Genomic DNA, 64183 nt, shown 5'->3' with positions numbered 1-64183 from the left:
ATACATTTCTATGAAATATGAACAAATCTTTATGGAGTGTGAGAGCGAAAAACCTGTCTGGCAGCTTTCTTTCCAAATATCCATCAATCAATCAAGACAGTAAAATTCTCTCACGGCCCCTCTGCCCCAGGCAACCACCTAAGTACTCCAGATCAATTCATAAATCTTTATCAATGCATTTTAAACTATGATGCAATTTGAATACACATGAAAGCCTCAGCAAACAAAATACAATAAAAAATGTCCACATTCAGGCTGGTCGACCCATCGGACCCTCCTGTGGATTCTCTCTATCCCTGCCTAGACCCAATATCCCTAAGCATCCACGAAATAAACAAAAACATCTGAGATCCCCAAATGTACCCAATAACAGCAAATATAATTCTCCAAAAATGTATACAGAAAGAATATGACACAAATTATGTATTACACATGCAAATATGTCTATATATCATTGCAGACACTGGAATGTAGTCCACTACACTTCATCTCCTCAGCAGTGTCGACTTCCAATGCAACGTCGATGATGGAATCTGAACATTTCCACACCTTCCTTGTTCCACTTCCTCCAGTCCATTCATATTGTCCCTTCATATTGTCCATGTTTGAGTATTTGAATCCCCTCTACACATTCCCCCATATGCTTCTGGAAGAAAAGAAAAGACCAAACAGTATCTTTTGCAAAACAACATATTCAAATTAAAACATCAATATCAACTAAAAATGATATATAAAATGATATATAAAATGAATCACATTCCATTTCCCCCCTTTGATTCATCACAAAATACTAAAATCACACTAATATTTAAAAACTTGTGAAAAATGATCGGATATTCAAAATGGATATCTATCCATCAATACTCCATCCAGTCCCACTTGTTCATCTTCATCTAGATCAGTAACAATTAACAACGGCATCTGAGTGTTTTCTCCAGGCATCACAACTCCAACCCATCTCAATATCATAGCCGTCGCAAAAGTCAATAACAAAGTACAAAAGCAAAACATCACACACAGCGCTATCAGAGCTGCTACTAAAATCTGAACTATCACTGCTCCCACTGGGCCTAACTGATCTTGCAACCAAGCCTTCGCTGACCATGTCACGATCGTCTAATGAGGGAGTGGACCAAAGCGCAGCGCGTTGAGCGAACATGACTTTATTTAATTAAAGTGCAACACGAAAACCACAAAACAAATGACGATACGAGAAGTCCACAGTGACAATGACTGTACAGGAACAAAAACCCACAACCACAAGGTGAAAACACACAGTTTAAATATGGCTCCCAATCAGAGATAACGAGCCGACAGCTGATACTCGTTACCTCCGATTGGGAGTCATTTGACCAAACAAGGAAACACAACCAAATAGACAACCCAACCAAACAGAACACAACGAAACGAACACACCCTGGCTCAACATACAAAGTCCCGGAGCCAGAGCGTGACAGTACCCCCCCCTAAAGGCGCAGACTGCGACCGCGCCTCAAAAACCCCAAACAGGGGAGGGCTGGGTGGGCATTACTCCTCGGAGGCGGCTCCGGCTCGGGCTTGACCACCACCCTTCTTCAATCCCCCGTAGCGCCCCCGGTCCGATCTGACCCAGCTGGTAGGATCTGGACTGACGACGCGCACCCCTGGCTTGGCGCGTGAGGCAGGAACGGACCGGACCTGGCCGACGATACGCACCCTAGGCTTGATGCGTGGATTCGGAACGGGCCTCACCAGGCTGACGACTCGCCTCCCTGGCTTGGTGCGAGTAGCAGGAACGAGCTGAACCAGGCTGACGACTCGCACCCTTGGCTTGGTGCGAGTAGCAGGAACGGGCTGAACCAGGCTGACGACTCGCACCCTTGGCTTGGTGCGAGTAGCAGGAACGGGCTGGACCAGGCCGACGACTCGCACCCCTGGCTTGGTGCGAGTAGCAGGAACGGGCTGAACCAGGCTGACGCACTCGCACCCTTGGCTTGGTGCGAGTAGCAGGAACAGGCTGGATCCGGCTGACGACTCGCACCCTTGGCTTGGTGCGAGTAGCAGGAACAGGCCGGGCTGGGCTGGCGACGCACACCGTAGGCTCTGTGCGTGGAGCAGGAACAGGCCGGGCTGGGCTGACGACGCACACCGTAGGTTCTGTGCGTGGAGCAGGAACAGGCCGGGCTGGGCTGGCGACGCACCCCGTGAGGCTTTGTGCGTAGAGCAGGAACAGGCCGGGCTGGGCTGGCGACGCACACCGTAGGCTCTGTGCGTGGAGCAGGAACAGGCCGGGCTGGGCTGACGACGCACACCGTAGGTTCTGTGCGTGGAGCAGGAACAGGCCGGGCTGGGCTGGCGACGCACCCCGTAGGCTTTGTGCGTAGAGCAGGAACAGGCCGGGCTGGGCTGGCGACGCACACCGTAGGTTTTGTGCGTGGGGCAGGAACAGGCCGGGCTGGGCTGGCGAAGCACACCGTAGGCTTTGTGCGTAGAGCAGGGACAGGCCGGGCTGGGCTGGCGACGCACCCCGTAGGCTTTGTGCGTAGAGCAGGAACAGGCCGGGCTGGGCTGGCGACGCACACCGTAGGTTTTGTGCGTGGAGCAGGAACAGGCCGGGCTGGGCTGGCGACGCACACCGTAGGCTTTGTGCGTAGAGCAGGGACAGGCCGGGCTGGGCTGGCAACGCGCACCATTAACTTAGTGCGTGGAGCAGGGACAGGCCTCACCGGACTGTGGAGACGGATAGGAGACCTGGAATGAAGAGCGGCCACAACCCGTCCCGGCTGAATGCCTACCTTCACACACTCTGTGTGAGCATGTGAGGGCTGTGTACCCGTACCGACATGACAGCACGTGATACTGGAGCAGGATATCCGGGACCGCGGAGAGGCATAGGAGACCACGAGCGTTGAGCCGGCACACTCCGTCCTGGCTGCATACCCCCCTTCGCACGACACGTGCGGGGTGCTCGCACAGGACGTACAGGACTGTGCCGGACCACTCGTGGCACCGTACGCTGCTCCGCATACCGCGGAACCTGCCCCGTCCCATGCTGCCATGCCTGAGTACGGGAAGTTGGTTCCGCTCTCCATCCCGGCCGAGCCAACCTGCCTTCTGGCCCCCAAAACCCGGTGGCCTCCTCTCCGAATTGCCCTGTGGCAGCCTCCTGCTGCCCAGCCGCCCAAGCCATGTGCCCCCCCCCAAATTTTTTTGGGGGTTGCCTCTCGTCCGTCCGACGATGGCCCTGCTGACGCCGTTGCTCCTCTCTCGCCAGGGCCTTGATCCTACCCCAAGGTCCCTTGCCCCCGAGCATGTCCTCCCAGGACCACGATTTGCCCACCTGGGCCATCGCCAGCCTCTCGATCTCCTTACCCGGCGCTTCCTCCCATGTCCAGCCTCCTTGCTCCTGGACACGCTGCTTGGTCCTTTTAAGGTGGGTTTTTCTGTCACGATCGTCTAATGAGGGAGTGGACCAAAGCGCAGCGCGTTGAGCGAACATGACTTTATTTAATTAAAGTGCAACACGAAAACCACAAAACAAATGACGATACGAGAAGTCCACAGTGACAATGACTGTACAGGAACAAAAACCCACAACCACAAGGTGAAAACACACAGTTTAAATATGGCTCCCAATCAGAGATAACGAGCCGACAGCTGATACTCGTTACCTCCGATTGGGAGTCATTTGACCAAACAAGGAAACACAACCAAATAGACAACCCAACCAAACAGAACACAACGAAACGAACACACCCTGGCTCAACATACAAAGTCCCGGAGCCAGAGCGTGACAGACCATCCAGCTCCTTCAGATCTACCAAACGCATCCCTTATATTCTTCAATGCATCTATAACACTAGTGATATTATCGGAACTATCTGGGATCAAAGTATAACAATCATCCCCCGTCAAGTTCATAGCCAAACATAAGCCACCTTGTTTTGCTAAAATATAGTCAAGAGCCATGTCATGTTTCAACAGCGTCAGTCTGTGACTTCTTTGAGTATTCGACAGAAAGTTAAACCCTCTTATTGTTTCATTTGCAAAACCCTGCAAAGTATAGGTAATATTATCAATGTGATCTGCCAAAATGTTACACCATACCATGGAAAAAGTCCCAGTCCCCACTTCTCTCCTAGACTTATCCTCCAATGGTAGGCTTCCAGACTATGACATTTCGCCATGTCCCTTTTCACCCTATTTCCAAACCTAGACTCAGATTTATCTGTGTCCGGTGCTTCCCCCTCTTTTAATGGTAAAAACCTCATATGGAAGCTTCAACGTCGACATGTAACAACATCCTGTCCATCCATAGGGTAAGAATATATACGCTTTATCACCACAAACCCACCAAATATCTCTAAAATTCCCAATAGTCACATTACCAGGCAAAAGCTGATCTTTCACCATCAAAGTCCTGCTCTTCTTACTAACTGGAACATAAAAAGTTACATTATATTTCTCATCACTAACCTTATGTTCATGCTTACCCAAAGTCATCATATAATCATCACAATCTGATATTCCCATAAACATACCCTTTCCATCATATGTTTTATTAGAACAAAAACAGCTTTTAGCCCTCACTGGTTTCACCTCCAATGCTTCAGGAGTCGCTGTTAACTGATTTTCCTTCCCATCTAACACATTCACATAGGGTAATTCATTTAACCAAGAACACTTAAACCTAGGCCTAAACAAATGCTTTGACAACGACATTATTGTATCTGTTAATGACTGTTGCTGATACAACAGCCATGATAAAGCATAAGATTGACACGTACTTGATAGAGGTTTAGCCACCGTCTCTAAGATAGAACCCCATGTGCCTGGTGCTGGAATTCTCAACAGACATGGACCCTCAAGATTCCTCACTGATCTTACAGAATGAGTTAACTGCTGGAACCAAAGATTCCTACCTGCCCATCCATCTTTAATTTGCAAAACAGAAGAATCAAATCCATATGCCTTCCATTTAGTTTCTCTCTTCCCTAACGAGCGGTATTGATCAGATATATCTTCTTGTCTTCCATTAAAATCAAAGAACTCATCCTGTACCTCCATGATAGTATTCTCCCTTATCTTCCCTCTAACATTACTCAAAATAAGTTAGCAATCACTCATAACCCTCTTCCACTTCATATCGTTGTACAAAATATACTTCCTTTTACTAGGTGAAACAGCTTCTACTTCTTGTCCTCATAACAACACTTCTTCTTCATAATTATCTCTCCACTTAACTCTAAATTTCCCTTCACCACTGTTCTCTCTCTCATACTAACATTGAAACTGAGCTGACTTTCCTAGAGTTACTTCAACCCTAGTTTTCATAACTTTTCAGTCTGACTTTTTCTCCTAATCTTTTCAAAAACCATTTCACTGATTTATCCACAAATTCCTTTCCCACTAATTTGAGGATATGTGATCGGGAAATCCCCACCTGCTTATGACTTCTTTACACAAGAACAGGGCAAACGATTGAGCATCTTTTCGCTTGGTTGGACAGGCCTCTGGCCATCGTGAAAATATATCTACAACCACCAACATGTATCTTTTCCCATCAACTGGTTTTATCATATCAACAAAGTCGATAACCAACTCACGCATAGGACCTCTCAGTGTAGGAATGTAACCAGGAAGAACAGTCACACCCCTGCAAACATTATTTTTCAGACAGATTGTGCACTTTCCTATGATATAGTCAATCTGTTCAAGCAAATATGGTGCCCAAAAACCATACTCATTTGTGATCTTTCTCCTAACCTCCCCCCTTGCAACATGAGCTAACCCATGTGCTTCCTGAATCATCAGACCTAATAGGTCCAGAGGCGCTACTATCAACCCCTCATGGTTTCTCCAAAGACCAGTAGCATCTTTGACCGCCCCTCGGTCTAGCCATAGCTGTTTGTCGATCATAGAGGCAGCTTCCTGCATCAACATCACATCCTTAAGCGTAATTTTTTCTTCCAGGTCCACTCCATGAGTGACCAGAAAAACTTTTCCCAATTTGTCCACTCCTGTGACGGCTTTTGCAGCTTCATCAGCAGCTTTGTTCCCTTGTGTGACTTTTGACACATCTGTTTTATGAGCTGCACACTTAGCTATCGCTATCTCTTTAGGCTTCATCATAGCATGCAACAGTTTCATTATTTGCGCATGATGTTGTATCGGAGAACCATCCGCTTTCTTAAACCCTCGACCTTTCCATACTGCCCCAAACAAATGACATACACTATGTGCATATGCTGAATCAGTGTATATCGTCACTCACTTTCCTTCTGCTAACAAACATGCTTCTGTTAGCCCCACAAGTTCAGCAAGTTGTGCAGACGCAGGCTGTGGTATTACTTCAGCCTTTTCAACAACAAATCCAGTTCCTTGGGCTTTAACTACTGCATAGCCAGCACACAATTTATCTCCCACACGATAACAAGACCCATCAGTCCAATACTCCAGGTCTGCCTCACGTAATGGAAAGGCTTGCAAATCTGATCTAAGCCTCAAGTATTTATCTGCTTCTTGGACACAATCATGTGACTCACCATCCTCTGAAGTTGGCAAATTCTCGGCTGGATTTACTGTATCACACCTCACTAGGGTGACATCTTCCTGCTCTAAGAGCCTATGATAGTCTCTGAGCCTAGGCATAGTCAATGTATATTTCCCATAGTTCAGAAGATTTCTGAGACTATGATGGGTAAGAATTGTTACTGGGTAACCCATCGTAACCGATGATGCTTTGTCATACATTGAATATACTCCCACCATTGCTCTGTAGCACAGTGGTAGCCCTAGTTCTACTTCTGAATAGGCAGTAGAGTAGTAGGAAATAGGCTGAGGATTCGTCCCTGTGCTTGTCGGCTGAAAAAGAACTGCACATGCATATCTACCTCCAGTAGAAGTAGACACATATAGCAGAAAGTTCTTAGAGTAGTCTGGTAGTGTAAGTGCAGGTGCCTCCTGCAACCTCTGTTTGATCGTTTCAAATGCCACATGGCCTTCCTGTGTCCAGGAAAGATTGCTATGGAGTTGTCCACTTCCAGTATCCTTAACCATAGCTCTCAAAGGTCCAATCAAACTAGTATAGCTCTCCACCCAAACTGAGGAATGACCAGCAATACCAAGAAATGTCATCATCTCTCTGACAGTTCTAGGCTTCGGAGCCTTACGAATAGCTTCCAATTGACTGTCCGAAATGCTTCTGTGTCCATGCGTTATTTTCTGACCCAAATAAACAACCCTCTCCTGGCAATATTGCAACTTTTTCTGTGAAACCTTATGCCCCTTTTCTGCCAATACCTGTAGCAATTTAATTGAGTCTCTATGACATGTTTCCTTATTCTGTGAGCAAATAATTATATAATCTACGTACTGAATGACAGTACTTTGCAATATCTGATCTATCCCTACCAAATCATCCTTCAGTACTTTATTGAAGATATGAGGACTATGCTTGTACCCCTGTGGCAAACGACTGTACTCATAGAATTGTCCCTTATATGTGAACCCAAATAAACACTAAAAACACTAAAAAATGCACCACATAAGTCTAACACCGTAAAATGTGTCGCATCAGGAGGAATTTGGGCTAACAAGGTATGCGGGTCTGGCACTTCTGCTGGAAAGTCAGTCACTACCTCATTCACTGCTCTCAAATCATGAACCACACGATAAGTTTCATCTGTTTTTTTCACAGGCAACAAAGGCGTGTTACTCTGAGGGTTTTTTGTTGTCCTTAAAACACCTGCTTTCGAAAGTCCTTCAGTTTGTGGTTCAATCCCTTGGATTGCTTAATCTTTCAATGGATACTGATTCTTCCAAGGAGGTCTGGCTCCTGGTCGAAGTTCAACTTTCACAGGTTGGGCTGATTTCCCAAGTCCAATATCGGTACTGTGTTGAGACCACAAACATTCGGGAACTTGTTCCAACATCTTCTCTTTCATAGGGTCTGAATTCATCTGCACACTGCAAATAGATTCATGTGTCATCCGTACAGCTTGTGGCTCTCCTTGTCCTTGAGCCGAAATCATTATTTTGAGAAATCGCTGATCTTCACTCCTCCAAATCGCCAAATTCTCTTTCATCGGTACGAAAACAGCTTTCTCTGCTTCTGTCATCATTTCTCCTATTTGCTTCTGCTCATAGCCTTCCGAAACCAACAAGGTCACATGTGGCACACTCTTCTCAATCTCAAATTCTTTATTCAGATAATTGTCTGTGTTTATCTTCATAGCTGCTCCTTGTAGTCCTAAAATAATGCAACATGAACTGAGTTGAACTTTCTTTGGTTGATGACTCAACCATTCCCCTGAGTTCGATTGGGCAGCATTCTTTAAATACTTGAGCGTACAATGAAATGGATATTCCGGAAGCCTCGCATCTGGCATATTTGCCACAATACATTTCTCCCATATCTTAGCCTGCTTCAAAAAATCTTCACTGAGATTTCCAATCCAGAATACTGAAGACGAATCCATCTCTGTCATCATCAACAATTGGTAAACCTTTTCCTTTGGCACTTCTACCAGACAGCCGTCTGGTGTACATCTTATTGTACAGTTCAACTTACACAATGCATCTCTTCCCAACAATGCAATAGGTGTATGTTCTGATACCAGTATGGGTATTGTAATTTTCTGATTTTTATAACAGAGCTCAATTGGTTCCGTAAGAGGAATCAGCTGTTTTACTCCCTCGAATCCGATTGTCCTAATTAGTTGATTGGACATAGGGAGATGTGTAGCCTCTTCAGGCCGAACGCAGGTAAAAGCAGCTCCGCTATCCGCCATCACTTCCAATGGTCGGTTGTTTATTTTCACCTCAATTGTTGGATCTTTTTCCGGTCCTGATGCTACCAGCTGACACCCCCCTTTCGGATCTTCTGGGCACCCCTAGAATCCTTGCTCCGGGCCCCTATAGGGGTTCACCGGTCCTCCAGATGATCTTGACTGACCCCTGTATCTTCCTCTGAAATTCCCTCTGATGTTTCCTCCTGGCCCATTGCACTCACGGGCAAAGTGACCATCCTGTTCTTTCTGGTTGTGTTCCTTTTTCCTGTACAGATCCACTTGATGGGCTATATGATCTGTATAGACGCCTTTTGTCATGCTTCCAAGTCCAACCACCTCTGCCAGTTTGCTCCTTACTGGTGAGGGCAGTCCCATCTGCAGTTTAGCTCTCAAAATTGACTGCTCAATTTGACTCACATCTGGATCATTTCCGGTAATATTTCTCCATACTTGATGCACTCTTGACACATAGGCTCTCTGATTTTCTTGTTGTCCTAGTGGGTCAATCTGAATGTTGTCAGGATGCACATTTGTTGGAAACGTATCTTTCAGTGCTCTCCACAGCCGATTTCTACTTGCAGCCAACAATTCAGGGTCATTCACTGCAGTCCCCACATATCTATTGAGTCCAGCTCTCTGAAATATTTCTTCCATATCTGGAATCCCAAGGAGATTAGTCAAAAGTCTCTTAATGTCTCATATGGCTGACTGTGTTCCCACCGTACTTTCTTCCAATTTTGAAATCCAAGGATATGCTCCATCTTGAAGAGTAGGCAGCTTCTCAAGTATATCTGACATATCGGTATTTTGCAAAGGCTTATATTATAGGTTTTGTCCTCGAATGATCACTGGCATCATCTTCTTACTGGTGCCCTCTTTCCTTGGCCTTAATGTATACTTTTTCTCCAATTCTTGGGATCCTTTTCTCAGCAGTTTTTTCCTCTGTATCTTCAGCTTCTTGAGTTGTTGTTCCAGTTCTCTTACTTCTTCTAAATTATTCGCTTTATCCAGGCATGATACGCATCGATCTATATCTCTTTCTATTTATTCTGTGCTAGTCATTGTAGGATAAAATCCTCTTGAATATGAAGCACCTTTAATCTCCAGATCTTTATCGCTGTCTTCATCTTCGTTTTCATCAGAACTAGAATATCTTGTATTCTTCTTCTTCAAACATCCATCACCCCTTCTTTCCGCTCTGGCCAACCTCCGTCTGATCACAGGGTCATATCCACCCATGATCTCTTCTGAATCACTCTGATCATCATCATCATCATCTTCAAGTTCCATCCTCCTGAACCTCACTCCACCCTTAGTTTCCAGACGTCTCGTTTTCTTCTTAATTTTGGAGTTTGGATTCATCTTTATGGCCGTTTCTGCTTGTCCTCTCTCTATTATTCGTTCATCGTCATCTCTGATGCAATAATCACCCTCCTGAATGATCACTGGAAGCTGAGGATAGACGTCCTTAAACTCTACTTCTTTCTCATAAGGTGGGGGTCTTTTTGCTGAATCCGTATGTGAGAAAGGTGTACTGACTTCTGTCATTAGTTTTTCTGTCACCTTCTCTTCTTTTACCATTTTCTCTATACCTTTGTTTCTTTTATCGTTGGTATCTTTCATCAGTTTTTGTCCTTCATTTTCAAACAGCTTAACACCCAGCTCTCTTTGTCTCTTTTCTTTACGTTGTTCCCTTTTTTTCCCCTTCTTTTGATCTGCCTTATAAATTGACAGAAGCACTTTCATTATGTTGATGACGTCAGGGTTAAGAGTCCCTTCCACTGGCCATGGTTGTTCAATGTCAGGCCAACGTTTATTCCATTTTCCAGATAACCTTGCAATACCATTAACTAGAGGATTACTATTTTGTACTACATCAACAGGAGTAATTACTTTAATAGTTTTGATGTCCTTTTTCCCCATTGTAACTACTCTTTTATATTCCTTTATTGTGAATTATTTTATTATTTTAGACTATATAGCTTATGTTTTTTTATTTTTTTATTAAACAATTAATTAATTAATTAATTAATCAATCAATATATGTATAATGTTTTTATCTTTTTATTTTTTTATTTAATTTTACCAATTTATTAATTAGTGGCAATCTTACCACATCCGATCAGGAAAAGTAAATGAAAGTAGTCAACTTCAGAGCAATCCAAAAAATAAAGACCTATAATCCAGCAACACTACAGCACTCACAAACCAATTGCTTAATAAGCACCCAATGACCTTAATTTTACAGAATAATGTCAGTACTCGATTTCCAACACAACTCTAATCAAACCAACTTATGCACAAAACTCCAATATGCAATTACATCAATTGATCAGTCTGTTGCCAAGTCCCTGTCAAATTGTCACAACATGAAATATGCTAGGCACACAAAATATCCTGTATGGGAAGGTAAGTTTTGTAAATAGAACAGTACTGGCTTTAATTTGACTGGATCCGTTGCAGCACACCCTGTCACGTGATGTACTTGTCAGCACCTCCTCTCTCTCTCTCTGTCTCCTCCTTCTCGTCTCTCATATGACAGAAGAACAAAGAACAGACAATAATTTAGTATTTTATGCACTCACTGAGTTATTCCAACCATTCAATATTCCTCTGTTCACATTCGCGCTAAGAAATAAGCAAACAACTTAACTCAGGAATATTTATAGATAGCTCAAGAACATTTTATTTTATTTATTTTTAATCCGTCAACATATCTCTAGTTTATCAATTCGATAGGTCTCAAGCAAATAGTTTCATCGTTAAACAACAGCCGATTTAACAAACAGAATACACTATTAGTGTCTAAATCTCTCCTTTCTTCTCTGTCTGCTCTGAGTCTGCGTCTCCCAGCAGCTCAGTGCAGGCAGGGGAGTGGCATATTTGCTCTACGTAACTCTAAACTCATAAAATCCCACGCATGCGTAGTTCATTCACCAATGCGATTTCAGAGTGGATGGAGCTCTCACCCAGCTAAACAACAGAAAGTAGACAGACCAACTTTACCTCCGTTCTTCATGAGGCAAACAGTAACACTTAACAGAGCTCACAAACCAACACAAAACATGGAACACAAATCCAACTTTGAAGTTTCTTAACTTCACTTATCCTAATCTGCAGATTTATAGTTATTTTCTTATCCATTACAAAACATCTCTATACACTGTTAAAACTCCTCCCTGTAGGCTCATGATATTCTAATAGTTAGTAAACGTTCTCTTTTTATAGAGACTCATAAGATTTTTAACCTTAACGTCCTTCCAGGGGGCTCATATATAGTTAACAATTATTAACGTTCTCACCAATGCAGACTCATAAGATTTTTTAACTTTAACTTACATATTTCCTTATAAAAACAAAAAACCCTATCCTCAACCAAAACATATATATGTATATATCTCTAACATAAATCTTATCCTAACATGAGTCGACACACAGTTTAAACACAACAGAGACGTCTATATTTTATTATTTTTCTCTCCCACACACACACACACACACACACACAGTTTAAGAGGCTTTTTTCCGTTCCTACGGACCTCTAAGGCAGTATTCTACCTCCATTGCGCCGTATTTTTCCTTGTTCCTAAATTTATGCTACCACGAGTTCGCGGACATCCAATGAGCGGTTACATCAAACATATAGTTCGTCAACTATAAGTTGAGCGGTAACTTGCAACCGAATATATATATACCACAACCCCAAGTCCCCGGGATTTTTCGGCCCATCCTAATGATCGCCTCGTTAGAGGGCTTAACATAGATTCGCAATGTCCTACTTTGTATACATTTTTCCTTGGCCTTATTCCTTCATTCTATACTTCAATAGTTATAGACACTCCCCCCTGTTTGCGTTGTTACCAGCGCAAACAAATTTAGAAATTTAGAACGGACTCCTATCCCACAGCAAATAACAGCAAAATTGCACACATAAGTCTTTTAAACGGTACATGTCTCCAGCGCACACACCTACATAAGCAAGCGAACCAACCAGCGCACAAAATTGTGAGAAATCTCACCTTATGAGCCGGCGTCTTGAGCGGGAGTCACTTCGCAGCTCATGAATGGAACACTGGAGAGACGCATCACGCCCCAAATGTTCCTCGTCGCCATTCTGTGGTATCTAAATAATGATGCCAATTATGCTGTGAGACCAAGGAGTCCGCTTATACTGTACTTTGATTATAAAGGTTTATTTATATCACAAGATTTCAGCGTAAATTTACAGACATCTGCAGGCATCTGGAGAACAACGGACTCAAAATAATATGTTGTTCTCTCCTCCTTTGTTTTAACCGTGGTATTTATATCCTATGCTCTATGTAACATAATATGGGTGTTTTCCCATAAACCAATCCCAGGAGGCCACCTAACAGACTTCCTCTAACACACCATTTGCAAACATCAACAAAGTCATAAACTGTTTAAACACTAGTCTCAACTTACTATTGAGAGTAAGAATAGTAGAATACACCAGGTGCAATTTCAACATCCCTGTATAAACTATTAAACCTGTCAACGTAAACTACATTTCCCAGAAAACCTCACGAGCTCCATGCAGGTGGTGACCCCTCAGTACCTGTTCAATGCGTTGCTAATACATTTGTAGGCTAAATACTGTAACTACCTTGATAGTTATGCTGGAATGAGCTGCTTGCATGATGAACCTGAATAGTTCATTGGAGCCTCTTCAGTATGAGCTATAGGAGAGGATTAACTCTAGTTTACTATCTCCCTAATGGTGAATTTACTGTGTGATGACAAAAAGTTACAGTATTAGAAAAAATAGCTCTAAATGTGACTCTCAGTGGTAATGGGAGTCACATCTTGGGGCCAGAGAAGAAATTGGAGATATATAAATGTGAAGCATTTATGCAGAAACCTTTACAGAGAGCCCAGTATTTGGAACAAATTACATACAATAAAGACCCTTACAATTATTTTATGTGCTAGTTTTGCTGTATTAAAAGTAATTGAATGATTGATAGCATATCATTCTTTCTGAGTGCATGTTTTCAAGGAGTAGGCTATTAAAACAATGTTTATGAAGGAGTAAAGCAGAATCATAACATTATCCCAAGATGACAAAATTGCTTGACCATTTACACAACACATGTTCCCTGTTGTCCCTTGATAGTGACATACAGTGGGGAGAACAAGTATTTGATACACTGCCGATTTTGCAGGTTTTCCTACTTACAAAGCATGTAGAGGTCTGTCATTTTTATCATAGGTACACTTCAACTGTGAGAGACGGAATCTAAAACAAAAATCCAGAAAATCACATTGTATGATTTTTAAGTAATTAATTTGCATTTTATTGCATGACATAAGTATTTGATACATCAGAAAAGCAGAACTTAATATTTGGTACAGAAACCTTTGTTTGCAATTACAGAGATCATACGTTTCCTGTAGGTCTTGATCAGGTTTGCACACACTGCAGCAGGGATTTTGGCCCACTCCTCCATACAGACCTTCTCCAGATCCTTCAGGTTCTGGGGCTGTCGCTGGGCAATACGGACTTTCAGCTCCCTCCAAAGATTTTCTATTGGGTTCAGGTCTGGAGACTGGCTAGGCCACTCCAGAACCTTGAGATGCTTCTTACGGAGCCACTCCTTAGTTGCCCTGGCTGTGTGTTTCGGGTCGTTGTCATGCTGGAAGACCCAGCAACGACCCAAAAAGCTCTATTTTTGTCTCATCAGACCACATGACCTTCTCCCATTCCTCCTCTGGATCATCCAGATGGTCATTGGCAAACTTCAGACGGGCCTGGACATGCGCTGGCTTGAGCAGGGGGACCTTGCGTGCGCTGCAGGATTTTAATCCAAGACGGCGTAGTGTGTTACTAATGGTTTTCTTTGAGACTGTGGTCCCAGCTCTCTTCAGGTCATTGACCAGGTCCTGCCGTGTAGTTCTGGGCTGATCCCTCACCTTACTCATGATCATTGATGCCCCACAAGGTGAGATCTTGCATGGAGCCCCAGACCGAGGGAGATTGACCGTCATCTTGAACTTCTTCCATTTTCTAATAATTGCGCCAACAGTTTTTGCCTTCTCACCAAGCTGCTTGCCTATTGTCCTGTAGCCCATCCCAGCCTTGTGCATGTCTACAATTTTAACCCTGATGTCCTTACACAGCGCTCTGGTCTTGGCCATTGTGGAGAGGTTGGAGTCTGTTTGATTGAGTGTGTGGACAGGTGTCTTTTATACAGGTAACGAGTTCAAACAGGTGCAGTTAATACAGGTGGAGAACAGGAGGGCTTCTTAAAGAAAAACTAACAGGTCTGTGAGAGCCAGAATTCTTACTGGTTGGTAGGTGATCAAATACTTATGTCATGCAATAAAATGCAAATGAATTACTTAAAAATCATACAATGTGATTTTCTGGATTTTTGATTACAGACCTCTACATGCTTTGTAAGTAGGAAAACCTGCAAAATCGGCAGTGTATCAAATACTTGTTCTCCCCACTGTAATTGTGATGGACGCTGTAGGAGAGAGGAATAATGTCGTGGGAGAGACAAAAAGTGAGTACAAAACACCCTACAATGTAAGCCAGGGCGGGATCAGCCAGCGGCGGCTTCCCGCATGCGCGATTCATTTGCAGTCTGGACGCGGAGGGGTGAACATCTCCTGCTCTGACTGCAGCTGGGAGGGACTGCTGTGCAAGGACTGGGCCGCCTGTGAGTGCTGTGGGACGGGGGTGGGGCCCACGGTGGGGGTGGGGCCCACGGCAGGGGCCCACGGCAGCACCCGCTGCTCATTGAGAAGAGTAAGAACGATACGTGCTTTCACGTCAGTCTCCAAAAGTCTCCAATAACACCAGAAAAAGTCGCTAGATTTGTCGCTAGTCGCTTTTTTGAAAATGTGTCGCTAGAGGGGTCTGAAAACTCGCTAAATATAGCGACAAAGTCGCTAAGGTGGCAACACTGCTCGGAGTCTGAGCTATATCAGATTTCCCAGTCTCTGCCAGCTTCTGAGTCCAGCTGCATTTTGGGTAATGATGCCACACCAGTCACACAGTAACAACAGCCTAAACAGTTTATGATTTATGTGACCTCTGAGACACACTTTGATTTCACTATGGCGCCTCCTTGTGGGCGATAAATGTTGTGCTCAAAACCTACCTGGCCGGCCGGACCTACCTACCTGCCTGGCCGGACCTACCTACCTACCCGGCCGGCCGGACCTACCTACCAATGTCCATATGGGATCCAAAATCCACTAGACTGGGACCAGACCAGATCATACAGGTTCATTCAGGGTTGATTTAATGATACAGTCAATCACAGGCACATGGGGATCTCAGCTGTATGATTACAAGTCATTGTGGGATTCAGGAATGTGTGTTTGTGTGTGTGTGTGTCTAAGCTGATATGGCCCCAGGAGGAAAGAAGACCTTGAATCAAATACAGCCACATTTCATGTATTGCAGTTCTGACTGTGCTGTCCTTTATTCGTGCCAGAAATGGATGATAATTAATGTTTTAAAAGTAGTGTACACGTATGAAGTGATTTGCAGGTGCCGATTTAAAAAAGAAACAAATGAAATAGAGAATAGATTCCGGCATACTTCTCAAAGCTCACGTTTCGACCCGAAATGACGAAGACTTTCGTGTCAAAGTGTTGCACAATAAAACAACGTGAGCATTCATTAGTGAGCAGGCATCTTTTCTTTATTTCATGATAATTCATGTGTCAGACTCATGGCACTCCACCCCAGAGCAGCCAGTGACCATGTGTCGGAGAAGAGACTACTTCAGCCCAGGTAGTTCAGAGATCTGCGTGTGCTGCTCAGCCTGTTATTTCATATAAGCATGATACAACTGGTACTTTTATGGTGATTACTTTGGCCTGGTGTTCATTACTTTGAAAGTGACGGGGCTGGGAAATACCAATAAACCATCTTCAAACTATCCTCCTCTGACTGCTGTCTCATGGAGTGAACATTATTCATCCAGTGTACTCTACAGTATGCTTTCTAGTAGTGGGATTATCTGTGTGAAACATCACTTAAGGGCTCTGGAGAAATAAGTCTCATGAAAGACAAGAAAGGAACGACAAGATGCAACAGCGGGAATGTTTATTTAGCGCTGTTTGAGTTTATGCATTACAGGATAAAAGCTCTTGGGAGATTGAAACTGATATTACTTAGTTTTACATGGCAAAGAAAAATAAATAAATGGCAAATAAAACACTTCATATTAGCTGAAAATGAATGCCTAGGGGTAGCATTCATAAGGACTACATAAAGAGAAACTTGACAGAGCCAAACTTCAAAACTGACCTGCAATTAAACAAATCTTTTTAACTACAATTTATTTAGTTGAACTACAATGTATCTGGTTGAACTGCAGTACATTTTCTTACTGACATTTTCTATATACAGCTCAAGAGTATGTTTTAACATGAAAAGCCTCAGTTCAGCTGGAAAACAGTTCAACTGGAAAACCGAGTCAAATCCACACTTCTGCCTCATGGCCACAACTCTGTTCAAGACTGCCTTGTGTACAAAGCTCTAGACCCAGAACTTGCTCTCCCTGACCCCTGACCCCAGCACAGTACTCTCAATTCAAATGCTGACTACTGTACCAGTGCCCTCCTTAGATCAAATATCAAGTTTAGCAATAGAGTGAGCAGTCTGGATGGCAGTGTGGCAGGAGGAGTCTTTCAGAACAAGAACAGACACATAAAGACTGATAGAACTAAAACTACAACCCCCACAATCCACAGCCATCTGGGGGTTGAGATGCTGGGTGCATCTCTATAGTCTAAAGTGGCTCCCTCGCCTTACAGATGAGGGGAAGGGCATGAGGAGAGGAAGCCACAATAGACTACTGAGACACACCCATAACGTCTGGTAGGTTCAAGTTGTTATGTCTGGGGTGTGTTTGTTGTGCCTAGGGTGGACTATGTCTAAAATGCCACCATTTTCCCTATACAGTGCACTACTTTGGAACAGGGCCCAAAGTAGGTGCACTATTTTTGGTATAGTGTGGCACTGCAGACGCAGACCAGGAGTAGACAATAGTGTCTGGTCTGGTGGTTTATTTCTCTGTGGAGAAGGCTCTCTTCATGAGTGGCGGGGGGGTCTTCCCTGCATCATAGACTGATTCTGGCGGCGGGGAGCTGAGAGAGCACCAGTCGGGGATACGGCCTGTCTGGTTGTAGTAGTCGCGTGACACAGAGCGACTACCCAGGATGTCTTGCAGTGCTCCAAAGATCGCTCCTACACAGGGAGAGGAAAGCAGGAGACACAGGGTTATTCACAGCTGGTTTATACCTACAGTCATGGGGGAGGGGCAGGTTGATCTAACCCATGGCCACTAGTTGTAGCATCTCCCCCCCTCACGTCGCAGCTAAGCCATTACTGTATTACTACATCCATCGGATCCATTCAGCTCTACAGTGTCCAAGGACAAGGTCGGTTATCAGACTAATCTGGGTCTCACCTCCGAGCCATGCGGTGCAGTTGGGTTTGGCTGGAGGACTGTGCAGCCTGAAGCTCTTGGTGGCCAGGGTGTCGCGGTACTTGGGTTTGTCCACCAGGAGGCGTATCTCAGCCAGGAGCCGGTGCAGGAAGCCAGGCAGCATGGCTGTGCCCCCGATGATGACCAGGTTTTCAGATAGAACCTTACGAGTGTCGATGGGACACTGAGGGGGTTCATCAGATAGAAACACATGGTTGCAAATGTATCAATCATCTTTCTTATTTTTTCAAATGTACTGTTCACAAGCTTAACAGCAAGCTGGGTTTAAACTCCCACACTGCTTAAAACTGTCTATGGGACAGAAATAAGGGTTTAACCTCTTAAGGATCGGACCCTAAAATGACATACCCAAATCTAACTGCCTATAGCTCAGGACCTGAAGCAAGGAAATGACGTAGAATACCATTTGAAAGGAAACACTTTGAAGTTTGTGGAAATGTGAAATTAATATAGGAGAATATAACACATTAGATCTGGTAAAAGATAATACAAACAAAAACATGTGTTTTCTATTTATTTTTTTGTTCCATCTTTGAAATGCAAGGGAAAGGCCACAATATAATATTGCAGTTTAGGCGCAATTTAGATTTTGGCCACTAGATGGCAGAAGTGTGTGCGCAAAGTTCCAGATTGACCCAGTGAAGCATTGCAATACTGGACTATTTTGTATCAAGTCTGCCCAAATGTGCCGAATTGGTCAATTGATACATTTTCAAGAACATAACTATAGAGAACATACAAAAATGATATCGTAATACAAAATGTAATTTTACACACTCCCAGGAATGTCTTACATGATGGATCATTAGCTTATACACTAACTTTCACACATCTAGATGGCCGGGCGGGGTGGGTGTGGAGCCAAAGACAGCAGTTCAAACTGTAGAACCCAGTTCCTACATTTGAATATAAAAATGGATTTTATCAAACAAAACTACGCTACATGTTATCTGGGACCCTTAGGATGACAAATCAGAGCAAGATTACTGAATGTAAGTACATTATTTACCTTCGGAGGTGAATGTATCAAACCAGTTGCCGTGATACGTTTTTTGTTGTTGTGCACTTTTCTCAAACAATAGCATGGTATTTTTTCACTGTAATAGCTACTGTAAATTTACAGTGCAGTTAGATTAACAAGAATTTCAGCTTTCTGCCCATATAAAACATGTCTATGTTCTGGAAAGTTTGCTGGTACTTACAACAGTCATGCTAATCACATTAGCGCACGTTAGCTCAACCGTCCCTCATTGACCGACCCTACACTGTAGAGAAGTGGACTGTTTACAAGCTTACTGCACTGCCTGTCAGACTAGTCCATGGAAACCAATGAGTGCTTATGGTACTGTGCTTACAGAGTGCAGCACAAGCAAAAAACATGCAGGAAGAGTAATGGAGGCTGCTCTGCCTATTGAGATGATTGGTCTGTCGTTGGTCTGATCCGACTTCTTGAGAAGTTGCCTAAACATCACACTGTTCCCATGGATATCAGTCTGAAAAAAATCCATGTAAAAAAGATGCAATAGTGTCTACAAGGCAGAATGTTGAATAAAATTATATTTACACTTACTTTACCGGCTGTACATGCGGTTGGTCATTTTGGCGGTAGAAGGTGGAGATGGGGTATCCACAGGAAATTGTTGTTTACCCGACTTTCTGCGGTGCCGGTAGGTCCTGTTACTTGTATATTCAATATGCTGACGCATTGCACGTGATGCACAATGTCTAAACAATAGCCGAATGTAGTCGACCGAAGCACTTTTTTTTTGCAATCAGCTGGAAGTGTTTGCCGTTCGGTTAGGCAAGTGTTTGTCACGTGCGAATTGCATCAGTATTGAAAATAAAAAACAGAAATACAAACGATATGCAGACCAGCATACTGAAGGTCGGGTTGATAACACTACTCTGTGGATATTTTGTCTCACATTCCTACCTGCAAAAGGACCAACCACACGGACAACCAGTAAAGTATAATTTTATTCAGCATTCTGGCTTGTAGAGTTCGTGAGAGGAAACTTTCCTGATCCAAATGCTAATTTCTGCCCGACGTAGAATTCTATACAATTCAACGTCGGGTCTTCAGGCAACTCGAGAAAGAACCAAGCTGATTTCACCTCAGCGAACTGGAGAGTCCCGGGAGGCTGGGACTGTTGCTATGGTAACAGGGTTAAAGTCTCTCCTCGTACGTGTCGGTGGAATGCGTTCGTCATCACAAAATTGAAAAAAAGGAAGGAAGGAATTATGAAATAGCTGACAATTTTAATTAGAAGACGCAGATGTCTGATGAAAGGTCGTTGGCGAACGAAACAACATCGTCCAGTAATTACTGACAAAGAGAGAGAGCTGCAACTTTTGAATTCTGTACCCATTTTGGCATCATCTCATCTCTTGCGGTTTGAGCAGAAAGAAAGAAACCACAGATTAATACATGGTATTTTTCAATGATGAAAATTAATGTTACCTTGACCAGAGTGTCAAGCACTAGAGTGGCCACACTCTTCTCCTCATTGTCCTGCTCAAACAGCATCTCCATCACTGAGTCCCTGCAAAACACAACCCACACGTCACTCAGAGTCCCTAAAATACAGAACCAACACATCAACCAAGAGTCCCTGCAATAAGTCTTTGCAAAACCACAGCCCTCATTTCAATTCAATTTAATTTAATACACTTTTTTGTGGCCCCAAGGGGCCATTGTAGTGTCATTAGCCGCCCCTGAGAAGAGCACACAGACAGACATGATTAATGATGAAAACCTTGCAGAGACAACCCAGATTCAATAATAGAAGAAGGTGACCCAGATATTAAAAGAGGAGACACAGAACCAAATATCTAGGTTTGAAATGTTCTGGGCATTAATGAAATGAACAGAGATTATATCAGAAAACACAACCCATTTGCTGTGTTTTGTAATTGTATCACATTTCAGTTGATATACAGTGCTATGAAAAAGTATTTGCCCCTTTTCTAATTTTCTCTACTTTTGCATATTTGTGATACGGAATGTTATCAGATCTTCAACCAAAACCTAATATTAGATAAAGGGAACAAATAACACAACAATTACATATTTATTTCATAAACAAAGTTATGCAACACCCAATTCCCCTGTGTGAAAAAGTAATTGCCCCCTTACACTCAATAACTGGTTGTGCCACCTTTAGCTGCAATGACTCCAACCAAATGCTTCCTGTAGTTGTTGATCAGTCTCTCACGTCGCTGTGGAGGAATTTTGGCCCACTCTTCCATGCAGAACTGCTTTAACTCAGTGACGTGTGGGTTTTCAAGCATGAACTGCTCGTTTCAAGTCCTGCCACAACATCTCAATTGGGATTAGGTCTGGACTTTGACTAGGCCATTCCAAAACTTCCAATTTGTTTAGCTTTTTAGCCATTTTCATGTAGACTTGATTGTGTGTTTTGGATCATTTTCTTGCTGCATGACCCAGCTGCGCTTCAGCTTCAGCTCACAGATGGATGGTCTGACATTCTCCTGTAGAATTCTCTGATACAGAGCAGAATTCATGGTTCCTTCTATTAAGGCAAGTCGTCCAGGTCCTGAGGCAGCAAAGCATCCCCAAACCATCACACCACCACCACCATGCTTGACCTTTGGTATGATGTTCTTACTGTGGAATGCAGAGTTTGGTTTTCGCCAGGCATTACTGGAACCATGTCATCCAAAAAGTTATACTTTTGAATCATCTGTCCATAGAACGTTCTTCCAAGAGTCTTGATGATCATCCAGGTGCTTTTTGGCAAACTTGAGTCAACTTTTTGGGCGAGATGGGTCCCATTATGCCTGGCGAAAACCAAACACTGCATTCCACAGTAAGAACATCATACCAAAGGTCAAGCATTGTGGTGATGGTGTGATGGTTTGGGGATGCTTTGCTGCCTCAGGACCTGGACGACTTGCCTTAATAGAAGGAACCATGAATTCTGCTCTGTATCATAAAATTCTACAGGAGAATGTCAGACCATCCGTCTGTGAGCTGAAGCTGAAGTGCAGCTGGGTCATGCAGCAAGACAATGATCCAAAACACACAATCAAGTCTACATGAAAATGGCTAAAAAGCAACAAATTGGAAGTTTTGGAATGGCCTAGTCAAAGTCCAGACCTAATCCCAATTGAGATGTTGTGGCAGGACTTGAAACGAGCAGTTCATGCTTGAAAACCCACACGTCACTGAGTTAAAGCAGTTCTGCATGGAAGAGTGGGCCAAAATTCCTCCACAGCGACGTGAGAGACTGATCAACAACTACAGGAAGCATTTGGTTGGAGTCATTGCAGCTAAAGGTGGCACAACCAGTTATTGAGTGTAAGGGGGCAATTATAAGGGGGTGTTGCATAACTTTGTTTATGAAATAAATATGTAATTGTTGTGTTATTTGTTCACTTATGTTCCCTTTATCTAATATTAGGTTTTGGTTGAAGATCTGATAACATTCCGTATCACAAATATGCAAAAGTAGAGAAAATTAGAAAGGGGGCAAATACTTTTTCATAGCACTGTATACATACATACATACATACATACATACATACATTACATACATTACATACATTACATACATTACATACATACATACATACATACATACATACATACATACATACATACATACATACATACATACATACATACATACATAGTGGGCTCCAGAATTACTGGCACTCCTGACTGGCAATGCACAAACAATACTTAAAAAATATATACAATATAATTATAGAGATAAACTCAAAATACCAACATGTGAGAAATACTGTACTTTATTAATGTTTCAATAGAACCAACCAAAATCATACAATTATTTAATACAAAATAAATGTCACCAAAATCAAGGTTTCATAATTATTGGCACTCCTTATTTAGTACTTAGTGCAACCATCTTTTTCTTTCTTTTTTTGCCATTTAGCAGACGCTTTTATCCAAAGCGACTTACAGTCATGTGTGCATACATTTTTACGTATGGGTGGTCCCGGGGATCGAACCCACTACCCTGGCGTTACAAGCGCCATGCTCTACCAATTGAGCTACAGAGGACCACATCTCTGGCAAGGATAACAGCATGTAGTCTTTTCCTGTAATGTTTGACAAAGTTAAGGAATACATTTGGAGGGATTCTGGACCATTCCTCTATGCCAGGGGTGTCAAACTCATTTTAGCTCAGGGGCCACATGGAGGAAAATCTATTCCCAAGTGGGCCGGACCGGAAAAATCATGGTATATATAACTTAAAAACAACAACTTCAGATTGTTTTTTTTGTTTTAATACGATCAACATACAACATAAAGCTGGAGCCTGAGGACAGTGTGTCCAAAATAGTACAAGCACAACATCACTATTAATCATAAAACACGTCAAGTTTATTTGAAAATTCTAAAGAAAAAGAACACACAAACACACAATGCCTCAGTGATTAACAGAACTGTTTCACAGATCACAGAACTATATCAGGGTGTCATTTCTCAGGCAGAAATGTAGATAAACATAATGAAATCCTGTTCCCCAAACAAGTGCAAGAACCACAGAGTCAAGAATAGGTTAAATATACAAATACAATAAAATCAATTAAAAACAATTGCACATCAACATAAAAACATATAAACATAAAGCTGGAGCCTGAGGACAGTGTCCAAAAGCACAACATCACTATTAATCATAAAACACCTCAAGTTATTTGAAAGTTCTGAGGACAAAGAACACACAAACACACAATGGCTCAGTGATTCACAGAAGTATATCACAGATCACAGAACTATATCAGGGTGTCATTTCTCAGGCAGAAATGTAGATAAAAATAATGAAATCCTGTTCCCCAAACAAGTGCAAGAACCACAGAGTCAAGAATAGGTTAAATATACAAATAAAATAAAAACAATTAAAAACAATAGCACATCAACATAAAAACATATAAACATACATCTGAAAGCGTTGCTCAAACTCCCGTAACAGTCCCGTTATTTTATCTTTGAACCGCTTCATGTCTGCCACATGTTGGGTCGCGCACACATTTTTCAGACAGGGGAAGTGAGCTGCATCACCACCGGCAAGTTGCGTCTCCCACAATGACAGCTTCAACTTGAAAGAACGTATGCTGTCATAATACTGCGTGACAACTTTGTTGCGCCCTTGCAGCTGTTTGTTCAAGTTATTCAGGTGCTCTGTAACATCCACCATAAATGCAAGGTCCTGCATCCATTCTGCGGAATGAAATTCTAACACTGGTTTGCCCTTTTCTTCCATGAACTGTTCAATTTCTTCTCGTAAATCAAAGAAACGCCTCAGCACAGCACCTCGGCATAACCATCTTACCTCAGTGTGGTATGGCAGGCCATAGATGTGGTCTTTCTCTCTGAGAAGGCTGTCAAACTGACGGTGATTCAGGCTTCTGGATCGGATGAAATTAACAGTTTGGATGACCACCTTCATGACGTTATCCATCTTTAATGACTTGCAACACAAAGCCTCCTGGTGCAAAATACAGTGAAAAGTCAAAAATCACGTCCTCCATTTGCAGATTGCACTTTCTCTCTGAACTTTGTCACAACGCCTGCTTTTTTCCCGATCAATGAGGGCGCACCATCTGTAGCCAGGCTGACAGCGCGGGACCAGTCCACTCCGACCCTGTCCAGCGCGCCCGACGAGTGCGGTAAAAATATCAGCTGCTGTCGTTGTATCTGTCATCGGCACCAACTCCACGAACTCCTCGGTGACGGTCAATGTGTCATCAACTCCGCGGATGAAAATGGCCAGTTGTGCAACATCTGTAATGTCCGTGCTTTCATCAATTGCAACCGAAAACGCAATAAATGACTTTACTTTTTTGCTTCAACTGGCTGTCCAAATCCACTGAAAGATCGGAAATCCTGTCTGCAACTGTGTTTCTTGTCAGGCTGATATTTGCAAAAGCCTGCCGCTTTTCAGGGCACACAATCTCCGCTGCCTTCATCATGCATGTTTTTACAAATTCACCCTCACTAAATGGTTTTGAAGCCACTGAGATTTCATTAGCAATGAGGTAGCTAGCTTTCACTGCAGCGTCACTGATGTCTCGGCTGTGAGTAAACACAGACTGCTGTTTCTTCAGACCCGCCAACAGTTCATTCACCTTCTCTCATCTCCGCTGTCCTTGAAAGTTGTCATATTTGTCGGCATGAAGACTCACATAGTGGCGGCTGAAGGTTATATTCTTTCAGCACTGCAACATGCTCTGAACACACCAAACATACAGCTTTCCCATTCAATTCCGTGAATAAATAGGATGACCATTTTTCTTGGAACACTCTGCACTCTGCGTCCACTTTTCTCTTTTTTGACAGAGACATATTGGGGCAATGAGGGTGCCAAAGCACATAATGTTAAAAGTAGAAGCCGTAATAAATATCGCGGGCAAAACAAAGTAGCTCATTGGCTGCACGTGCTTGACCTACTTGCTCTGCCCCGGTATAAACAGTTTGCTTGCTTAACACAATTGCTATTGCGCCATCCAGTGGACGCAATTGGAACAGCAGTTTATTTTATTGAAAAATTGCAGCGCATTTTTATACTTTACAAAATTATTAATATTATTATTATTTTTATTTTTTTCAAAATCATCTCGTGGGCCGGATTAAACCCGTTTGCGGGCCTGATCCGGCCCGCGGGCCGGACGTTTGACACCCCTGCTCTATGCAGATCCTTTCAAGATCCTTCACATTCTTGGGTTTGCGCTTATGAACTGCCCTCTTCAACTCAGCCCGCAGATTTTCGATTGGATTGAGGTCCGGCGACTGAGATGGCCATGGCAGAACATTGATTTTGTTGTCACAGAACCATTTCTGTGTGGATCTTGAGGTATGTTTTGGGTCATTGTCTTGTTGGAAAGTCCACCTACGGCCAAGTCCCAGCCTTCTGGCAGAGGCAACCAGATTGTCAGCCAAAAGTGCCTGATACTTGGTGGAATTCATTATGCCATCAATCTTAACCAGTGCCCCTGGACGTCTGGAATTAAAACTGCCCCAAAACATCACTGACCCACCACCATATTTCACCGTGGGTATGAGGTGCCTCTCCTTGTATGCATCTCTGTTTCGACGCCAAACATGCTGATGCTGTATCTGACAAAAACATTCAATTTTGGTCTCATCTGACCAGAGAACCTTCTTCCAGTCATAATTTTAACGACGTTCCGCAAACTCCAAGCACTTGCGTCTGTGTCTTGGGGTCAGAAAGGGCTTTCTTCTGGCAAACCTTCCAAAGAGCCTGTGGTTGTGGAGGTGGCATCTGATGGTGCTTTTTGAAACCTGGTGACCCCAAGATGCTGTCAAGGCCTGCAAATCTTTCACAGTGATTCATGGGGATTTTGTTGCTTCTCTCACCATCCTCCTCCCTATCCTGGGGGGCAAAATGCATTTGCGTCCTCTACCCGTGAGGTTTTCAACTGTTCCATATCTTTTTTATTTTTTAATAATAGCCCTGACAGTGCTCAGTGATACAGTGAGGTAAAAAAGTATTTGATCCCCTGCTGATTTTGTACGTTTGCCCACTGACAAAGAAATGATCAGTCTATCATTTTAATGGTAGGTTTATTTGAACAGTGAGAGACAGAATAACAACAACAAAATCCAGAAAAACGCATGTCAAAAATGTTATAAATTGATTTGCATTTTAATGAGGGAAATAAGTATTTGACCCCCTCTCAATCAGAAAAATTTCTGGCTCCCAGGTGTCTTTTATACAGGTAACGAGCTGAGATTAGGAGCACACTCTTAAAGGGAGTGCTCCTAATCTCAGCTTGTTACCTGTATAAAAGACACCTGTCCACAGAAGCAATCAATCAATCAGATTCTAAACTCTCCACCATGGCCAAGACCAAAGAGCTCTCCAAGGATGTCAGGGACAAGATTGTAGACCTACACAAGGCTGGAATGGGCTACAAGACCATCGCCAAGCAGCTTGGTGAGAAGGTGAAAACAGTTGGTGCGATTATTCGCAAATGGAAGAAACACAAAAGTACTGTCAATCTCCCTCGGCCTGGGGCTTCATGCAAGATCTCACCTCGTGGAGTTGCAATGATCATGAGAACGGTGAGGAATCAGCCCAGAACTACACAGGAGGATCTTGTCAATGATCAAGGCAGCTGGGACCATAGTCACCAAGAAAACAATTGGTAACACACTACGCCGTGAAGGACTGAAATCCTGCAGCGCCCGCAAGGTCCCCCTGCCCAAGAAAGCACATATACATGCCCGTCTGAAGTTTGCCAATTAACATCTGAATGATTCAGAGGAGAACTGGGTGAAAGTGTTGTGGTGAGATGTGACCAAAATGGAGCTCTTTGGCATCAACTCAACTCGCCGTGTTTGGAGGAGGAGGAATGCTGCCTATGACCCCAAGAACACCATCCCCACCGTCAAACATGGAGGTGGAAACATTATGCTTTGGGGGTGTTTTTCTGCTAAGGGGACAGGACAACTTCACTGCATCAAAGGGACGATGGACGGGGCCATGTACCGTCAAATCTTGGGTGAGAATATCCTTCCCTCAGCCAGGGCATTGAAAATGGGTCATTGATGGGTATTCCAGCATGACAATGACCCAAAACACACGGCCAAGGCAACAAAAGAGTGGCTCAAGAATAAGCACATTAAGGTCCTGGAGTGGCCTAGCCAGTCTCCAGACCTTAATCCCATAGAAAATCTGAAGGTTCGAGTTGCCAAACGTCAGCCTCAAAACCTTAATGACTTGGAGAAGATCTGCAAAGAGGAGTGGGACAAAATCCCTCCTGAGATGTGTGCAAACCTGGTAGCCAACTACAAGAAACGTCTGACCTCTGATTGCCAACAAGGGTTTTGCCACCAAGTACTAAGTCATGTTTTGCAGAGGAGTCAAATACTTATTTCCCTCATTAAAATGCAAATCAATTTATAACATTTTTGACATGCGTTTTTCTGCATTTTTTTGTTGTTATTCTGTCTCTCACTGTTCAAATAAACCTACCATTAAAATTATAGACTGATCATTTCTTTGTCAGTGGGCAAACGTACAAAATCAGCAGGGGATCAAATACTTTTTTTCCCTCACTGTATATTCAATTGTTTGTGGATCTTCTTGTAGCCATTACCAGATTTATGAAGGTCTACGACAATCTGTCTCTTTTGAACTGCCAGTTCTTTTGTTTTCTTCATGGTGTTGGATGACAAAGGGATATTGCATGCATGTTACCTCATTTTTATACCCTTGTGAAACAGGAAGTGATGTAATGGCTCAATATAGTTCCGTAAGACTTAGAGAAACTAAAATAAGTGGAATTTAATTCCTGGTTTAATTTTGGTAGATGTTATTTATAATCATCTTTAAGGGTGCCATTAATTGTGAAACCTTGATTTGGAGGACATTGCATTTTAATTAAATAAATAAATGATTTTGGTGGGTTCCATTGGAACATTAATATAGTACAGTATTTCTCACATGTTGGTATTTTGAGTTTATCTCTATAATTATATTGTATATATTTTTTAAGTATTGTTTGTGCATTGCCAGTCAGGGGTGCCAGTAATTTTGGAGCCCACTGTAAATGTAATATATTTATGTGTAATATATATATATATATATATATATATATATATATATATATATATATATATATATATATATATATATATATATATATATACACACATATACACACACACACACACACAAACAGCTACCTGATTGGTCCCTTGATATGCAGAATCTTCTCCCCATCCAATGGGTAATCAACATCAGGGGGTGGTGTTGGTCGCTACAAGGGAAAGAACATGGATGTGAGGGTCTCAAATGCACTGGACTATAATACTCACCAAACTAACTTTAATGAATGGCATTTGCTGGAAGAACACAGCAATAGCTACTCCTTGAATATACCAAACAATGCAAATATAGAAATGACCGACTGCCCAGTTGGGGGTTATAGGTCACCGACCTCAGCCGTGCCCTCTAGGTTAAACTTGGCCTCCTGGATCTTCAGGCCTCTCTGTAGGTCACTGACGAAACAGGTCCTGACTGGACAAGAAACAACACAAACAAGAGGGTCTATATAATATCGGCAACATACATAAATGGGGCGAAGATATGTTTTTAAAAATGAATTAGCTTTAGCTGCCTTTTGTAGCTAAATCCATTTAATTTAGCGGTCAAACAGGAATCCCAGCATTGTCTGTTTTGTCTGTATGAAGGCAATAAAAACAAGTGGTTTCAGTCTCTTTTGAACGTACCCTTGATATCCTCCACAACTTCCTCTGGGATGGAGCCTGGCAACAAAAGACAGGATAAAAAGAAAGTTAGACTTATTTTTCTATGACCCACTTAGCCTCCCTCACATAGAGCCCTTCCTTTCACGTCAATGGTTCTACTACTGTACTAAATGATTGTGTCTCATTGTAGTCAAATGGGGCGCGCCATGGGGTGCGTCCGAGACAAGGAGAGTACACCACCTTAGACTACAGAGGTGCAATCATTGGTTGAGGAAGTATGGAGAAAGTGAAGAAAGTAGATTATATCAACTCTTGATAAATGCAGAGCAGTTTACTTGTCCCAATTTTAATACATAATTGTTTTACTTGCCTTGGATAGGTTTGCTACAGTTTACTGTCTCAAGCCATTGCATAGGCTACATCAGTCATTTGACTGTAATAGTCCATTCAGTTGTGCCGTGGTTCTACAGTGGTGTGGTTCAGTAGTGCAGAGAGAGGTGGTCTATGCTATGCCTGTTTAAATTATTGATGCCCACCAGGCCTGCCTAGCCCTGCATCAGCTAGCTAGAGAGCTAATGCTGCTCTTCATGGTGATTCACTCTCAGAACAGAACAGTACTTCCAGGATACAGTACACAGGGAGAAAAATAACTAAAATAGGCCATGTGTATATGTATAATTCAATAGAGAGACGGAGCGGGTCCCTCCTTTCTTTAACAAGGTACTCTGAATACAAAATGTTGCATGATTGATTCACCCAGAGAGAGCAATTATAAATTCCTTCCTTCCTTCCTCTACATATAACAAGGGAACATCAGCATCATTATGAAGCTAATTAGGAAAATCAATTAACATGATTGTCAACAACAGCAATTCACAACGCATGATATAGCCACAGCAAGAAAACAAGAGGATCCATGGGACAGCTAACTAAGACAGTTTATACAATGACAAAGCACTGCTTGAATTGTGCGGTAAGTTGCTGGTGTTATTGACCAGTATGTTTCTGTTGTCGGGGTCTTACCAACGACAGTAGATAGACTCTGTCCAGTACTGGAGTCTGAGTCTACTGTACACTGTTCCACCAGGAGCCCATCCAACTCCCTGAGGGGTAGAACACACACAGCTACTTAGAACAAAGGGGGACAAGTACCTCTGAAAGCACACACCTTGATACACTTGATTCTGTCACAGTAGTCAAACCAAGAAAATGGGGCTTGAAACACACAGCTCTCAAGAGGTGAACAAAAGGTTGTTTCCCTGATGTTCAGTATGTGACACAAGCAAAGTAGCACCCACGCCAACATCTTTACACCATCTCAAACACACGCACACTACTTACTTATGAATGGCCTTTCCACCCAAAGGCAGGGCTTCCCAGGCTGACAGGATGGGGATGCACTCATACACTGGCAGCACCAATGTCTCAGTGTAGCCACAGTCCATCACCAGGCCTGAGTTGATGCCCAGAGACATGATGGACATGAGATGACTGGGGGCAAACAGCACTGAGGGCACCTGGGAAACACAGAGGCATCATGGGTAAGAGACAAATCCAAAACATCCATTGCCTGATCTGAAAATATAAAATCCATGCCCCTTTGTGTTCCAAGTACTGTCAGGTGTGAGCAATATGGAGATGGCTCCATCTAGGCTCCTTATTGTCTTGGGGAGAATTGCATTCACCATTTAGCTCACACCCATCTACTTTGGGTTAGGAGAAGTGGATAGGGTTTTTACATCAGCAACCTCCTGCCTCCAGCAAAGTGGTTCTAGACATAAGAGGCTGAGTTTACAAAGGCAGCCCAATTCTGATATTTTTTCCAATAATTGGTCTTTTGACCAATCACATCAGATCTTTTTCAGAGCTGATCTAATAGGTCAAAATTGGTCATAAAATATCAGAATTGGGCTGCCTGTGTAAATGCAACCAGAGACATATAGATCAGTGGTCCAGCTGGTCTCAGTACCTCAAACTGTTTGAAGAAGACCTTGGTGAGGGTTTCTCTGAAGTGGGAGGGACAGAGGATGGACTCGATGATCACCACTCTCCTGTCACGGGGGTTCACCAGCAGATGCCTGGGCAGGGCAGCAAGGTAGTAGACACAGACATTTATTCTAGACTACACAGTCTCTCAATCATTAGATTTAGATTTTAGTCATTTAGCAGACGCTCTTATCCAGAGCGACTTACAGTTAGTGAGTGCATACATTTTCATACTGGCCCTCCGTGGGAATCGAATCCACAACCCTGGCGTTGCAAACTCCATGCTCTACCAACTGAGCTACAAGGAGGCCATCATCAATGTTATTGCCCATCTTCACTAGATGCTGTTCTTCTACTAATCTCACTGCAACTCCCCTCCAAGTCTCCGACCACTACTTTGTATCCTTTTCTCTCTCCCTCTCCTCCAACACTACTCACTCTGCCCCTACACAGATGGTAATGCGCCGTCGCAACCTTCGCTCTCTCTCTCCCGCTACTCTCTCCTCTTCCATCCTATCATCTCTTCCCTCTGCTCAAGCCTTCTCCCTCCAATCTCCTGATTCTGCCTCCTCAACCCTCCTCTCCTCCCTTTCTGCATCCTTTGACTCTCTATGTCCCCTATCCTCCCGGCCGGCTCGGTGCTCCCCTCTAGCTCCGTGGCTTGATGACTCATTGCGAGCTCACAGAACAGGGCTCCGGGCAGCCGAGCGGAAATGGAAGAAAACTAGACTCCCTGCGGACCTGGCATCTTTTCACTCCCTCCTCTACATTTTCTTCATCTGTTTCTGCTGCTAAGGCCACTTTCTACCACTCTAAATTCCAAGCATCCGCCTCTAACCCTAGGAAGCTCTTTGCCACATTCTCCTCCCGGCTGAATCCCCCCCCCCCCCTCCTCCCTCTCTGTGGATGACTTCGTCAACCATTTTGAAAAGAAGGTTGACGACATCCGATCCTCGTTTGTTAAGTCAAATGACACTGCTGGTCCTGCTCACACTGCCCTACCCTATGCTTTGACTTCTTTCTCCCCTCTCTCTCCAGATAAAATCTTGCGACTTGTGACGGCAGGCCGCCCAACGACCTGCCCGCTTGACCCTATCCCCTCCTCTCTTCTCCAGACCATCTCCGGTGACCTTCTCCCTTACCTCACCTCGCTGATCAACTCATCCTTGACCGCTGGCTATGTCCCTTCCGTCTTCAAGAGAGCGAGAGTTGCACCCCTTCTCAAAAACCAACACTCGATCCCTCTGATGTCAACAACTACAGACCAGTATCCCTTCTTTCTTTTCTCTCCAAAACTATTGAGCGTGCCGTCTTTAGCCAACTCTCTTGCTATCTCTCTCAGAATGACCTTCTTGATCCAAACCAGTCAGGTTTCAAGACTGGTCATTCAACTGAGACTGCTCTTCTCTGTGTCACGGAGGCTCTCCGCACTGCTAAAGCTAACTCTCTCTCCTCTGCTCTTGTCCTTCTAGACCTGTCTGCTGCCTTTGATACTGTGAACCATCAGATCCTCCTCTCCACCCTCTCCGAGCTGGGCATCTCCGGCGCGGCTCACTCTTGGATTGTGTCCTACCTAACCGGTCGCTCCTACCAAGTGGCGTGGCGAGAAGCTGTCTCCGCACCACATGCTCTCACCACTGGTGTCCCCCAGGGCTCAGTTCTAGGCCCTCTCCTATTCTCGCTATACACCAAGTCACTTGGCACTGTCATATCCTCACATGGCCTCTCCTATCATTGCTTCGCTGAAGACACACAACTAATCTTCTCCTTTCCCCCTTCTGATAACCAGGTGGCGAATCGCATCTCTGCATGTCTGGCAGACATATCAGTATGGATGACGGATCACCACCTCAAGCTGAACCTCGGCAAGACGGAGCTGCTCTTCCTCCCGGGGAAGGACTGCCCGTTCCATGATCTCGCCATCACGGTTGACAACTCCGTTGTGTCCTCCTCCCAGAGTGCGAAGAGCCTTGGCGTGACCCTGGACAACACCCTGTCGTTCTCTGCTAACATCAAGGCGGTGACCCGATCCTGTAGGTTCATGCTCTACAACATTCGGAGAGTACGACCCTGCCTTACACAGGAAGCGGCACAGGTCCTAATCCAGGCACTTGTCATCTCCCGTCTGGATTACTGCAACTCGCTGTTGGCTGGGCTCCCTGCCTGTGCCATTAAACCCCTACAACTCATCCAGAATGCCGCAGCCCGTCTGGTGTTCAACCTTCCCAAGTTCTCTCACGTCACCCCGCTCCTCCGCACACTCCACTGGCTTCCAGTTGAAGCTCGCATCTGCTACAAGACCATGGTGCTTGCCTACGGAGCTGTGAGGGGAACGGCACCTCCGTACCTTCAGGCTCTGATCAGTCCCTACACCCCAAACGAGGGCACTGCGTTCATCCACCTCTGGCCTGCTGGCTCCCCTACCTCTGCGGAAGCATAGTTCCCGCTCAGCCCAGTCAAAACTGTTCGCTGCTCTGGCACCCCAATGGTGGAACAAGCTCCCTCATGACGCCAGGACAGCGGAGTCACTCACCACCTTCCGGAGACATTTGAAACCCCACCTCTTTAAGGAATACCTGGGATAGGATAAAGTAATCATTCTACCCCCACCCCCCCCTTTACTCCAACCCCCCCCCAAAAAAAATAAAAAATAATAATAATAATAATAATAATAATAATAATAATAAATAAAACAACAAAAAAAACATTTAAAAAAAAAACACATTGTAAAGTGGTTATCCCAATGCTATAAGGTGAATGCACCTATTTGTAAGTCGCTCTGGATAAGAGCGTCTGCTAAATGACGTAAATGTAAATGTAAATGTTATTATGGCCTGGGGTGCGTCTCCAAAATCTAAAATGGCTGCCTCCCCATGGTTGCTTTAACGTTATCGCCACTGATGTGTCAGTCATCACACACACTACAACGTGGTCCTCTGTAGCTCAGCTGGTAGAGCACGGCGCTTGTAACGCCAGGGTAGTGGGTTCGATCCCCGGGACCACCCATACACAAAAATGTATGCAGGCATGTCTGTAAGTCGCTTTGGATAAAAGCGTCTGCTAAATGGCATATTATTATATTATTACTAGCTATGTCAAAAGCGCCATACCTGAAGTAGAGCGTGTGGATGAACTCCTTGAGGTTGGAGTAGAGTTCCTCTGTGTTGATGTTGTACTGAACCACTTTGATAGACTGTGAGAGAAGACACACCGACAGAAATGGTTATAGATGAGGCTATCAATTTCAATACTCCGAGTCGGTATTAATGTCATATGAAGGAATTCCCTTCGACCACACCCACAAATTGGGGAAAACAAACATTCTTTCCCATTGACCCCCATTGTAAAAGAGCCAACTTCGTCGTAAATATTTTTATTATACAGAAATAACAAAACATGCTGAAAAGCTGCTGTTGTTCAATGTACAGTACGAGTCAAAAGTTTGGACACACCTACTCATTCCAGGGTTTTCCTTTATTTTTACTATTTTCTACATTGTAGAATAACTATGAAATAACACATATGGAATTATGTAGTAACCAAAAAAGTGTTAAACAAATCAAAATATATTTTATACTTGAGATTCTTCAAATAGCCACCCTTTGCCTTGATGACAGCTTTGCACACTCTTGGCATTCTCTCAAGAATCTCAAATATAAAATATATTTTGATATTTATAACACTTTTTTGGTTACTACATGATTCCATATGTGTTCTTTTATAGTTTTGATGTCTTCACTATTATTCTACAATGTAAAAAATAGTACAAATAAATAAAAACCCTTTAATGAGTAGGTGTGTCCTAACTTTTGACTGGTAGTGTATATGTAACCTGGTCAAAAATCCCGACCTACGGTTCGCAATGCTCCCACGTAGGGAAATGAAGCCTGCGAGAAGCGCCCTGTTTGCAATGCTCCCAGGTAGGGAAATGGAGCCTGCAAGAAGAGCCCTGTGGCTTCAGGCTATTCAGTGTGGAAGAGTGGGAAATTGTGGGGACCTGGTGTCCAAGTAGGCTACACCTAGCTATGTGTGTGGAAAACATTTAAAATCACAGGTAAGACATTTAACTTGTCTGTTTGTAACTCCACTCACTACTTATAGCATTATAGTCAGTTTGTTTGGGTTGTTGGTCTTGGCTAGCTTAATAATGTTCTGGTTGGTAGCTAGCTAGCACTCAAGTGGCTAACGTTAGTGCCTTCATGAAAAGGGGCATCAAATAAAATAAAATTGTATTTGCCACATGCGCCGAATACAACAAGTGTAGACATTACCGTGAAATGCTTACTTACAGCCCTTAACCAACAATGCATATATTTCTTAATAAAAAAGTAAAATAAAACAATAACAACAAAAAAAGTGTTGAGAAAAAAAGAGCAGAAGTAAAATAAAATAACAGTAGGGAGGCTATATACTGGGGGGGTACTGGTGCAGAGTCAATGTGCGGGGGCACCGGCTAGTTGAGGTAATATGTACATGTGGGTAGAGTTAAAGTGACTATGCATAAATAATTAACAGAGTAGCAGCAGCGTAAAAAGATGGGGTGGGGGTGGGGGGGCAGTGCAAATAGTCCGGGTAGCCATGATTAGCTGTTAAGGAGTCTTATGGCTTGGGGGTAGAAGCTGTTGAGAAGCCTTTTCGACCTAGACTTGGCGCTCCGGTACCACTTGCCATGCGGTAGCAGAGAGAACAGTCTATGACTAGGGTGGCTGGAGTCTTTGACAATTTTGAGGGCCTTCCTCTGACACTGCCTGGTATAGATGGTCCTGGATGGCAGGAAGCTTGGCCCCAGTGATGTACTGGGCCGTACGCACTACCCTCTGTAGTGCCTTGCGGTCGGAGGCCGAGCAGTTGCCATAACAGGCGGTGATGCAAACAGTCAGGATGCTCTCGAAGGTGCAGCTGTAGAACTTTGAGGATCTGAGGACCCATGCCAAATCTTTTCAGTCTCCTGAGGGGGAATAGGCTTTGTCGTGCCCTCTTCATGACTGTCTTGGTGTGTTTGGACCATGATAGTTCGTTGGTGATGTGGACACCAAGGAACTTGAAGCTCTCAACCTGTTCCACTACAGCCCCGTCGATGAGAATGGGGGTGTGCTCAGTCCTCTTTTTTTTCCTGTAGTCCACAATCATCTCCTTTGTCTTGGTCATTTTGAGGGAGAGGTTGTTATCCTGGCACCACACGGCCAGGTCTCTGACCTCCTCCCTATAGGCTGTCTCATCGTTGTCGGTGATCAGGCCTACCACTGTTGTGTTGTCGGCAAACTTAATGATGGTGTTGGAGTCGTGCATGGCCATGCAGTCATGGGTGAACAGGGAGTACAGGAGGGGACTGAGCACGCACCCCTGAGGGGCCCCAGTGTTGAGGATCAGCGTGGCAGATGTGTTGTTACCTACCCTTACCACCTGGGGGCGGCCCGTCAGGAAGTCCAGGATCCAGTTGCAGAGGGAGGTGTTTAGTCCCAGGATCCTTAGCTTAGTGATGAGCTTTGAGGGCACTACTGTGTTGAACGCTAAGCTGTAGTCAATGAATAGCATTCTCACATAGGTGTTCCTCTTGTCCAGGTGGGAAAGGGCAGTGTGGAGTGCAATAGAGATTGCATCATCTGTGGATCTGTTGGGGCAGTATGCAAATTGGAGTGGATCTAGGGTTTCTGGGATAATGGTGTTGATTTGAGCCATGACCAGCCTTTAAAAGCACTTCATGGCTACAGACGTCAGTGCTACGGATCGGTAGTCATTTTGACAGGTTATCTTAGTGTCCTTGGGCACTGGGACTATGGTGGTCTGCTTGAAACATGTTGGTATTACAGACTCAGTCAAGGACATGTTGAAAATGTCAGTGAAGACACTTGCCAGTTTGTCAGCACATGATCGGAGTACACGTCCTGGTAATCCTTCTGGCCCTGCGGCCTTGTGAATGTTGACCTGCATAAAAGTCTTACTCACATCGGCTACGGAGAGCGTGATCACATAGCCATCCGGAACAGCTGGTGCTCTCATGCATGCTTCAGTGTTGCTTGCCTCGAAGCGAGCATAGAAGTGGTTTAGCTCGTCTGGTAGGCTTGTGTCACTGGGAAGCTCGCGGCTGTGCTTCCCTTTGTAGTCTGTAATAGTTTTCAAGCCCTGCCACATCCAACGAGCGTCAGAGCCGGTGTAGTACGATTCAATCTTAGTCCTGTATTGACTATTTGCCTGTTTGATGGTTCGGAGTGCATAGTGGGATTTCTTATAAGCGTCCGGGTTAGAGTCCCGCTCCTTGAAAGCGGCAGCTTCTGGTTGGGGTATGTACGTACGGTCACTGTGGGGACGACGTCATCGATGCACTTATTGATGAAGCCAGTGACTGATGTGGTGTACTCCTCAATGCTATCTGAAGAATCCCATAATATGTTCCAGTCTGTGCTAGCAAAACAGTCCTGTAGCTTAGCGTCTGCGTCATCTGACCACTTTTTTATTAACCGAGTCACTGGTGCTTCCTGCTTTAGTTTTTGCTTATAAGCAGGAATCAGGAGGATAGAGTTATGGTCAGATTTGCCAAATGGAGGGCGAGGGAGAGCTTTGTATGCGTCTCTGTGTGTGGCGTAAAGGTGGTCTAGAGTTTTTTTTCCTCTGGTTGCACATTTAACATGCTGGTTGTCACGGATTCAGCCGAGGCTGCCCCTCCTCCTTGCTCGGGCAGGCTTCGGCGTTCGTCGTCCCCGGAGTACTAGCTGCTACCGATCTACGTTTCTGTGTTTGACTTCTTGGGTCTTGATTGTCTACACCTGTTTCCCATTATGTTGTATTGTCTTCCCTATTTAACCCTCTGTTTTTCATTGTGTGTTGTGTGTGATTGTATTTCGTTATCGGCAGTCGTTAGTGTGCGGGTTATTTTCCTCCCTGTGTGGAGGTTGTATGTACTCAGTTTACTTTCTAGTAAAGTACGTTTCCAGTAAGCTCTGTGTCCTGCGTTTGACTTCGCCCACCGCAATTCACTGACGCTTATGACAGAATCACACACCACTGACATGGAGTCAGCAGGAGCAGCGGTGCCAGCAGGATCAATGGAAGAACGCGTACAACAACAAGCGGCCATGATCCAGGCTCTCGGCACCGCCATGGAACGTGTAGTGAACACCATGGAGCGATGGGAGAGAGGAGGTCTGCCTACACCTCCTCCGATTACACCACCACCATCGATACCCATCGCTTCACCTCCGGGGTCCAGTGGGATTCGGCTCTTGATGATGGCACAGCTGCCGGGTGTCAGGGTCTCCTGCTCCAGGTCGAACTCTATCTGGCAACCATCCACCCGGTCCCCTCGGGATACGAGAGCGTGTCCGCCCTCATCTCCTGTCTGTCCGGCAAGGCGCTGGAGTGGGCCAACGCCGAGTGGGGGGGAATAGACGCCGCTACTGTCAACTATGCGGAGTTCACCTGCCACTTCAGGGCGGTATTCGATCATCCACCAGAAGGAATAGCGGCGGGTGAGCGTCTATTCCACCTCGGACAGGGGAAGAGGAGCACGCAGGAATTCGCCCTGGACTTTCGGACTCTGGCTGCCAACGCGGGATGGAATGAGAGGGCCTTCATCGACCACTACCGATGTAGCTTGAGGGAGGACGTGCGTCGGGAATTGGCCTGCAGGGACACCAACCTAAGCCTGGACCAACTGGTGGACATGTCGATTCGACTGGATACCCTGTTGGCTACCCGCGGACGTCCGGATCCGGGGCCGTCCATTCCATCCCCCAGCACTTCCGAGCCTACCCCTATGGAGCTCGGAGGTGCTGGTATGAGGGAGACCAGGAGAGGGGCCGTCCCCTGCACCAACTGTGGTCACAGAGGACACACTGCGGGTCGGTGCTGGGGAAGGTCTCCCAGGAGTCGAGGCAGTAGGCAGCGCACTGATGAGCCATTCCAGGTGAGTAGGCACCCAACTCACCCAGAGCTCCCTGTTGCGCATATGTGTATTCATGTTGTGTTTCCCGAGGTTTCTCCTCATTCCCAGCATAAGGCGCTAGTAGATTCAGGCGCAGCTGGGAACTTTATCGATCGTCAGTTTACCTATAAGTTAGGGATTCCTATTGTTCCAGTTGATGTGCCCTTCCCTATCCATGCCCTAGATAGCCGCCCTTTGGGGTCAGGGTTGATTAGGGAAGTCACAGTGCCTCTCAGGATGAAAACGCAGGAGGGCCATGAGGAGATAATTAGCTTGTATCTGATTGATTCTCCTGCGTTTCCCGTGGTGTTGGGGCTTCCCTGGTTAACTTCTCATGACCCCAATATTTCATGGCAACAGAGGGCTCTCAAGGGATGGTCTGATCAGTGCTTGGGGAGGTGTGTAGGTGTTTCCGTAGGGGCAACGACGGTGGAAAGTCCGAACCAAGTTCCCACCATGCACATTCCGCCTGAATATGCCGATTTGGCTCTCGCCTTCTGTAAAAAGAAGGCGACTCAATTACCACCCCAGTGACAGGGGGATTGTGTGATAAACCTCCAAGTAGGCGCTGCGCTTCCCCGAAGTCATGTGTATCCTCTGTCTCAGGAGGAGACGGCGGCTATGGAGACATATGTCACCGAATCTCTGAGACAGGGATACATACGGCCGTCCACTTCCCCTGTGTCATCGAGTTTCTTTTTTGTGAAGAAGAAGGATGGTGGTTTACGCCGTGCATTGACTACCGTGGTCTCAATCAGATCACAATCAAGTACAGCTATCCACTCCCTCTGCTTGCTAGTATGATGGAGTCATTACACGGGGCGCGCTTCTTCACAAAATTGGATCTCAGGAGCGCGTACAACCTGGTGCGTATTAGGGAGGGAGATGAGTGGAAGACAGCATTTAGTACCACCTCGGGCCACTATGAGTACCTCGTCATGCCATACGGTTTGATGAATGCTCCTTCAGTCTTCCAATCGTTCGTGGATGAGATTTTCCGGGACCTGCATGGACAGGGTGTAGTGGTGTATATCGATGACATTCTAAAATACTCCGCTACACGAGCCGAGCATGTGTCCCTGGTTCGTCGGGTGCTTGGTAGACTGTTGGAGCATGACCTGTATGTGAAGGCGGAGATATGTCTGTTCTTCCAAGTGTCCATCTCCTTCCTGGGACACCGTTTGTCCGCGTCAGGTGTGGAGATGGAGATTGACCGCGTTTTGGCCGTGCGCAATTGGCAGACTCCCACCACGGTGAAGGAGGTGCAGCGGTTCTTGGGTTTTGCCAATTACTACCGGAGGTTTATCCGGGGCTTTGGGCAGGTAGCAGCTCCCATTATCTCCCTGCTAAAGGGGGGGCCGGTGCGTCTGCAGTGGTCGGCTGAGGCGGACAGGGCTTTTAGGCATCTGAAGGACCTGTTTACCTCGGCTCCGGTGCTGGCACATCCGGATCCCTCTTTGGCATTCCAAGTTGAGGTGGATGCGTCCGAGGCTGGGATCGGTGCTGTACGGTCTCAGCGCTCGGGTACGCCACCAAAACTCTGTCCCTGTGCTTTCTTCTCTAAGAAGCTCAGTCCGGCGGAGCGCAATTATGATGTGGGGGACAGGGAGCTGTTAGCTGTGGTTCAAGCCCTGAAGGTGTGGAGGCATTGGCTTGAGGGGGCTAAACACCCTTTTCTCATTTTGACTGACAATCGTAACCTGGAGTATATCCGGGCGACGAGGAGGTTGAACCCTTGTCAGGCAAGGTGGGCTATGTTTTTCACTCGATTTGTGTTTACGCTCACCTACAGACCAGGTTCCCAGAACGCTAAGGCAGACGCCTTGTCCCGACTATATGACACAGAGGAGAGGTCCATTGAGCCCACTCCCATACTTCCGGAGTCTTGTCTGGTGGCACCGGTGGTGTGGGAGGTTGATGCGGACATCGAGCGGGCGTTACGTACCGATCCTACTCCCCCCCAGTGTCCAGAGGGTCGGATGTACGTGCCGCTCGAGGTTCGTGATCGATTGATATATTGGGCTCACACGTCACCCTCCTCTGGTCATCCTGGTATCGGTCGGACAGTGCACTGCCTTAGTGGGAAGTACTGGTGGCCCACTTTAGCTAAGGACGTGAGGGTTTATGTTTCCTCCTGCTCGGTGTGCGCCCAGTGTAAGGCGCCTAGACACCTGCCCAGAGGGAAATTACAACCCCTACCCGTTCCACAACGGCCGTGGTCTCATCTATCGGTGGACTTTGTCACGGACCTTCCCCCCTCACAGGGGAACACTACGATCTTGGTCGTTGTGGATCGGTTTTCGAAGGCCTGCCGTCTCATTCCTATGCCAGGTCTCCCTACAGCCCTACAAACTGTTGACGCCCTGTTTACGCACCTCTTCCTGCACTACGGGGTACCTGAGGATATAGTGTCTGATCGGGGTCCCCAGTTCACCTCTAGAGTCTGGAGGGCGTTTATGGAACGTCTGGGGGTCTCCATTAGCCTTACCTCAGGTTTTCACCCCGAGAGTAATGGGCAGGTGGAGAGAGTGAACCAGGATGTGGGTAGGTTTCTGAGGTCCTATTGCCAGGACCAGCAGGGGGAGTGGTCGGGATATATCCCCTGGGCAGAGATAGCCCAAAACTCACTTTGCCACTCCTCAACTAACGCCTTTTCAGTGTGTGTTAGGTTACTAGCCGGTCCTGGCACCTTGGCATCAGAGCCAGATCGAAGCTCCTGCGGTGGACGAGTGGTTTCGGCGCACGGAAGAGACCTGGAACGCTGCGCATGTCCACCTGCAGCGGGCGGTTTGTGGGGCCATTTAAAGTCCTGAGGAGATTGAACGACGCTTGTTATAGGTTACAACTTCCTATTAATTACCGTATTAACCCCTCGTTCCATGTGTCTCTCCTCAGGCCGGTAGTAGCTGGTCCACTCCAGGAGTCTGAGGTACGAGAGGTTCCTCGTGGAGTGGGAGGGGTACGGTCCGGTGGAACGGTGCTGGGTCCCTAGGAGGGACATCCTAGATCCCTCCATGTTGAGGGATTTCCATCAGAATCATCCGACTCGCCCTGCTCCGCGTCCTCCTGGCCGTCCCCGAGGCTGGGGCAGGCTTCGGCGTTCGTCGTCCCCGGAGTACTAGCTGCTACCGATCTATGTTTCTGTGTTTGACTTGTTGGGTCTTGATTCTCTACACCTGTTTCCCATTATGTTGTATTGTCTTCCCTATTTAACCCTCTGTTTTTCATTGTGTGTTGTGTGTGATTGTATTTCGTTATCGGCAGTCGTTAGTGTGCGGGTTATTTTCCTCCCTGTGTGGAGGTTGTATGTACTCAGTTTACTTTCTAGTAAAGCACGTTTCCAGTAAGCTCTGTGTCCTGCGTTTGACTTCGCCCACCGCAATTCACTGACGCTTATGACACTGGTAGAAATTAGGTAGAACGGATTTAAGTTTCCCTGCATTAAAGTCCCCGGCCACTAGGAGCGCTGCCTCTGGATGAGCGTTTTCCTGTTTAGTTATGGCCTTATACGGCTCATTGAGTGCAATCTTAATGCCAGCATTGGTTTGTGGTGGTAAATAGACAGCTATGAAAAATATAGATGAAAACTCTCTTGGTAAATAGTGTGGTCTACAGCTTATCATAAGATACTCTACCTCAGGCGAGCAAAACCTCGAGACTTCCTTAGTATTTGATTTTGTGCACCAGCTGTTGTTTACAAATATACACAGACCGCCACCCCTTGTCTTACCGGAGTCAGCCGTTCTATCCTGCCGATGTAGCGTATAGCCCGCTAGCTGTATGTTGTCCATGTCGTCGTTCAGCCACGACTCGGTGAAACGTAAGATATTACAGTTTTTATGTCATGTTGGTAGGATAAGCGTAATCTTAGGTCATCTAATCTTATTTTCCAATGATTGAAGATTGGCTAATAGGATTTATGGAAGAGGCAGTTTACTCGCTCGCCGTCGGATCCTTACGAGGCACCCCGACCTACGTCCACGATATCGCTGTCTCTTTCTCCTGCGAATGACAGGGATTTGGGCCTTGTCGGGTGTCTGTAGGATATCCTTCGCGTCCGACTCGTTGAAGAAGAAATCTTCGTCCAATACGAGGTGAGTAATTGCTGTCCTGATATCCAGAAGCTCTTTTTGGTTATAAGAGACGATGGCAGAAACATTATGTACAGAATAAATTACAAATAACGCGAAAAAACACACATAATAGTACAATTGGTTAGAGGGCTGTAAATCGGCAGCCATCTTCTAAGGCGTCATCTCCATCTCCCTGTCTGGCTCCTGAGGGAAGCCCTAAAATATTAGGTTTTTCTAAGTAGTGAGAATGCTTGGGAGCAGGCAATGTTGAAAAGTAATCTTTAGACATGTTGTACTTTTCTTAAATGTAGTTTTGTAATTGACAACAAGAAAATGTTGTTTGAAAAATGTATAGTATTTGCTGTTAGCCAATGGGGTAACCAAGGTAACATGGGTTGTTTTACCCACAGGCAAGCGGGGCCGCAACATTCTATTTAATACGGACTGGGACCATACCAGAGTATGTGAGCAGAATTGAGCAGTTGGAAATCCCACTCATGTCATTTCCAACCACTCCGTTAAAAACCGCTCCATGCTTACAGGAAAAAAAACTGCCTTTCCAAATTTGCTCCATTCATTAAAAATCACAATTTAACCAACACACATCTATTTTTGTGACTACCTGGACCTACCATTTGGTTTTGAAGTATTGAAACCAAACCATATGGATTTGAATGAAAAGTATTTGAATAAACACAAAAAGGTAAATGTAAGAAGTGCTCATCATTTCAAATAGGCTACATGTCGTATTAAACAGCAAGTAAACACTCTAAATAGGTTAGGAGCCAGACAGGGAGCCGAAAGAAGGAAGAAAAATGAATTATTTAGGCTATATTATTTCAATTATTTCAAGGCTATAGCCTACAAAGAAATACATTGTGAAGCATTTGCGAGTGCAACACAATAGGATGGTAGGGACATTAAGCTCTCAGCATTTAAACAACGTTTTGTTGTATTCAATCATAATAGTTTATCAATTGCGCATATAGGCTTTGACTTACTTAGAATTAAATACAAATGAAAATAAAAATTACTTATTAGTGCCTTTGAATTCATTTTTAGAAACACGAGTTTGGCCAGTCTGTGGCTTCAGGTTCATGCAATGATGCCTGGAGAACAGGCCAGCAGCGGAGAATATCCTCTCCACACTTGCAGAGCCACTGGGGATGCTAAACACCCTTCTGGCCACTCTTACCAGGCTGGGCAGAGATGCAGAGATGTTTTTTTATTTTTCTATAGGGTAGGCCTAAAGGTTTTTAGGCAAAATAACCCAATCACAACGGAAAGCTCCTTGAACGTGGGAATATGCCAGGCCTATTGGGCCAAAATAAATTATGGCCTATTGTATAGATAATAGAACAAAAATGAACAAAAAGTTTAAGAGATCTGATTTTTTGTTTATAAATACTTTGCTACAATGACACAATTATCTACAGCAGCACACAAGTAGACTACAAATGCATGCTGGACTAGGCATGCCCTGAGCTCGTAAAGTGAGCGCTACTGGAGTGAAATTGGAGCGGGCAAGAAGGCTGACGCTCTAGCCTTTGGGAATCTCGCTCCGAGCTCCAGTCAAATTGGGATCGCTCCGCTCCGCTCACATACTCTGGACCATACTGCCTGTCCATAAGTTAAAGTGGAACTGACAGCAATTTTAGCAACATGAAATCTTATTAAAAGGAAGAATGACACATTTAAAAAAAGAAATCTGACAAGCGAGCACATATACATGGTCGTTCTCATGTTTTGAGAATGTTTGGGAATGACGTATAATAAGGCATTTGTGAAAATGCTATAGCAATATATAGTGGGAAAGCTGCCATGCGTTTGGACAATTAATAGACCCTGCACTAAATAAAACATTGGGCTCATCCAGGACCGGAGTCTAAGCAGTCCGGTGCACCATAGCCTATCAGAGCTACAGTAAGCTTTTATGCAAACAAGCCATTTGCCACACAGGCCTGCCATCATTCACTTTGAACTGGACTGTGTGTTTGCAGGCAGTTAAAACAGCGCGAATTTAGATCATTAAAACGCATTCGCCTAAAGCCACAAAATACACCTGAATGGATTTCTGCAAATATGTCAATACCACGGGAGTCCTCTTACATTTGGGAACTTTACAGTCCTATTGATCAAACAACCATAAAAGGTAGGCTCTCTCTCCCTCAGTTATGCACATCAACAAGATCAACAATTAATGCTAGCCAGAGCAAGATGAGCTAAAATCTAACGAAGGAACATTAGATAAACCCTCTCAACTTTTTCAGCTAGTTGGCAATCAAAATTGCACTGATAAACAATGGGGAACTGTAGCCTACTCCTCCTTCTGCAGCTGCCTTGTCTAAACCAAGCACCCAAGCTAACTGGCTAAAGTTGGCTAGCTAGCGCCTTCCAGACACAAATGAGAGAACACCTCACTGACCATTTTACTCACCCTAGCAGAGCTGGTTAGGCTGTTTTCATGTTAGGCTGAGAGAGGATCTAATGTCAGATGATGTGGAAGCAATATGGCTACAGGTTCATGTGCCTCACCTAAAGCCTATTCTCGTAGGAAGATTTGCAATGATTCCTATGTCGAAGATGTGAAAAATATTTGTTGGTCTGATGTGTGTAATGAGGAACATCCGGACACTGCACTTGAAGCATTTATGAAACTGCTTCTTCTGGTTACTGATAGGCATGCTCCCATCAAGAAACTGACTGTTAGAACTGCCAAATCCCCATGGATAGATGATGAATTAAAAACTATATGGCTGAGAGGGATGAGGCAAAGGGAATAGCAAATAAGTCTGACAACACAGCAGACTGGCAAACATACAGTAAATTGAGAAATCACGTAACTAAATTTTTGAAGAAGAAACTATACTTTGGAACACAGATAAATGATATAAAGACTGATAGTAAAAAGCTCTGGAGTACTGTAAATGAAATTCTAGGCAAAAAAGCAAACTCAGCTCCATCCTTCATTGAGGCAGATGGCTTGTTCATAACAAAACTCTTTGATTATTGCCAACCACTTTAATAATTTTTTGTTGACAATATTAGCATACTTAGGTATGACATTCAAACAACAAATGCTGAGCCTTCATTTCATGCATAATGGACCAAATAATGAAAGATAAGCACTGTAGTTGAGTTCCACAAAGTGGCTGTGGAAGAGGTGAAAACATTGTTGCTATCTATAAATAAGGACAAACCACCTGGTACCGACAACCTGGATGGTAAATTGCTGACGTTGGTAGCGGAATAAATTGTGACTCCTGCCACATCTTCAATTTAAGCCTAGAAGAAGTGTGTGCCCTCAGATTTGGAGGGAGGCAAAGGTCATTCCGCTACCCAAGAATATCAGAGCACCCTTTAATGGTTCAAACAGCCGTCCAATCAGCCTGTTACAAGTGCTTAGCAAACTTTTGGAAAAAATGGTGTTTGATCAAATACAAATGTATTTTACAGAAAACCATTTAACAACAGACTTTCAGCATGCTTATAGGGTACTCAACATGTTCGGCACTGACACAAATGACTGATGACTGGCTGAAAGAAATTGATAGTAAGAAGGTTGTGGGAGCTATTTTGTTAGACTTCAGTGCAGCTTTTGATGTCATTGATCATAACCTATTGCTGCCAAAAATGTTGCTGTTTTGGATTTGCATCCTCTGCCTTATTATGGATTGAGAGTTACCTATCTAATAGAATAAAGAGGGTTTTCGTTAATGGAAGCCTCTCTCATGCAAATTCAGTTGAGTGTGGTGTACCGCAGGGCAGCCGGATAGGGCCATTATTGTTTTCTGTATTTACAAATTACCTTCCACTGACCTTGAATAAAACCTTTGTACGCTGACGACTCAACAGTATACATGTCGGCTGCAACAGTAAAATAAATAACAGACACTTAACATAGAGCTCTAGTCAGTCTTAGAATGGGTAACTAGCAATAGGCTGGTGCTAAATATCTTAAAAACTAAAAGCATAATTTTTGGGACAAATCACTCGCTCAATGCTAAACCTCATTTAGATCTATTATTGAATAATGTGGCTATTGAGCAAGTTGAGGAGACTAAACTGCTGGGTGTAACCCTAGATAGCAAGCTGTCATGGTAAAAACATATCGACTCAATGGTTGCTAAAATGGGAAGAGGTCTGTCCATGATAGGGCGTTGCTCTGCCTTCTTGAAATCTCAGTTGACCAGACAGGTCCTACAGGCCCTAGTTTTGACACACCTGGACTACTGCCCAGCTGTGTGGTCATGTGAGGCAAAGTAGGACATAGGTAAATTGAAGTTGGTCAAGAACAAAGCAGCACGGAGGCAACGTGTCAGTAACATGCATGTCAGTTGCTCCTGGCTCAAAGTTGAGGAGAGATTGACTGCATCACTATTGGTCTTTGTGGGAGGTATTGATGTGTTGAAGATACCGAACTGTCTGTTCAAGCAGTTGGCACACAGTTCGAACACTCATCAGTACAACACAATACATGCAACCAGAGGTCTCTTCACAGTCCCCAGGTCCAGAACAAAGGCTGGAAAACACACAGTATTAAATAGAGCCATGACTACATGGAACTCTCTGCCACCCCAGGTAAGTCAAGCTAGCAATAAAACCAGTTTCAAAAAACAGATAAAAGAACACCTTACTGCACAAAGGGGACTGTGAAGAGACAGCCATTTTATATATATTGTATTGCAATTTGCACTGTACTATGTGCTTCTACACCTGCATTACTAGCTGTTTGGGGTTTTAGGCTGGGTTTCTGTACAGCACTTCGAGATATTAGCTGATGTAAGAAGGGCTATATAAAATAAAATTGATTGATTGAAAATTGATTGATATTGTGTGTATGTACTGATATGTAGACGATGTAACGTTTTAAATGTATGTATTTCAGTCCTTGACTAATAATGCTCTGTACTATGTATTATGTCATGTTTCATGTGGACACCAGGAAGAGTAGCTGATGCTTTTGCAGCGGCTGATGGGGATCCTAATAAATACAAAATCTAGAGCGTTCGTGACTATTACTTTCTTTGCCTACGTTTACTGACATCGGTCATACTCAGCGGATGTTGCGCGTTCGTAAATTCATCAGTTATTCTGCGCTCTGGCACACAGACGAGAGTGCTCTGAAGTTGGAGTAAATAGCCAGGGTGAATTTGTGAACGAAAGAGATATGCTAACTGTATAACACAGTCGTTCAAGTTCTTGCTAGCTAACCAAATGACACCTGCATCTCTAGCTGTGTATGGCCACCGAAAAACAATGAGGGGGAAAAGTCACTCACTCACCCCCTCCTCCAATGACATGACATCCTCCTAGCAGCAAGCTAGCTAGCTAACGTTAGGCTCCGTGTTTTTAGCTTGCTACATAAATAGATACGCTAGCCTATTAGCCACGTTATGACTGACTTGTGATCATTGCCCTTGCTAGTTTGACTGTATTGACATTCCCAGCCTTAGTTACATTCGTCAATTTTTTTCAAAAATATTGAGTAATTGAAACTGAAACAGTGCATCCTGAATGGAGGCAGCAAACAATGTACCAGGCCAGCTGTGATTTACTACCTGATATATTTTGGGGACTACCAAGAAATGTATTGGTGAATTATACTAATCATGCACTGAACTGCATCCATCTATTCTGCCAACAATGCCTTAGTGTACGTCATGGAAAAACCTCTTATAACGTTGGTTTTGTAGCATAATGTGGGAATTTGATATATTTGACTGATATTATTATTGTCTGTTTGTTTCATATCTGCAAAGTAGTTAACGCTGTCAGTTCCACTTTAAAGAGCACTAGTCATTCATTCATACACACACACACACAAATAGTTAAAGAAGATGCAGTCGATTTCATTACTGCCTGTCCATAAGTTAAAGAGCACTAGTCATTAATTCGCTCACTAACCTGCTGTTGTCCAGGCTTCTGGATCTCACTAGGAATGATGAACCTGGGCCCCGTTTCTCCAGCAAAGCCACATCTGCATCATCATACAGAACCATTTAGTTTGTGATGGGTGAAATAATTTACACTTGTCAGACAGTACTCAATCCTCATTATTACACATTCATTGGCAAAGGGCCTTAGTGTGACCCAATGTGTGTCTGATTCTCATATGATCTTCCCCAGCCCAGCCCAAACGAATCTAACATTAGCCAGCTAGTTTACGTTAACATTGCTAGCCCTTTTTCAGCAAAACACATATTTAACACATTTTGACTAACTAAATAACGCGCTTTAAACATAGGATAGTCGGTTTATATTTGCTTAAACCTCTGATGTTCAGTACTTAGCAGTTGTGACTGGCAGTGGCCAATGTTGTTAGCTCTGCTAGCTAACAACATATCTAACTAGCTAGCTAAATACTTACTTTGTGTAGGCTGCTCCTAAATCAATGACGACTGCAGTTTTCTCCCCTCCACTCCCCAACCCTTCAAACAAGGGCATTTTTACCTTTTATATTTACTTAATCGTTTCCAATATACAACATGCAAGCGCAAATACATTAATTCCTGGGTCCTTTCTTTCAGTTTGAGGAATGACGTCTGGGAACTCGCCTGATTAAAAATAGTTTGTCCCTGCTGTAAATTAGTTTATGCAATTGTACTTTTATGTTATTATTCACACGCACAATAGAAATACATCACGGTCTATACTACTCATATCCAAATATTTATAAAAGGTATTTCTACACACTAGATATTCACTGAAAATTTGAACGATCTATAAAGAACATTTGAACGATCTATAAAGAACATTAAATTGTTTGGGCAATAGATTATGCAATCAATTTCATGTTCTTTATAGATCGTTCAAAAAGTATGAAATGAAAGGAGAGAAATTCGGTGTTTTCTTTATTTGCCATGAAGTGATGCATCGACTAGAGAGACAGGTAGTCTGACAGAAAAAATAATCATGTCATTTACTTACATTTTTAGATTTCACATTTATCTTCAAGGAATCTATTAATTGCCATAGGCCAATTCACTTTCTAAGACGCACAACACAGCACAGCACAAAACAACATTATTATTATTATTATTATTATTATTATTATTATTATAACACAGGTTTCAGAACCAAGGAGCTGTCCATTCAGCACCACCTCGGAAAAAACAAAATCTGAGGTTCTACAGATTTTTTCCCCACACTAAAACAATTGCATGTTATGCAACGCATTCGACATTAAATATTACTGAACGTTCTTCATAAATCATATCTCTACATGCGCTCAATCACAGCGCAGATCGAGGCATTCTGCCAGTTCAGAGGCGCGCGCATGCACACGCTCTCGGAAGCGTAGCCTACATTGTGTGATCAGCACATTAATAAAGACTAGGCTATTCCTTAAGCTTGCTTCCGGATCGATAGAGGCAGCTTATTGATATGATATTGGTACAGTTGTAATATAGAACCCGTTGTTTAAAGGAAAGGCAGGGGGAAAATACATACCGCCCTGTGCAATGAGGTAAACATCATTCCTGTCTACGACTCTGGCAGGTAAGGACAATGCATTATACTGTGCATCTTTTCCTTATGACTTTTCATCTAACATAACCCATTTGTTTCGATTTGTTTAAAATGTAAAAAATTATCTATTGATAGAACAATATGGTTCATGACAGGCTTCTAAGAAGAGAAGCACCGTCTCTACTGAAGCCAATGTGGCATAGTCACAAACGCACATATGAATACACGGATTTTAATGCACTAGAAGAGTAGGCTACTTAGATCTCTTGGCAATGATTCTGTACACTAAAGCGGGTTATGTCTACGCCGCAGTGGCGTGGCGTGGGTCTGGATGATGATGTTTGTTTACCGGACGGAGGTCTATTTTAATCCTCATAATTGGTTCATAACTGGTATTGTGGGTGTCAAGCAGCAGGCGGCTCTCTTGACTCTTGTTGAGTACATTGATTAGCGATGTTCAGCTGGGGATCGGTAGTGTTTGTTAGAGTAAGTGTGTGTGTGTGTGTGCAATGCACTAACTGGAAGTCGCTCTGGATAAGCGCATATGCTACTAAAATGTCAAATGTGTGTGTGTGTGTGTGTGTATGTGTGTCAGGGTTTGACGTTGATGTCTGTGAAACGCCTGTCTGACGTCTAACACCAACCTGCTCTCAGAGCATTTTGTATTATTGTGTACATAAATCAGAGACACACCATTTAGTATGATATGTTATGTTTCGTATGGTATGTATTAATTTTTGGATGGCTATCATCCATTTCATATATGTGACAAATTACAATTCGTATGATATGTTAGGAATATGCTAAATGTACAATATATTTCGAATTTACAAAACGTTTAAAATGTTACGAATTCAATTTGATTTTGTAACGTTAGCTAGGTGGCTAACATTAGCTAGGCTAGGGGTTAGGGTTAAGGGTTAGTGTTAAGGTTAGGGTTATGAGTTAGGTTAAAGGGTTAAGGTTAGGGTTAGGGAAAGGTTAGCTAACATGCTAAGTGTTGCAAAGTAGCTAAAAAATGTAAATGAGAACTTGTTCTCAACTGGCTTACCTGGTTAAATAAAGGTTAAATAAAAAAATAATAAAAATACTAATTTGGTGAACTGGATTTACATTTACTATGTTACGTCTAGTCTATGAGACCAGGCTGCTGACACACTGCAGCAACACAGGGAATCTGAGGCAAGCAGGGTGTCTTCCAGGCAACCCAATGGGAACAGAATTCTCTGTTTACAAGTCAACTCCATTTGCCAAGAAAAATGCCACTTGCAGATTACCAAAGTATTGGTGCAGTATCCTATTCTCTTCATCACTTGGTATTTGAATGTGTTCTTTCTGTTATTATAATGGTATTATCTATTTGTATGGTACATTGTATATGAAAATGCACTAACTGAAACATGTTATTATCTATCTAAAAGAAATTACCTGCAGAGTCCAACTGAACAGGACTGAGTAGTTCTGGAGAGAACCTGCTATTTATAGTTATTTGTGCAATGCAAGGGTTTGCTGTGTCAGGCTGTACTGACTGTGTGTGTGTGTGTGTGTGTCAGTGTTAATTTCGTAAATGAAAATAGTGACACATATTTGTCAAACACCTGTTTTTCAGTGGCAATTGACAAGACTATAACTGACTAAATAGACCCAGAAAATGATTTTTAATTTCAGTTGACTAAAACGAGACAAGACAAAATTATCTCTGTGACTTGACTACTAAGTGGACTGGACAATCATTTTTGGAGAGATTGAGAGCTTTTCAGTGATAACACATTTCATATTAGCAGCACAGATGCACAGCGCAGTTGTGTTCAGCAGTGGGAAGGAGGCACCACACCCGGCACACACAGTCTACATCAGCTGCTGAGCTGCGGGGGAGCAAGCGATGAGTGTGGGCAGACAGACAGAGAGGCTCCGCTTTCGATTATACACATCGCGCAGATTAGTCTCTTGCTTCCCCATAGCTAACCAGTCACCACCAGCCTTCTAGTTAGCTATCCTTTGCCTGGTTAAGAAACACAAGCTGCTTTAAGAAATTAAAAACAATAGCAGCATTGAGTTTAATAGTAAAACAACAGTCTAGCTATGTTTTTCACTCTCTTGAGTATAGAAAAGTAGGCTGTCTTTGAATTTGTAGTCTCGCTCAACCCTCCCACTTTCCCCACTGCATTTCATTGCCAGGCGCTAAGTTTTTTCCTTTCTATCGTGCATTGGTGGGCCGCAATTTATATTCATAAAGCATATCGCAGGCCTATTATAAAACTAGGCTACTTGCGGACCGGACCATCAACCATTTATTTAGGCTACATCTTGTTCAGTCATTTTACCTCATTAGCTAGCCATAGCTAACAACCTGGGGTGCATTCAGCAGGACGTAACGTTTTGGAACGTTCAGATAGAAATATGCTTTGTAGAACAAACATAACTTTATGTTGAGTTAATGGGGACCCAGTGACTCAGACTGGACCAGGACTAAGCATAGGGACTTGGACTTTAGCCATAGCGACTCGTGACCCGATTCGTGACTCGACCATTGGTGACTCGAACTTGGACTCGAGCACAGGGGACTTGGGACTCGATTCAGACTAGAAATGTAGTGACTCAACCACATCACTGGGCGCAACAGTCATTATCTCCCATTCAAAGTCATTAGCCCCCGTTCTAGTGTTAGACACCAATGTAGCTGCGGTGTCTGTGGAACGTTGATGACAATGGCAATACTTTGCGGCACCATCTGGTGATTGTGCTTCTCTCTCTCTCTCTCTCTCTCTCTCTCTCTCTCTCTCTCTCTCTCTCTCTCTCTCTCTCTCTCTCTCTCTCTCTCTCTCTCTCTCTCTCTCTCTCTCTCTCTCTCTCTCTCTCTCTCTCTCTCTCTCTCTCTCTCTCTCTCTCTCTCTCTCTCTCTCTCTCTCTCTCTCTCTCTCTCTCTCTCTCTCTCTCTCTCTCTCTCTCTCTCTCTCTCTCTCTCTCTCTCTCTCTCTCTCTCTCTCTCTCTCTCTCTCTCTCTCTCTCTCTCTCTCTCTCTCTCTCTCTCTCTCTCTCTCTCTCTCTCTCTCTCTCTCTCTCTCTCTCTCTCTCTCTCTCTCTCTCTGTGTGTGTGTCTGTTTGTTTTGTATGTAATGTGTAATATCTATGTAGGCTGATGTAGGAATTTACATGGCCAGATAATTCTTATATTTTCTTATATATGTTTGTCATATTTCTGCTGTTTGGAGGAGAATAGGATGTTATTCAGAAAAATATGTTGTTAGGACAAGGCTGTCTGTTTGTACACATTTTGTTACTATATCCCTCAAACTCAACTCTGGACCTCGAAGCCAGTTCCACTGCGTTTTTTCATTATTCCTGTCTAATCAGGGACTGATTTAGACCTGGGACACCAGGTGGGCGCAATTAATTATCCGGCAGGCTCCGGACCTCGTAGGGTAAGAGTTGAATACCCCTGCAGGGTTAATGACTCAATACAAATGTGATGTGACTAAAATGAAAGGGCATTTAGTTGACTAAAATGGCCCACTGTTTTAGTCACTTTGACAATAACTAGACTAAATCATTATTCAAATGACAAAATGTGACTAAGCCTTAAGACTAGACTAAATCTAATATACAAATTAACACTGGTGTGTGCGTGTGTGTGTGTGTGTGTGTGTGTGTGTGTGTGTGTGTGTGTGTGCGTGTGTGTATGGAGTAGAAGTACAATAGACGGAGAGAGGGCTCGAAAGTCCACATTTTCCACGAAACTGCCAGACTGCAACATCAAAGGAAAGGCTTACACAAAAGCTAATATAATCCTCAGCCTCAGTTATCGTAGGTTAGAGTTCAGCAATAAATAAGTGGTGAAATTCTTTCCTCAGCTGAATCTCCAGACCATTTGGGTGTGACCTGCCCCCGTCAACTGACCACTCTCTTCTAGCCACTGCGACCCCTCTCTCCGTCTCCATGTTTACTTTGTGGTGAGAGATGGGAGAGATGGTCTTCCCTGTGACTCTCCATCACCTCCTATTGGTAGGGGTCTGTCTCTGTGTCTACAGCACCCCAGTCCCGCCCCTCCAAGACTACGCACCCACCTCACAGGACAGGGTCTGTGATGGACAAGCCGGGGAGCCAATGGAGGGAGAGCCCTGTGTAACACCAGCAACACCTGTCAGTGTCACATCAACAAGTGTCCAATCTGGGCCCTCTGATCCCGGCAGACTGTCCTATGGGATGGCAGAACACATGACCGGCAGCTGGACTGAACTATCAGAGAATGTTGGCGCAGGGGGAGGCACTGGCCCAGATGTGGGGGGACGCAAACCAGCGGGGATAGAGGCGGTGACGAAGGCACGAAACGTGGACAGTCATGAGGGTATATCTGGACCGGGAGGGGCTGAGAGCCAGGGGAGGGAGGCAGAGACAGGGGCTGCCTTTGAGAGCCTCTCTGAGGGGAAGGAGACTCACAGACAGCCTGTAGAAGCTCCAGAACTGTACACAGATAAAGAGATGAGAGTAGGGCCCGAAGAGGATCCTATGGAGGATGTACCTACTATCACCACTGGGGCCATGTTAGCTTCCCTAGGAGAGAAGCAAGGGATGACAGTGGCCATGAACACACCCAGAGCTGCTTTACATGGTGCCTCCAGCGCAGCCAGAGCCCCAGAAATAGACAGCCAGACAGGGACGCACCTTGCTGGGGAGAGAAGAGACCTCATCCTGGAAGAGAGGCCAGATCTCCATGGAGGAAAGGAAGGGGAACTCAGAGAGAGCTTGCCCGACCTCAGAGCTCCTCTTCTGGTGCAGGAGACAGAGACGACCAGACCGAGCTCCTCATCTCCCCATAGTATCCTTACAAACTCCCCTTTGACCTCCATCCCTCCGTCAGTATGGGGATCCAGAGGAGAAGCTCAATCACTTCCCCCTAGTGGTCTGGAGGCCGCTGGCCCTGCAACTCCACAGCCCCAAGATGGAGAGACAGCACCTGCTCTCCCAGACCCCCTCCTGCCTGACCTTGGACCAGCCCTGACAGGATCCTCCAGACAGGATGACCCTGACAGCCTCTGGACTGAAACACTACAGCAAAATGGGGGTGAGTATGCAGTATGCTATAGTCCAATGAGTACATACTGGATATGTTAGAGAGCCACTGGGAACTCAGCCACCTGGAGTGAGTCTACTCTACAGATGCACTTGAGGGCCACATTCTATGTTGGGTTTTTGCACATGCACACTCCAACACACTTGCTCTGCCTCACAACAAGGTAAGGTTCTGCTCTATCCGTCATTGTGTCACACCATAGACTTCCATTACACGGGTTGCCCATTTGCCTTTCGCTGGGTTTCACTAGGTTTCATTAAAAAGGGAAGGGAAATGAAAGTGACACGTCTAGCTGCAGAGATCTCCTTTGATGATCGGGGGACGGTGGGGAGAGCCGTGTGCTTGGTTTTCCACGCTTCACTTTGAATCCTAGCAGGCAGGGACCCAGGGAAGCAGTCTAATTACTTTCTATTTCTGACGGTGGAAATAAACCCCACATGACTGCCAGGAGACAGCAATGACAGGGACTGTTATACAAGTCTCTGGGGAATTCACTCACCCTTCATCTCTATCTCCCTCCCTCATTCAGAGAGGAACAGTAAAGACCTAGGCACTGGCAAGGCCAGCCAGGCAGGTTATTACTGTGTGATGCAGTAGAATAGTGGATTAGAGCAGTCTGTCTGAGCCAATATGTGTTCCTGACTGTTCCTGCCTGTCTGGCGTCCCTCTAAGGATTGTCTGTTAGCTCTACAGGCAGCCTGTTAGCGTCCCTCTGGGATGTGTGCGTGCGTGCATATATTTGTGTGTGTGTGTGTGTATGTGTGTTCAAGCTTCCCTTTGGGGACATGAAGCTTCCCTACAGGGAAACCAAGCTACCTTGATGAGTAGTATGTAAAAAGAAGGATTTTCTTTTTGGAATGCCCTTTTCAACCTGGCTAAAATAATGTTTTCAACTTTAGTACATGACTGAAAGAGATGCAGAAATAAACATTTTGATTGAATCTTCATCAACAATTACAAGAATAACCTGTCCCAGAAAGCTGCAACATATGGTGGATTCTATCCATGGTTATGGTATGTGAAATGGGATTTATAAAACATGTATTTGTGAGCAGAGCAGTTAGAATGTAGTTGAGAACTGGAAGCAGAGCTATGGGTCTAAAACTCCTCTCCGCTCACCAGTACATACCGTCATGTTTCTAGTCACAGGCTGATCTCTAGCAGTCACTGAGCCAATACGAATTGCCTATGGACCATCAGTGAGTCCTGACCCAACATCTGTCGGTGTGTGTGTGTGTGTGTGTGTATTTTACTAACAGCCGTGGATGCCAGTGCCCCTCCCTTGCAGGACGCATCCACAGAGGGCACGATGTCATCGGAGGACCTCCCTCTCATCTTCGAGCCCTTTGATGATATCACACCTGAAGGGGCGGGGGTAGTGACGGCCACTCTCACGCCCGGCAACTCACAGCCGTCTGTCTCCATGGCTACCACGGGGATGCTGCTGTCAGAGGTGGAGTTCGACCAGGTGGACACAGGTGACACGGGGCCATCCCGTGTCCCACCCCCGGTGCTACCAGATTGGACGTCGCCATGGCAGACATCCGGGGCTGAGATCTCTGAGCCTATCAGCCCCTCTGGTCCACCCATAGACCCCCCCCCTTCAGAGACAGAGACAGAACAGCCAGTAGACCAGTCTGACACAGGTGACTTCTTCCTTCTTAATCTTCCTCTTCATTCTTCCATTCGTCCTCATTTTTTCACCATATTGCTTACACTCATCCGATCCGTTCAGGTCTAGAAGTTTCTACAGTAGTGTCTAAGGGCTAGGTGTTGATGCTATACTTCACTATATCCACAATATTGATCCAGCTGTGATGGTTATTTTTAGGTGGCAGTGAGACCATACAGAACCCAGAGGAAACCCTGCCCACCTCCGAACCCAACCCTACAAGCACCGCCTCCCAGCAGACCACCATGACAACGGTCACCAAGACAACCAATCTGCCTGTGGCCAAATCAGGTCTGGAGGAACTGGAGTCTGAAGGTAGGAGAGTCACACTAACACACACACATAATACACTAATGTACACACATTGTTTACACAGTGTAAAGATGAAAGTTCACAGTTCAAATTGACAGGAAGTTGCATCAGCTGTTTTTGTTATTTTCTTCCTGTAGAGGAGCCAGAGGAGGATGAGAACACGGAGGAGTCAGAGGAAGAGGACAGCGAAGAGGATCTGAATGAGACCCCTATGCCAGCCCCCACTCGACCTCCCTACAGCCTCATCCCTCCGCCTCCTGTCTGGGTGCAGCACAATCAGGGCCTGAGTGAGAGGAGACACACACACGAATGCATGCACACATAAAACTGACTTTGGCTCTTTGTGGCCATCAAATATGAGATATTTGGATATTAGGAAAGAAGTGTAATTGAAATAGTGTGTTACAATCCCTTGTGTGGGTTCAATGTGCTTCAAAGCCACTCTTCCTCCTTTTCTTCAGTGCGTAGCTGGGTGGAACTGATCAGAGAAAAGGTAAGATTGCCCTTAATGGTCATGACAGAACCATACTACGGCCATGACAGAACCATACTATCCTCATTATAAAGAACTGTTAGAAAGTGTGGTCCTTTGGGCTGTTTGGCTATGTAGCAGGGATAATATTGACCCCTATTACCCTTAAGTTAGTCCAAAAAACTACTGAAAGAGTTAACTCTAATACACTGTGGTCTACGACTGGTCTGTATTTCCTCTGTGTGCCGCTACTTTCTCCTCCCTGCTCTTGTCCCTCACCCGCCCCTATCTTTCACCCCTGTCCCTCACCCATGTCCCCTCTCCCTCCAGGCAGGGTATATGTCTGGGATGTTGGCCCCGGTGGGCATTGGCATCATGGGGGCCCTGCTCATCGTTGGGGCCCTTTACAGCATCAGGATGATCCACCGTAAGAGGAGGAACAGCTTCAAACACCAGCGTAGGAGGAAGGCCAGGCACACGGAGGTTAATAGAAATACGCTAACTAGTAGTTTGAAGCCTCCCGAGTGGCGCAGTGGTCTAAGGCACTGCATCGCAGTGCTAGCTGTGTCACTAGAGATCCTGGTTCGAATCCAGGCTCTGCTGTAGCCGGCCGCAACCGGGAGACCAATGGGGCGGCGCACAATTGGCCCAGCGTCGTCCAGGGTAGGGGAGGGAATGGCCGGCAGGGAGGTAACTCAGTTGGTAGAGGGCCAGTATGCCATGCCATGCTCAGGCCAGTATGAAAATAAAAAAGAATAATTTATGCACTAACTGTAAGTCGCTCTGGATAAGAGCGTCTCCTAATTGACATAAAATGTAAAAGTGGCTTCCTCATCTGTACTGATTTGAAAGACATTGGACAGTTTCTTTCACATCAGTGCAGATGAAAGAAAGGAGATGGACTTATTGATCTTTATACAACCTTTAACTCCATGTAATGAATATCCTGACTTTTGGTATTTGCCGTCTGTCTTCAGCAACCCAGGGAGCCAAACAGCAATGGGCAGGATCAAGCGATGCTATTGGCTGACAGCTCTGAGGACGAGTTCTGATCCCACCCACAGCCCTGTGCCTGTAACTGATTAAACTCGGCCCGCGTCGTCGTCATCACATCTCCATGACTACCACAACTCCAATCACTGTGGGCCAATTGGCTATGATTCATCAGAGAGTATTTGACTGTCTTACCGACAAGACTGATGGGTATTTGACATGTAAAACAGGGTTGAACATTTTAACACCTATGTAATTACAAGTGCATAGAGGAAAAACAATACAATATTTGAAAAATAAACTCCAGGCTATTGACATTCTTGTATGATCCACAATGTGTTTGAGATCCTTTAAACCAACACTGTGTGGAGCATACAAGAATGTCTGTGTCCTGAAGCCTCTTTTTCAATTACTTTCTATGTCATAAAAGGGCTAGAGCAGATTCCATGGCATTTAACAGGCTCTCTGTTTATATAGCTGACGAGGGGTGTATTTCAATAGTCTAAAGTGGCTTCCTCTTCTTGTCTCCTTTTCTACATTTAGGAAGCAACTTCAGAAATGAAGCCACTTCAGGCTATAGAGATACACTTATGGTTACTGGAGTAAGATTGTCACACACTATAGTGTACATAACACATCATAGACACTGAAAAAACATAAGCTGTCGGCACCAGTGTGCATTAATGACAGCCATTGCTTGATTCAGCCTTGTCGATTGTTTAAGGCCAAAGGAATATCATTCTCCTTCAAAAGCATTCAGCAGGAACCAGCTCTCTGTGTGTGTACAGTTACAGAAAACGGATATTTCCATTGTTGCTCCTCCTGAAAATGTTGTTTTTCCTCCAGTGCGTGGCAAGCAACCTCTTCCATAACTGTATATACAAAGCTAATGCTTATTTAATAATCTCTATATTATTTACTATTGAACAGCCTACTCTACAGAAAGTCCAAGTCATTCAGAATCATTACATCCATAGCCATGCTGAGGGATTTTTAAAAGGGAGACCACTGTTTTTTCTCCTAACTGCCTAACAATCAATTTTTCTTAATTTGCACTGGAACCTGAAAGAACTGAGCAGGTGAAAGCCAAAACTCTAAGGAGAAATGTTGACAGGTTTACATTCCCCCTGGTTGATGCCGTTGGGATCCAAATTCATATATTTATTCATTTCTGTGGTTGATGCATCTATTGTCTGCATTTTAGCACTAAATATCAAAGGTGCTTTGAAAAATGTAATTCAATGTAATGAAGTAATCTTGCATTGTATAGTAGCCATTCAAGTTTGAAATGTGTCACATTTTGCATGATCATCTCCTGGTAGGTTGCTTGAGATATATTGCCTGTGAATATGCAATAATAATGTCATGTATGGGTTCTTCTGTAAAATGGTCACATTTTGGGCTTTCTTTCTATAGATACCAAATGTGTAGTGTTTACCAATAAAGCTATCCTTTACCCAGGATGATCTGTTTGTGGGAAGGGTTCACTATTTTTGTTTCTATTGCTAAACACGGTTGGAAGACAACATACCTAATCATGTAATACATTGCAGTACTTTACAATTTTTCAAATGTGCTGTTTGCATTCTTTGGAACCAAGATAACCATCAGACAACCAATTCATCTTACAGCATTAAAAAAATCGAATAATTTATTTGTGTACTTTTCCCACATTAAATAAAAGATATTGTCGGACAGATTGAAATCAAAAAGAGGAGACAGAGGAAGAGGGGCAGGGGAAGAAGAGACAGAGGAAGAGGAGCAGGGGAAGAGGGGCAGGGGAACACAACTCTGACATGCAAAAAGACCGTTCTCTCGTCCCTTAGCACACCTTATAGATTGGAGGGGCCCAGGGCTAGTCACCGCAATAAACAAACAGAGCCCGCCTTTAGCTGGTCCAGGGTGGGGACAGTGTGTGGGGTCCCCGAGTGGAGTGGTAAGAAGAGTAGATGCCCACTGAGGTAAGGTCAGTTTGCATCCCCCATCACTAATGGTGAAGTGGTGAAGTTTAGGATTTGGACAAGGTAAACTGATCCTAGATCAGTGTAACTAAAGAGCAAGAAACCGACTGGAACATCCAATAAAAAGCTTGACAACTCTTCCTCTCATACAAGGAGATGGGAGAAGAGTGGTTGGTCTCTGGGGTGAATGGTAGCTAGGCAACCAGTGGGATGTTGGCCCTCCAAGACCCAGTTTTAGTGGCCTTGTCATGTCCTTTGACCCTAAACTCTGAAATGGCATGACAACTTTTGATTTCTCTGTAGTGAAGACCATTCATTGATTTAATTTGAAGCCATGAAGGATGCGAAGGTATCAGCTAACCTGGATGCCAGTCTGTTTCTTCTTTAGCTCACTCCTTTGTCAAAACAGACCAGAGCCATAGATATACATTAAATAGATGTCAATGACTCTGGAAATCACACCAGATTCTGGCCACAAACTGAGACTGACGAGGAAGCCCTTCAACAGGGTGCAAAGTTCAGAACATTGGGGAGAAATAAAGACATTCCATGATAATGAGGAGAGTGGGTAGGACCAAAACAAAGACCAATTTCATTTGAAACAGGACAGAAGCCCCTCACACCTCTAGACTGAAGCAGGATCAGAATGATATCAGAAAGAGTCAAGATTCAACAGGAAGTGTATCTGCACAGGTAGCCAAATGGAAGTCTTCCCAGTGAATGGAACAGAGTGCCATTGGAACAGTTCAAAGCAGTATGGCTCTGGAACAGCTAACCTAGCTCCCATCTGGATCTCTGATGACATCGTCAATGTCCAATCCTGCATTCTCATTCTAGTCCTAATAGTCTGGATGGGTCAAAAATAAATGAGCTGAGAAAAGAAACAGAAAACCTAGTCAATCAATCAATCCCTCCAAAAACACAACTCACAAAAAAATATGCTCTCAAATGTCAAATGAAGAGAGAGCAAACACTCGTATACAAATCGGCAATTAAAAAAACACCAATAGGTCATCTGATCGGTCTTTTCAAACACACTCACACACATACTTTACACACAGCCTGCTGTGAGGCTGGTTATAGTATTTCTGTCGACATCCCTTCTCACATCCTATTCTGTAATGTTAGCTGGTTGAATTTAAGAGACGTTGGGTAAGAGCTCCTAACTGTTTGCATCCGTTTTATTAAAGCTGCAAACTCTGTGAAATAACAGCTGCGAAAACTTTACAGAGATGCAGACACTGAGTAAACTTGGCCCATAATGTGTTGTGTATGCTAGTGTATACCTTATAGCTGCTCTCTCTCGGCCCATGGGAGCAGTACATTAGTGTCTCTGCTAGGCAAGGAGCAGCTCTTTAGTAACTACTACGACTACTACCACCACCACCTAGCTCCTGGTGTTCGTCGGTGTCTTCTCTATACTGTAGGGTTATCTGGAGGAATTACATAGGAATAGGGGAAGAGGGAGTCTGAAAGAACCGATTTCACACCATCAGTCAAAACACACACACACTTCAGCAATAGCCAAACTAAGTGCAGCCGACCTTTGTTCATTTACTCTGAAAAAAACAATGTTTGTTTATTTTATTTTTAAGCTGCCACAAATGCATATTTTCTTTACCATGACTGGAGTAGATAGGAACTGCATGGTGTCTCTGTCTTTCCCAGACAGAGGAGCTCTGAAATATTACTGGAGTGTGCTGCATCAGAGTAGGGCCCCTGGAAAGCACGCACTAGGCTTGGCCACTAAGGGGAGAGAGTGAGTGTACGAGTGTATAGCACGCAATCTAAATAAACTCAAGAGAGCAAACAGGAAATAGTAAAACTGCTAACAATACTTTTGCCCTCCTTTACCAGAGGTCAACCAAAGATCAACACACTGACTCAACACACACACACACACACAGAGTGAAGCCAACAGGAATCCAGCATATTTAATAACACTATTACTCCAGCCTGACACTTTGCCATACTGAAACAGGACTCTAGTGCACTGCATGTTGTTCATTCATAAACAACTAAGATGATGATTGATTGAAAGAAAGAGTGGTACTTGGAAAAATAGTCTACAAGTTATGAGGAATTTGAATGAACAAACTGCAATAGGGAAATAGTTTCCCAGCCCACACCTAAACTCCTCCTTTATCAATAATGATTTATCCTTCTCAAGGGCTTAAAAGCAATGTTCCAATGGCTGGCAGTGCATTTTGGAAAAATTAGCTTTGATCTGCAAAAAGGGTCAACACAAGTGCCCAAACTCAAATCGGCCCCTAACACTAAGCACTTACCAATTGTATCTGAAATGATTGAATAGGTATTACTAAAATCTTAATAGCGCCACCTTGCCCTCTGATAGGGCAGGAAGAATTTGCACCATATTGCTGACACCTATCCAAGCCTTTCAGATCTACACAAGTGCCTAGGAGTTAGGACTATGGGTCTGTTTGGAATTGGGCAATGTTCAGAGTGTTAATCAACACACACTCATCACTCATACCACCACTCGTTAAAATAAATGCATGCATATCTTTACAGGCTCCAGCTCTTCGTCTGGGGCTCCAGCTCTTCGTCTGGGGCTCCAGCTCTTCGTCTCAACAGCAAGCAGCTGGCGTGTTCATCTCACAACGTAGGGGCAACGAAAACACAGACGGGGGAGAAAAGCACACTAACACGCACAACTTATGATTCCCACCAAGCATGCGTGCACACACATCCACTACACAACTTCAAACATTCACACCAACCACATGTACACAATAGCCT

The 64183-nt window shown here is 44.3% G+C and overlaps 3 protein-coding genes across 3 annotated transcripts in view; 1 reads left to right on the top strand and 2 right to left on the bottom strand.

Annotated features, from left to right (window-relative positions):
* Positions 1-16840: 16840 nt before the first annotated feature.
* On the bottom strand, positions 16841-50016 carry LOC121548670 (actin-related protein 10). The gene is made up of 12 exons (XM_041860191.2): positions 49840-50016; positions 49377-49449; positions 34586-34668; positions 31459-31567; positions 30831-31006; positions 30513-30592; positions 29511-29546; positions 29219-29298; positions 28965-29038; positions 20727-20808; positions 18227-18428; positions 16841-18003 (listed from the first exon to the last, which is right to left on the bottom strand). The coding sequence occupies exons 1-12, from the start codon at positions 49914-49916 to the stop codon at positions 17822-17824; spliced, it is 1254 nt and encodes a 417-aa protein (XP_041716125.2). The 5' UTR covers positions 49917-50016; the 3' UTR covers positions 16841-17821.
* Positions 50017-50713: 697 nt separating this feature from the next.
* On the top strand, positions 50714-60920 carry LOC121548668 (armadillo-like helical domain-containing protein 4). The gene is made up of 8 exons (XM_041860188.2): positions 50714-50969; positions 54791-56001; positions 57270-57656; positions 57842-57997; positions 58132-58281; positions 58456-58487; positions 58797-58949; positions 59444-60920. Exons 2-8 carry the CDS (start codon positions 54897-54899, stop codon positions 59516-59518), a joined length of 2058 nt encoding a protein of 685 aa, XP_041716122.1. The 5' UTR covers positions 50714-50969; positions 54791-54896; the 3' UTR covers positions 59519-60920.
* A 2409-nt stretch (positions 60921-63329) lies between these two features.
* LOC121548669 (N-alpha-acetyltransferase 30) overlaps positions 63330-64183 on the bottom strand; it is a 4516-nt gene continuing 3662 nt past the window's right edge. Inside the window, exon 4 of the mRNA XM_041860189.2 lies at positions 63330-64183. This exon is cut by the window's right edge and continues 864 nt beyond it. The gene's annotated coding sequence lies outside the window, so the exon portion shown is untranslated.

The sequence above is a fragment of the Coregonus clupeaformis genome, chromosome 33 (genome assembly GCF_020615455.1).
Source record: "Coregonus clupeaformis isolate EN_2021a chromosome 33, ASM2061545v1, whole genome shotgun sequence".
In the NCBI taxonomy this organism is placed as follows: Eukaryota; Metazoa; Chordata; class Actinopteri; order Salmoniformes; family Salmonidae; genus Coregonus; species Coregonus clupeaformis.
Note: the sequence above shows the minus strand (reverse complement) of the source record. Positions and strands in the feature narration are given on the sequence as shown.

Bases quoted from the DNA above. Each gene is read 5' to 3' on its own strand.
- LOC121548670 (XM_041860191.2), bottom strand. From the start codon at position 49,916: ATGCCCTTGTTTGAAGGGTTGGGGAGTGGAGGGGAGAAAACTGCAGTC. The intron at 30,593-30,830 runs GTAAGTAGTGTG...TCTACCCCTCAG, and splicing joins GGTGGAAAGGCCATTCATAA to GGAGTTGGATGGGCTCCTGG. The intron at 29,299-29,510 runs GTACGTTCAAAA...TTTCTTGTCCAG, and splicing joins AGTTGTGGAGGATATCAAGG to TCAGGACCTGTTTCGTCAGT.
- LOC121548668 (XM_041860188.2), top strand. From the start codon at position 54,897: ATGGGAGAGATGGTCTTCCCTGTGACTCTCCATCACCTCCTATTGGTA. The intron at 56,002-57,269 runs GTGAGTATGCAG...TTTTACTAACAG, and splicing joins AACACTACAGCAAAATGGGG to CCGTGGATGCCAGTGCCCCT. The intron at 57,998-58,131 runs GTAGGAGAGTCA...TTCTTCCTGTAG, and splicing joins GGAGGAACTGGAGTCTGAAG to AGGAGCCAGAGGAGGATGAG.